The sequence below is a fragment of the Oncorhynchus nerka genome, linkage group LG20 (assembly GCF_034236695.1).
Source record: "Oncorhynchus nerka isolate Pitt River linkage group LG20, Oner_Uvic_2.0, whole genome shotgun sequence".
NCBI lineage: Eukaryota > Metazoa > Chordata > Actinopteri > Salmoniformes > Salmonidae > Oncorhynchus > Oncorhynchus nerka.
The window spans coordinates 61,644,574-61,716,399 of record NC_088415.1 but is presented as its reverse complement, the minus strand read 5'-3'; the positions used below and the strand labels follow the sequence as shown (position 1 = coordinate 61,716,399).

At 42.9% G+C, this 71,826-nt stretch overlaps 3 protein-coding genes and 1 long non-coding RNA gene across 8 annotated transcripts; 3 read left to right on the top strand and 1 right to left on the bottom strand.

Annotated features, from left to right (window-relative positions):
* Positions 1 to 28,459: 28,459 nt before the first annotated feature.
* On the top strand, positions 28,460 to 34,375 carry LOC115102907 (phosphatidylinositol 3-kinase regulatory subunit gamma-like). The gene is made up of 7 exons (XM_029623336.2): positions 28,460 to 28,835; positions 30,276 to 30,670; positions 30,864 to 31,132; positions 31,330 to 31,506; positions 31,861 to 31,935; positions 32,135 to 32,305; positions 32,516 to 34,375. The coding sequence occupies exons 1-7, from the start codon at positions 28,817 to 28,819 to the stop codon at positions 32,820 to 32,822; spliced, it is 1,413 nt and encodes a 470-aa protein (XP_029479196.1). The 5' UTR covers positions 28,460 to 28,816; the 3' UTR covers positions 32,823 to 34,375.
* An 11,056-nt stretch (positions 34,376 to 45,431) lies between these two features.
* LOC115102906 (transmembrane protein 69-like) lies at positions 45,432 to 53,761 on the bottom strand. Of its 2 annotated transcripts, XM_065005666.1 has the most exons (4): positions 53,659 to 53,761; positions 53,348 to 53,396; positions 52,437 to 53,178; positions 45,432 to 49,942 (listed from the first exon to the last, which is right to left on the bottom strand). In XM_065005666.1, the coding sequence occupies exons 2-3, from the start codon at positions 53,387 to 53,389 to the stop codon at positions 52,441 to 52,443; spliced, it is 780 nt and encodes a 259-aa protein (XP_064861738.1). In that variant the 5' UTR covers positions 53,390 to 53,396; positions 53,659 to 53,761; the 3' UTR covers positions 45,432 to 49,942; positions 52,437 to 52,440. The 2 variants fall into 2 exon arrangements, with proteins under 2 accessions (XP_064861738.1, XP_029479195.1); XM_029623335.2 differs by lacking the exon at positions 45,432 to 49,942 and having other exon boundaries at positions 52,008 to 53,178; positions 53,659 to 53,760.
* On the top strand, positions 49,932 to 51,858 carry LOC115101564 (uncharacterized). The gene is made up of 2 exons (XR_010460210.1): positions 49,932 to 50,724; positions 50,968 to 51,858. It is a non-coding gene; the product is annotated as an uncharacterized LOC115101564 (long non-coding RNA).
* A 284-nt stretch (positions 53,762 to 54,045) lies between the features above and the next one.
* On the top strand, positions 54,046 to 67,828 carry LOC115102905 (vasculin-like protein 1). 4 transcript variants are annotated; one of them, XM_029623331.2, is made up of 11 exons: positions 54,046 to 54,166; positions 55,767 to 57,226; positions 57,310 to 57,424; positions 58,260 to 58,389; positions 58,531 to 58,874; positions 63,279 to 63,354; positions 63,472 to 63,830; positions 66,075 to 66,236; positions 66,446 to 66,576; positions 66,650 to 66,752; positions 67,311 to 67,828. In XM_029623331.2, exons 3-11 carry the CDS (start codon positions 57,365 to 57,367, stop codon positions 67,482 to 67,484), a joined length of 1,539 nt encoding a protein of 512 aa, XP_029479191.1. In that variant the 5' UTR covers positions 54,046 to 54,166; positions 55,767 to 57,226; positions 57,310 to 57,364; the 3' UTR covers positions 67,485 to 67,828. The 4 variants fall into 4 exon arrangements, with proteins under 4 accessions (XP_029479191.1, XP_029479194.1, XP_029479193.1 ...); XM_029623334.2 differs by having other exon boundaries at positions 54,047 to 54,166; positions 66,078 to 66,236; XM_029623333.2 differs by lacking the exon at positions 54,046 to 54,166 and adding an exon at positions 54,246 to 54,273.
* The last annotated feature ends 3,998 nt before the right edge of the window (positions 67,829 to 71,826 follow it).

Sequence of the window (71,826 nt, the reverse complement as noted above, 5' to 3'; positions counted from 1 at the left end):
GCATCTCAGTGCAAGAGGCGTCACTACAGTCCCTGGTTTGAATCCAGGTTGTATCACATCTGGCCATGATTGGGAGTCCCATAGGGCGGCGCACAATTGCCTCAGCATCGTCCGCGTTTGGCCGGGGTAGGCCGTCATTGTAAATAAGAATTTGTTCTTAACTGGCTTGCATAGTTAAAATAAAAAATATATATCCTCGACATTGTAGTTTAACTTTTTATTTTCTGAAATAGTCTTACTTAAGTTTATTTAGTAATTGTTTTCTTAACTCTTTTTCTTGAACTGCATTGTTGGTTAAGGGCTTGTAATTAAGCATTTCACGTTAAGGTTTAAACCTGTTGTATTCGGCGCATGTCACAAATAACATTTGATTTGATTTGATTTGATGCTGTCAGTCAAGATGCTCTCAGTGACGCAGTTGTAGAACTTTTGGGGGATTTTAGGGCCCATGCCAAATCTTTATAGCCTCCTGAGGGGGAAGAGGCGCTGACGTGCCCTCTCCCCAACTATGTGAATGTGTGTGGACCACATTAATTCTTAGTGGTGTGAACAAAGAGGGACTTGAAGCTTTCAAATTTGGTGATGAGCTTTGAGGGGAATATGGTGTTGAATGCTGAGCTGGAGTCAATGAACAGCATTCATACATACATATTCCCTTTGTCCAGGTGGTGAGGGCAGTGTGGAGTGCAATGGAGAATGCATCATCTGTGGATCTGTTGGGACAGTATATGAATTGGAGTGGGTCCAGGGTATCTGGGATTATGTTGTTGATGTGAGCCATGACTAGTCTTTCAAAGCATTTCATGGCTATCGATGTGAGTGCTACGAGGCTATAGTCATTTAGGCAACTTACCTTGGCATTCTTGGCCATGGGGACTATGGTGGTCTGCTTGAAACAAGTTGGTATTATTGACCGGGTCAGGGAGAGGTTGAAAATGTCAGTGAAGACACTTGCCAGCTGGTCAGCGCATACTCTGAGTACGTGTCCTGGTATTCCATCTAGCTCCGCAACCTTGCATATGTTAACCTGTTTATAGGTCTTACTCACATAAGCTACGGAGAGCGAACTCACACAGTCGTCCAGAACAGCTGGTGCTCTCATGCATGGTTAAGTATTGCTTGTACCAAAACATTTCTTCAGAATTGAAGGTCCCCAAGAACACAGAGGCCTCCATCATTCTTAAATGGAAGTTCAGAACAACCAAGACTCTTCCTAGAGCTGTCCGCCTGGCCAAACTGAGCAATCGAGGGAGAAGGGCCTTTGTCAGGGAGGTGACCAAGAACCTGATGGTCACTCTGACAGAGCTCCAGAGTTCCTCTGTGGAGATGGGAGAAGCTTCCATGCGGACAACCATTTTGCAGCACTCCACCAATCAGGCCTTTATGATAGAGTGGTCAGACAGAAGCCACTCCTCAGTAAAAGGCGCATGACAGCTCGCTTGGAGCTTGCCAAAGGACTCAGACTCTCAGACCATCAGAAACAAGATTCTCTGGTGTAATGAAACTTTGGTCTGAATGCGAAGAGTCACGTCTGGAGGAAACCTGGCACCATCCCTACGGTGAAGCATGGTGGTGGCAGCATCATGCTGTGGGGATGTTTTTCAGTGGCAGGGACTGGGAGACTAGTCAGGATCGAGGGAAAGATGAACGGAGCAAAGTACAGACAGATCCTTGATGAAAACCTGCTCCAGAGCACTCAGGACCTCAGACTGGGGCGAAGGTTCACCTTCTAACAGAACAACGACCTTAAGCACACAGCCAAGACAACGCAGGACTGGCTTCGGAACAAGTCTCTGAATGTTCTTGAGTGTCCCAGCCAGAGCCCGGACTTGAACCCAATCGAACATCTCTGGAGAGATCTGAAAATAGCTGTGCATCGACACTCCCCATCCAACCTGATAGAGCTTGAGAGGATCTGCAGAGAAGAATGGGAGAAACTCCCAAAATACAGGTGTGCCAAGCTTGTAGCATCATATCCGAGAAGACTCGAGGCTGTAGTCGCTGCCAAAGGTGCTTCAACAACGTACCGAGGAAAGGGTCTGAGTACTTACGTAAATGTGATATTTCAGTTTTCAAATTTGCTAAAAACCTGTTTTTGGTTTGTCTTCATGGGGTATTGTTTGTTTGTAACAATTTGTGGAAAACGTCAAGGGGACTGAATACTTTCCAAATGCACTGTACAGTATGTACGGTCACTGTGGGGACAACATTGTCAATGCACTTATTAATGAAGCCGGTGATTGATGTGGTAAACTTCTCAATGTTATCGGATGAAACCCAGAACATATTACAATCTGTGCTAGCGAAACAGTCCTGTAGCATAGCATCCACTTCATCAGACTACTTCCGTATTGAGCACATCACTGGTACTTGCTGTTTGAGTTTTTGCTTGTAAGCAGGTAGCAGGAGGATAGTTATGGTCTGATTTGCCAAAGGGAGGGAGGGGCTCATATGCGTTTCTGTGTGTGGAATAAAGGTGATGAGTAAATTAGTAAAAGTCATGAGTAGATGGGGTGGTGTGAGGGGATGACAGACAGACAGGGAAGGTAATTGAGTCAAAGAGAAAGAGAGGGCAAGAAGAGAGGAAGAATGGGCAACATAATGAGGGCTCTAAAGTGCTAAATATTTTGCTGTGCGACCACAAGTTTTATTTTGGCAGCACTGTGCTACTAGGAGAAAATCACCCAGATAATAATTGTTGTAAGGATTCATGTTGTAATGTTATTTCCAAGTGTCCTAGGAAAAAAACAGCGAGTGCAGATTCGATAGTGTCATCCTTGCACCATTACTACAGCAAAAACAAATTACTTACAGCCCAACCATAAAAAGATCTGACCCATATTACCGGCGCAACATTTTTTCATTCCTATACCAAATTGCCGGGACTGCATTTTACATCCATAAACCATGTCATGGGCCATTCTAAACCTACTCGCACGTCGTTAACCATTTGTTTACACTCAGTCTTGTTACCTCATTGGCTAGCTACCTAACAACATGTATATCCAAACATTTGGGGGCACAGAAATAAAATAAAAGGGATAGCTTCTTCAGGAGATCAATGGTCATAGCAATGAATGAATGACAGGTCTCTTGCATGTCATCATCAAAATACATTTTGAAAGAGATGTACTGCATCTCAACAGGTAAAAGTGCTTTTACACAATGTAGAAACCTAATGTTCCACAAATGACTTCGTAATTTAAATGCCATTCATAATCAACATTTGAGCTTTTAAGGTAAACTAATGTCTTTACATTTGAGTTTATAGCGCACAACATGTGCTTCAAAAGGAGCTAGATTTAATATGGGCCCAATATAGGCTGTATCTCAATCACTTTAACAAATATTATTTTCTGGTGCTCCTACATTTTACGTGGTGCTCCTAACTTTAAAAAAAAAAAATTAAGTTGGTGCTACCAATGAATTATTTTTAATATAGTGCCCTGTACATACTAACTGTAGTCATTCTCCAAAATAATTTCTCATTTTCTTCCCTACATTGTTTTTTCTCCTTTTTTGCTTGTTTCGGTTATTTTGTGACCTCTTTATAGAACACGCTATGTTCCCAGGCCCAGCTATTTGAAGCTCATAGTTTTGGTCATCCAACATTTCTTTCTGTTCCAACTCAAGCAGCTCAGACACTGTTCCCACTTACATTTCCACAATGGCAGGGTCCTAGGGGCCAGACCATAGCCGTCCTACACTCTGCCCGCACTCCAGTTGCCTCTGGCACCATCACTGCATGCTTTGTGTGCTGGTCTGGCAGAGGATCAGGGAAACCCCACAGTCTCTCCATGGAGAATGCAGAAAGAACACCCTCTCAAGTATGTTACAGACTGTTCTGCATCACTTCAATGGTGGTGAATAGGCCTACACACACACACACACACACACAGCAGCCTTGAGACATGTTGCATTTACCATAGCCAGTGTTACAGTTACAACAACATGACACACATTCTCTTTGTGTTGGTTGTTGTTGTGTCTTTTAAAACAGACAACAACGATGAGAATTGTAGTGAGATGATCAATTAAATCTTTACTCCCCAAGTCAAAACAAATCACAATCACCTTTATTCGCCAAAAACATTTGCATGTACAGGAATTTTACTTTGTCACGCCTACTCCTGCTCCCTCTCTCCGGCTGTCGTCACCGCTCTACCAACCATTGGCCCTGGCAACATCATTACGCACACCTGGTCATCATTTTCTCCATTATTACTTGCCCTTTCTTTAGGCCTCAGTTGACATCAGCTATTAGGTAGCATTGTTTTCTCTTATGTTCAGTACGATTCTCATGTTTGTTCATCTGTATCGGTTCATTATTAAACTCACCTTCTTCACCTGCTTCCTGACTCCTAGCGTATACCTAACAGACTTGGTGAAATGGTACTACCACAATAAACAGAATATACAGAAAGACTGATGATCGACAGGATATACAAAACAAGTATAGAAGCAGAGTTGACACAATTCCACATGCAGTATGTACACTATGTCAACGTTAAGCTAAGAACTACAAGCGTCACCATAAACACTAAGCTACATTATAAATTATGTACATGTATGTAGAGATGTATGAATAAATAAACATTTACAGGATGATGTGCAGTGGGGGGATATGTATATGAACAAGTCAGGAGCATGTCACGGCTGGCTGAAGGACTGGACCAAGGTGCAGCATGGTAAGTTCTGTCACGGCTGGCTGAAGGACTGGACCAAGGTGCAGCATGGTAAGTTCTGTCACGGCTGGCTGAAGGACTGGACCAAGGTGCAGCATGGTAAGTTCTGTCACGGCTGGCTGAAGGACTGGACCAAGGTGCAGCATGGTAAGTTCTGTCACGGCTGGCTGAAGGACTGGACCAAGGTGCAGCATGGTAAGTTCTGTCACGGCTGGCTGAAGGACTGGACCAAGGTGCAGCATGGTAAGTTCTGTCACGGCTGGCTGAAGGACTGGACCAAGGTGCAGCATGGTAAGTTCTGTCACGGCTGGCTGAAGGACTGGACCAAGGTGCAGCATGGTAAGTTCTGTCACGGCTGGCTGAAGGACTGGACCAAGGTGCAGCATGGTAAGCGTACATTTTCTTTTGATTAAAAATGACACAGACAAAACAAAGAACAACACCAAACCGTGAAGCTTTGGGCTCTGTGCCCTGAACAAAGTCAAAGTTAACTTCCCACAAAACAGGTGGGGAAAAGGGTACCTAAGTATGGTTCTCAATCAGAGACAATGATAGACAGCTGCCTCTGATTGAGAAACACACCCGGCCAAACACATAGAAATAGAAAATCATAGAAAAAAGGACATAGAATGCCCACCCTAGTCACACCCTGGCCTACCCAAAATAGGGAATAAAAAGCCTCTCTATGGCCAGGGTGTGACAGAGCATATAAGAATGTGTAGAGTGTGCATAGAGCAATGTGCAGTTCTAGGATGACAATAGTGCACTATACATAGTCCGTGGATGAGTAGTGCAGAGTGCATAGTCCATTAATGAGAAAATCATTGTGAACCAGGTGGTGAGGGCCAAGGCAGGGGAAAGATGCTTTGGTCATGATTCTCCTGAATAGTTTGCCAGAAGGGAGTCTTTGTAAGAGGTGGTGTCCAGAGTGGAAGGGGTCGGCAATGATGTTGCCCTGGAATCGTGCAGAACCTCGTGGAGGGCAGGTCGCAGCCGATGACCATCTCAGCAGACCGGATAATCTGTTGCAGTTTCCCCTTGGACCAGACGGACACATTTCCAAACCAGACAGTGATTGTGGAGGTGAGGATGGACTCGATGATGGTTGTGTAGAACCAAATCAGTGTTGTCCATGAGAGTTTGAATTTATTCAGCTGACACAAGAAGTACATCCGCTCGTATGCCTTCTTGGTGATCGCTGTGATGTTTGATTTAAACAACCCCCCCAAAAAAAATGCAATTCGTCATACATGTAAGAACCGACGCCGGACACGAGAAGCAGGTATGGGGAGTTGACATGTAATTAGGACCAGACAAAGGGCAAGACAGAAACAGTGTCAGCACACGGATACACAATGACAATAGTGTAAGCAGCGGGAACAGAGATGGGGATCTGACAAATATAGGGGAGGTAATAAACAGGTGATTGAATCCAGGTGAGTCCAATAATACGCTGATGCGCGTGACGGGGGGAAGGCAGGTGTCCGTAATGATGGTGGCAGGAGTGCGCAATGCTGGGGGAAGAGCAGGAGCAGGCGTGGCAATAGGTCATTCATTATCATGTAATTATACATACTTACCTTGTCAATTCAAAGTATTAATGCATGCGATTAACACGTTAACTTTGACAGCTCTATACACTTGAAGAAAATAGTGGACTGTAGAATAAAATGTTTTTAAAAAAAATTCAGTATCAGTCTATCCCGTTATGGCTTGCATTATGTCAGCCTATCTTGTTAAGGCTTGCAGTATCAGCCTATCCCTGTTAAGCCTGCTATAAGCTTCCACTGATCTCATCAGGGCTGCCTATATCTGAGGACCAGAAACCACAGGAGTCACACACACTCCTCACTCACACATGCTGATGTACGTAAGCATACAAGCTGTGACAACTCTCTTCTAGGTTAGGAGAGTTTGTACACAAGTTAAGCGGGAGACTGACACAAAATCACACTAGAGAGAGTTTTTTCCAACAGGACAGTGCCTGAATATTTGTTTCTCCGGCCTGGACTGCCCCAGGCCATAGGCGTGGTCGGTGATAGCAGGGTTCGGTACACAAATCGGGTTCTCGGTAGATCAGGGTCCAAAACAGCCAACAGGTAAGTACAAACAGTCCAGGTCATACACCGTAAATCCAGCAGATATAAACTAAGGACCCTGGGACTAAACACCTCACTCTGGCGGTTCATCCCAAATTATGCTACAGTGGTCGCCCCACTCACCGACACCAATACTGGATTACAGTATAGAGCCTCCTGTAATGTTCTAAATACTTTTGTGGCATTTGCATCCCATTTTACCATGATTGGCCCTCTGGATCTAGTCATGTCGGTGAGTGGGGAGGCCACTGTGGCATAATATGGTATGAACCGCCGGTAGTAACCTGTCAACCCTAAAAAGACTCGAACCTGCTTCTTATTTACTGTTCTCTGCCATCTTCTAATTGCCTCGACCTTCTGAAGTTGGGGTTTGATTAACCCTCTTCCCACGGTGTATCCCAGATACTCGGTTTCCTCTAACCTCACTTAACACTTGGCAGGGTTCGCTATGAGCCTTGCCTTCCTAAGGGCGTCTAGCACTGCCTGTACCCGGGGCAAGTGGGATTCCCAATCTGGGCTGTAGATCCCCATGACATCTAAATAAGCTGTGGCGTAAACTCAGTGCGGTTTTAGGACCTGGTCCGTTAGCCGTTAACCTCTTGATTCTAGCCATCCCGGATCCGGGATCGTGAATACAGCCTCAAGCTCATTACCATAACGCAACGTTAACTATTCATGAAAATCGCAAATGAAATGAAATCAATATGCTAGCTCTCAAGCTTAGCCTTTTGTTAACCTCTTGCTTCTACTTGGGACGCTTGCGTCCCAACTAGAGCTCTGGAAATGCAAATGCGCTACGCTAAATGCTAATAGTATTAGTTAAAACTCAAAAGTTCATTAAAATACACATGCAGGGTATCAAATTAAAGCTACACTCGTTGTGAATCCAGGCAACAAGTCCGATTTTTAAAATGCTTTTCGGCGACAGCATGAGAAGCTATTATCTGATAGCATGCACCAATACACTACAACAGAAAAGCACAGCAGGGGACGTAAACAAAATAATTAGCATTTCGGCGTTACACAAACCACACAATAAAATAGAAAACAGTCATTACCTTTCACCATCTTCTTTGTTGGCACTCCTAGATGTCCCATAAACACTATTGGGTCTTTATTTCGATTAAATCGGGCCATATAAAGCCAAGATATCGTTATATGTAGACTGTGTGATAAACGAAAAAAACAGCGATTTCACAACGTAACGTCATTTTTTTAAATTCAAAAAGTAGACGATAAACTTTCACAAAACACTTCGAAATACGTTTGTAATGCTACTTTAGGTATTAGTAAACGTTAATAAGCGATAAAAATCATCCGTAGGCGATGTACATATCATTAGCTGTCGTCTTGGAAAAAATTTCAGGAGAGAGCTCTTCCGGAATGATCTGGGCGGAGACCGGAGGTACGTCGTGCCCCTCTTTCGGTTCAACCAAGAATCAAAGATGATTAAATTCACAAGATACTCGACAACATGGGGATGCTGTGGGAGTTGAATGCTCGGTCTTATCTAATACTCGACAACATGGGGATGCTGTGGGAGTTGAATGCTCGGTCTTATCTAATTCGTACATCGAATTATGTACATCGCCTACGGATGATTTTTATCGCTTATTAAGGTTCACTGTTAACAATTGCTGGAAGTGGCGCAAGGATATTTATTTCCATTTCTGTGATCAGGTTTTCCTGCGCTTTCCGATGTAACGCACGTTATGTAATAGCCACAGTCGTGATTTAACCAGTTTTAAAAACGTCCGAGGGTTCCCTATCCACACATTCTAACCATATGAACGTACTATATTCCTGGCATGAGTAGCAGGGCGCTGAAATGTTGCGCGATTTTTAACAAAATGTTCAAAAAAGTAGAGGGTCGACTGAAGAGGTTAACAACACTGTCATCTCAGATTTTCAAAATATGCTTTTCAACCATAGCAAAACAAGCATTTGTGTAAGATTATTGATAGCTAGCGTAGCATTTAGCGTAGCATTCAGCATGCAACATTTTCACAAAAACAAGAAAAGCATTCAAATAAAATAATTTACCTTTGAAGAACTTCAGATGTTTTCAATGAGCAGACTCTCAGTTAGATAGCAAATGTTCCGTTTTTCCAAAAAGATTATTTGTTTAGGATAAATCTCTCCGTTTTGTTCATCACGTTTAGCTACGAAAAAAACCTGTATCCAGGAGTGTAATTATCCCGCAAGCTCATTAGCATAACACAACGTTAACTATTCATGAAAATCGCAAATGAAATTAAATAAATATATTAGCTCTCAAGCTTAGCCTTTTGTTAACAACACTGTCATCTCAGATTTTCAAAATATGCTTTTCAACCATAGCAAAACAAGCATTTGTGTAACAGTATTGATAGCTAGCGTAGCATTTAGCATTAGCATTCAGCGGGCAACATTTTCACAAAAACAAGAAAAGCATTCAAATAAAATCATTTACCTTTGAAGAACTTCGGATGTTTTCAATGTGGAGACTCTCAGTTAGATAGCAAATGTTCTGTTTTTCCTGAAAGATTCTTTGTGTAGGAGAAATCGCTCCGTTTTGTTCGTCACGTTTGGCTACCAAAAAAAAATGAAAATTCAATCATCAAAACGCCGAACTTTTTTCCAAATTAACTCCATAATATCGACTGAAACATGGTAAACGTTGTTTAGAATCAATCCTCAAGGTATTTTTCACATATCTCTTCGATGATATATCGTTCGTGGAAGTCTCCTCTCTCCTCTGAATCACATGGACGAATGCTTGCAACTGGAGATTACGCACCAATTTCGACAAAGGACACCGGGCGGACACCTGGTAAATGTAGTCTCTTATGGCCAATCTTCCAATGATATGCCTACAAACACGTCACAATGCTGCAGACACCTTGGGGAAATGGCAGAACGTGTAGGCTCGTTCAGGGCGCATTCACAGCCATATAAGGAGACAATGGAAAACAACGCCTCAAAAATTTTGCTCATTTCCTGTTTGAAGATTCATCTTGGTTTCGCCTGTAGCATCAGTTCTGTGGCACTCACAGATAATATCTTTGCAGTTTTGGAAACGTCAGAGTGTTTTCTTTCCAAAGCTGCCAATTATATGCATAGTCGAGCATCTTTTCGTGACAAAATATCTTGTTTAAAACGGGAACGTTTTTTCATTCAAAAATGAAATACTGCCCCTAGTGTTCCAAGAGGTTAACCTCTTCAACCTATGGGGGCGCTATTTCATTATTGGATAAAAAACGTGCCCGTTTTAAGCACAATATTTTGTCACAAAAAGATGCTCGACTATGCATATAATTGACAGCTTTGGAAAGAAAACACTCTGACGTTTCCAAAACTGCAAAGATATTATCTGTGCGTGCCCCAGAACTGATGCTACAGGTGAAACCAAGATGAAACTTCAAACAGGAAATGAGCAGGATTTTTGACGCTCTGTTTTTCATTGTCTCCTTATATGGCTGTGAAAGCGCCACGAATTAGCCTGCCCTTTCTATCGTTTCTCCAAGTTGTCTGCAGCATTGTGACGTATTTGTAGGCATATCATTGGAAGATTGGCCATAAGAGACTACATTTACCACGTGTCCGCCCGGTGTCCTTTGTTGAAATTGTTGCGTAATCTCCAAGCTGCTCGCATTCATCCATGTGATTGAGACAGAGAGGAGACTTCCAGGAATGATATATCATGAAGAGATATGTGAAAAACACCTTGAGGATTGATTCTAAACAACGTTTACCATGTTTCAGTCGATATTATGGAGTTAATGTGGAAGAAAGTTTGGCGTTTGGATGAATGAATTTTCAGGGTTTTTTGGTAGCCAAACATGACGCAGAAAACGGAGCGATTTGTCCTAAACAAATAATCTTTTTGTAAAAACTGAACATTTGCTATCTAACTGAGAGTCTCCTCATTGAAAACATCTGAAGTTCTTCAAAGGTAAATGATTTTATTTGAATGTTTTTCTGGTTTTTGTGAAAATGTTGCCTGCTGAATGCTAACGCTAAATGCTATGCTAAATGCTACGCTAGCTATCAATACTGTTACACAAATGCTTGTTTTGCTATGGTTGAGAAGCATATTTTGAAAATCTGAGATGACAGTGTTGTTAACAAAAATCTAAGCTTGAGAGCTAGCATATTGATTTCATTTAATTTGCGGTTTTCATGAATAGTTAACGTTGCGTTATGGTAATGAGCTTGAGGCTGTATTCACGATCCCGGATCCGGGATGGCTCGTCGCAACAGGTTAAAAGGTGGCCGGGGCCCCGTGTAAGCCAAATGGCATAATGGTGTATTGAAACTGTCAGAGTTGCAAAGGCTGTCTTTTCTTTGGCTCTGGGGGTCAGGGGAATTTGCCAGTAACGTTTGGCTAGGTCCAAGGTTATAATGTACAGAGCGTTACTTCTTTTCTCCAACAGTTCATCTACACAGGGCATGGGGTAAGGCATCAAACTTGGAGATTTCAATTACCTTCCGGAAATCATTACAAAACCACCAAGACCCATCAGGCTTAGAGACCATCGTTATTGGGATAGACCTCTCATTATGTGACTATTCGATCACTCCAGCCGCCAACATTTTCTCCACCTCCGCTCTGATCATGGCTTGTTGAGCATCAGGTACCCGATATGGCCTCATGCTTACTTTTCTCCCTGGTAGGGAAACAATATCATAGTGTAACCTCAGTTCGCCCTGGTATCCCTGAAAATACATCTCTGTTTTTTGGATCAAGGTCTTTACTTCCTGTACTTGTGCTGGGTACAGTGTAGGTAAAGTATGCACTTCGGCTGCCTCCTGAATGGGTGTGGGGTATGTGATAGATCTGTTCCAGGGGCCAACGACCTGGCTGTTCTCTAGCACTTCATACTGGCTAACAGTTGACACTCTACCGTGGGGACCAGCACCAACACCTTATCTTCTGGTTGAAATTCCCTCAGGCTGGCCTGCCAGTTGTAAGTGTGTCGCTGGATGCTCTTGTGCTTGCCTTATATGCTCTCTTACTATGGGCGTGACTATGGCTATCCTGTCTTGCATGGCCATGATATTCTCTATAACACTAGTATAAGGGGTTGACTGGTGCTCCCAGGTTTCCCTTGCAATGTCTAAGATTCTCCGGGGGTGACTCCCATATACCAGATCAAAGGGTAAAAACCCCAGCGAGGCTTGGGGAACCTCTCTAATGGCAAACATCAGATACGGCAATATTAAATCCCAGTTTTCCCATCCTTATCGATTACCTTCCTGAGCATTAACTTCAGGGTGCGGTTGAATCTCTCAACCAGCCCGTCCGTCTGTTTCACCTGCCACAACTTGCAAAGGTCCGCCAGGCGGAACATGAAGGGGGTCCCCTGGTCAGTAAGGATCTCTTTTGGAATTCCTACCCTGGTGAACAGGAGCACTGATTCCTATATTTTTGGAAGCCATCGTCCAAAAGGGGATTGCCTTCTGGGTAGCGAGTGGCATAATCTAGGATGACCAGAATATATTGGTGCCCTCCGGTGGACTTGCATAGCGGGCCAATTATATCCATCGGTATCCTCTCAAATTGCATTTCAATTATGGGGAGTGGCACTAACGGGCTTCTAACAGTTGGTCGGGGAGCTGTTAATTGGCACTTGAGGTACTCCCCACAATGTCAAGCCATTTCAACCTGAATCCCTGGCCAGTAAAACCTCCTCACAATCCTGTCTTGGGTTTTATCAATCCCAAGGTGTCCCCCAGAATGTGCCCATGAGCTAAGTCCAGTACTGTTCTCCGGTACCAGGTGGGGACCAACAACCGTTCCACCACATCAACCCCTAGTTTTGATACTCTGTACACCAAACCCTTTTTCATTATGAAGTGGGGGAAACTATTAGGCATTGTACCCTCTGGCTTGCTGCAGGGTCGGATCCTCGGTCTGGCCCGTCCCGAAGTTAGTCAGGGACCCTGCCAGGTCTGTTGGTTCTAGATAGTCCCGCTCTGAGGACCCCCGCTCCAGATGGACCCTACTGCCCACTAGTACTGGGCTGCTCATTATTGACAGGGTCTGCCCTTTTTACCTCACCCTCCCCTACTAGCACCTGTGAGGTTGGACCCAGGAAGACCTTCTCTTTTCTTGGCTTTGGTTGAGGGCTAAATGCTACTGCCTGCTTGGTCAGGGGTTGTCGCTTCTCAAATATGCCATTCTTTTGGCCTAACCTTGCAAAGTTAGGAAAGTATCTATCCAGTATTACATCATACTCCGGGACCACACTGACCTTTTAATTTATATTTAATTTCACCTTTATTTAACCAGGTAGGCTAGTTGAGAACAAGTTCTCATTTACAACTGCGACCTGGCCAAGATAAAGCAAAGCAGTGCAACACAAACAACAACACAGAGTTACACATGGAATAAACAAACATACAGTCAATAATCAGTCTATATACAGTCAATGCAGAAGATGAGCGTGCAAGTAGAGAAACTGGGGTGCAACGGAGCAAAATTAATAACATTATGGGGATGAGGTAGTTGGATGGGCTATTTACAGATGGGCTACGTACAGGTGCTATGACAGCTGATGCTTAAAGTTAGTGAGGGAGATATGAGTCTCCAGCTTCAGTGATTTTTGCAGTTTGTTCCAGTCATTGGCAGCAGAGAACTGGAAGGAAAGGCGGCCAAATGAGAAATTGGCTTTGGGGGTGACCAGTGAAATATACTGTACCTGCTGGAGCGCGTGCTACGAGTGGGTGCTATTATGGTGACCAGTGATCTGAGATAAGGCGGGGCTTTACCAAGCAAATATTTATAGTTGACCTGGAGCCAGTGTGTTTGGCGACAAATATGAAGCGAGGGCCAGCCAATGAGAGCATACAGGTCGCAGTGGTAGTTAGTACAGTTTGGAGAACAAGTATTTGATACACTGCTGAATTTTCCTACTTACAAAGCATGTAGAGGTCTGTAATTTTTATCATAGGTACACTTCAACTGTGAGAGACGGAATCTAAAACAACATCCAGAAAATCACATTGTATGATTTTTAAGCAATTCATTAGCATTTTATTGCATGACATAAGTATTTGATACATCAGAAAAGCAGAATTGTGACAAAACGGGTGGCACTGTGATAGACTGCATCCAATTTGCTCAGTAGAGTGTTGGAGGCTATTTTATAAATGACATCGCCGAAGTCAAGGATCGGTAGGATAGTCAGTTTTACGAGGGTATGTTTGGCAGCATGAGAGAAGGATGCTTTGTTGCAAAATAGGAAGCCAATTCTAGATTTAATTTTTGATTGGAGATGCTTAATGTGAGTCTGGAAGGAGAGTTTACAGTCTAACCAGACACCTAGGTATTTGTAGTTGTCCACATATTCTAAGTCAGAACCGTCCAGAGTAGTGATGCTGGACGGGCGGGCAGGTGTGGGCAGCAAACGGTTGAAGAGCATGCATTTAGTTGTACTTGCATTTAAGAGCAGTTGGAGGCCATGGAAGGAGAGTTGTATGGCATTGAAGCTCGTTTGGAGGTTAACACAGTGTCCAAAGAGGGGCCAGAAGTATACAGAATGGTGTCGTCTGCATGGAGGTGGATCACAGAATCACCAGCAGCAAGAGAGCCATCATTGATGTATACAGAGAAAAGAGTCAGCCCGAGGATTGAAGCCAATAGAGACTGCCAGAGGTCCGGACAACAGGCTCTTCGATTTGACATACTGAACTCTGTCTGAGAAGTAGTTGGTGAACCAGGCGAGACAGTCATTTGAGAAACCAAGGCTGTTGAGTCTGCCGATAAGAATGTGGTGATTGACAGAGTTGAAAGCCTTGGCCAGGTCAATGAATACAGCTGCACGGTATTGTCTCTTATCGATGACGGCTATGATATCGTTTAGGACCTTGAGTGTGGCTGAGGTGCACCCACGACCAGCTCGGAAACCAGATTGCATAGCGGAGAAGGTACGGTGCGATTCGAAATGGTCGGTGATCTGTTTGATAACTTGGCTTTCAAAGACCTTAGAAAGGCAGGGTAGGATAGATATAGGTCTGTATCAGTTTGGGTCTAGAGTGTCTCCCCCTTTGAAGAGGGGGATGACTGCAGCAGCTTTCCAATCTTTGGGGATCTCAGACGATACGAAAGAGAGGTTGAACAATAGGGGTTGCAACGATTTTGGCTGATAATTTTAGAAAGAGAGGGTCCAGATTGTCTAGCCCGGCTGATTTGTAGGGGTCCAGATGTTGCAGCTCTTTCAGAACATCAGCCATCTGGATTTGGGTGAAATGGGGAGGCTTGGGCAAGTTGCTGTGGGGGTTGCAGGTCTGTTGTCCGGGGTAGGGGTAGTCAGGTGGAAAGCATGGACAGCCGTAGAAAAATGCTTATTGAAATTCTCAAATTCTCACAGATTTATCGGTGGTGACAGTGTTTCCTAGCCTCAGTGCAGTGGGCAGCTGGGAGGAGGTGCTCTTATTCTCCATGGACTTTACAGTGTCCCAGAACTTTTTGGAGTTTGTGCTACAGGATGCAAATTTCTGTTTGAGAAAGCTAGCCTTTGCTTTCCTAACTGCGTGTGTATATTGGTTCCTAACTTCCCTGAAAAGTTGCATATCGCGTGGGCTATTCCATGCTAATGCAGTACGCCACAGGATGTTTTTGTGCTGGTCATGGGAAGTCAGGTCTGGAGTGAACCAAAGGCTATATCTGTTCCTGGTTTTACATGGGGCATGCGTATTTAAGACTGTGAGTAAAGCACTTTTAAAGAATAACCAGGCATCCTCTACTGACGGAATGAGGTCAATATCCTTCCAGGATACCTGGGCCAGGTCGATTAGAAAGGCCTGCTCGCTGAAGTGTTTTAGGGAGCGTTTGACAGTGATGAGGTGTGGTTGTCTGATGGGCCTCTTCTGATGGGCCTCTTCAGCTAACAGTCCAATATGCTCTAGACAGCTAGTGGGCCACACCTAGCAGGCTAGCAGATGGGCATTCAGGGGACGTTGCAAAAACCTCCTCGGGCAAATTACGTCTGTAGTCCAGTCATGATGAGTCGGCGGGGCTCCATGTCGGCAGTAAAAGGGATCCAGGCCAATTGGCAAAATAGGTATTGTAGCCCAAGGAGTGGCTGATGGACCTCTTCGGCTATCCGGGAGATAGGCCCAGCAACGGCTAGCTCCAGGCTGATTGGTGCTTGCTTCGGGACAGAGACGATCGTCAGGAGTGGCCACTCGGATAGTAGCTAGCTGGCTGCGATGATCCAGGTGAAATGGAGAAAAATAAGTCAGATTTTCTCTGGTTTGAGTCGCGCTGGCGAGAGTTGTCCGGGCTAGCTGTGGCTAGCTGACTACTAGCTAGTAACAAGTTAGCTGGCTAGCTTCTGTTGGGGGTTCTGGTTCAAAAGTAAAGAAAATAGCAGATCCATACCACATTGGATGAGGCGGATTGCAGGACAGTATGTGGAACTTGAGGTTAAGAAAAATATTTAAAAAATATATGCAAAGAAAAAATATTTAAAAAGTTAAAGAAGATATATATACGGGACACGACAAGACGAGGAGAAAAGACGTCTGACTGCTACGCCATCTTGGATCTAACATCTGACCTCATAATAAGCCGTCCTCAGTTTGTATGCTCACTACGGCTGTGGGTACGGGCAGGTATCACCATAAATGTACATAACACTGACGTCCTGACTTTTATCCAGTTTACGAGTTGGCACTAAGTTTGCTACGACCAAGGTTAGTATGCTGCCGGAATCTGGCAGGGCTGCCACCTCTTTTCCTTCAACCTCCTCGGGCAACCTCCTCGGGGGGGGGGGGGGGGGGTTGTCTTTTGTCAGAGTGTCTCGCCCCCAGCCTGGTTCTATCCTCACAGCCCCAAATACTGAAACAGTATTACACTGTCCGCTGGTTTACCAGGGCCTGGGGAACGTTTACCCCCACCTCCTGTGCCTGCTCAGCTGTTCCTGCCATACAATACTGTTCAACCAGGGTCAGGAGATGGTCAGCGGAAAGTACCTCATTCTGATCAACCCATCGTCATATTTCTCGGTGTAGCCCTCGCTGAAACTGGTTGAGTACAATGAACGGTCGCTAGCTCCTGCAGGCCTACTTTTAACTCCTTGGTGTTTCTCTCTTGCTCCTCTCTGAGCAGCTGGTTGGTGGGGTGCTGGACCTGCACCGTGTCCGGATGCATTCGCAACGCATCCTGATGAGCTATTTGTTGAGCTCTAGTTGCCTCTTGTTGGGCTGCAACTGCTTGTAACAGTGCTTGTATGGCTCCTTCCATACTCATTTTCCCAGAGCAAACTGAATGAAACAAACAGAATACAAAAACCTAACTCCCCTTTGGAGTGCTAACTGAACGTATTACTTTTTATTATTATTTTTTTAACCTAACCAGCGGTATAGCTAATCCGTTTATCCGCTTCAAACCACAATAAAACACACAGTCCACCGTGTGCCTGCATTCTCCACCACGTGTGACAACTCTCTTCAAGGTTAGGAGAGTTTGTACACAAATTAAGTGGGGGACACAAAATCACACCAGAGAGAGTTCTTTCCAACAGGACAGTAACTGAATGTTTGTTTCTCCAGCCTGGACCGCCCCAGGCCGCAGGCGTGGTCGATCGAGGATAGCAGGGTTTGGTACACAAATCGGGTTCTCGGTAGATCAGGGTCCAAAACAGCCAACAGGTAAGTCCAAACAGTCCAGGTAATACATGGTAAATCCAGCAGATATATTATCACTTTCTCTTTTCAATGGTTCACGGGTCCACAGCTCCTTTCTCTCCTCCTCTTCCTGGTGTGGCTTGACCCCTTATATAAGTATACTGTATGTGGGTCAGCCCCACCTTGCGAGCGTTCCCCTTGCTTCTGGGGATTGTAGCATTTTGGCGGTCGGCCATTTTGTGTTTTGTAGTTCACCATCTGGCCACCCCTTAGTTGGAGGGCAGAGCCCGTTTATTAGTTCTGCCCTCACATATCTGCCATTTATCACTCGGTCCCCTTCTTTGCCACAAAACACACACACACACACACACACACAGACAAACACATACACTGCTATACATAAACATGTGTATCATGTTAACACTCATACACACAAAATAATATAAAAAGTCACACTTTTACATTGTCTTGATGTTTGCATGCCACAGACACACTCAGGGGCTATGCCCATCCTAGCCATCTCTCCCCCTATATAGATCTAGCACTGACACTGAGTGCTAGCAGAATAGTGCACTGGGAGTGAAACATGATGTCACAAAGGTCAGACCCAGAGGCCAAGAGGGCACATTCTGTGAGGGTTGTACAGGGTGAGGGCTGGGGGATGGGCAGCCACTGACAAGCCCTGACAGACTATTTCTAAGAACCCACAAAGACTACACACACGCGTACACACCAATACACAAACACATGCACAAACATGGAAACATATGCACAAACCTGGACAGACAACGCATGTCAACTGGAGGTCCAATGCTTCCCAAGCCTTTTGCCTGTTTCAGATGGAATTCTTCTGATATAAGGACTAACTTGCATAAGGCATGCAAATTAGACAAAAAAAATGCAAATAACTCAAGTAGTTATTGTAGTAAGTGTACAAGTTGTACTTAACACATACTGTACAACACATACTGTACAAGTGTGTGTGTGTGTGTGTGTGTGTGTATGTGTGTGTGTGTGTGTGTGTGTGTGTGTGTGTGTGTGTGTGTGTGTGTGTTACTATCCTTGTGGGTACTGGCAATCCCTACAAGTTCCCACAAGGATAGTAAAACAAGGAAAATTCTTCCTGGTGGGGACATTTCCCAGGAACTCATGAGGACAAAGTCTATTTTAGGTTTAGAGGTTAGGTTTAGAGTTAGAATTAGGTTTAGGTTTAGGATTAGGGGTTAGTTTAGAGTTATGAGTTGCCCTTACAAAGAAAACACATAAAATTGTCAGTTTCATATGTGAAAATCGCATTTTCACATGTGAAATTCACAATTTCAGATTAAATTTCATGTGAAACCATATTTTCACATGTATTAAATTTAGAGTTATGTTAACACCACCTTTTCACGTGAGAAGAACAATATGTTTTCACCTCACATGTGAATTGCAGTTACACAGGAAATTTGTGGTTTCACATTTATTTGACACCTAGCGTCATAACACGTTTTGGCACGGTCACAACCATGTCATAATTGATATAACCTGTCATAACATTGTCATAACACTGTCATGACACATATATTTAGATGTGTTGTGGCATATATTGCAATATTTTGGCTGGTTCTGACACCTATATAAGAGTGTCAAAGCCCACAAATCTTACCACACAAGGCAAACCATAACATTCTACTTCAAATCAAATCAAATCAAATTTATTTATATAGCCCTTCGTACATCAGCTGATATCTCAAAGTGCTGTACAGAAACCCAGCCTAAAACCCCAAACAGCAAGCAATGCAGGTGTAGAAGCACGGTGGCTAGGAAAAACTCCCTAGAAAGGCCAAAACCTAGGAAGAAACCTAGAGAGGAACCAGGCTATGTGGGGTGGCCAGTCCTCTTCTGGCTGTGCCGGGTGGAGATTATAACAGAACATGACCAGTTGAAACTGGAGCAGCAGCACAGTCAGGTGGAAGTTGAAACTGGAACAGCAGCATGGCCAGGTGGACTGGGGACAGCAAGGAGTCATCATGTCAGGTAGTCCTGGGGCATGGTCCTAGGGCTCAGGTCAGTTGAAACTGGAACAGCAGCATGGCCAGGTGGACTGGGGACAGCAAGGAGTCATCATGTCAGGTGGTCCTGGGGCATGGTCCTAGGGCTCAGGTCCTCCGAGAGAGAGAAAGAAAGAGAGAAGGAGAGAATTAGAGAACACACACTTAGATTCACACAGGACACCGAATAGGACAGGAGAAGTACTCCAGATATAACAAACTGACCCCAGCCCCCCGACACATAAACTACTGCAGCATAAATACTGGAGGCTGAGACAGGAGGGGTCAGGAGACACTGTGGCCCCATCCGAGGACACCCCCGGACAGGGCCAAACAGGAAGGATATAACCCCACCCACTTGCCGAAGCACAGCCCCCACACCACTAGAGAGATATCTTCAACCACCAACTTACCATCCTGAGACAAGGCTGAGTATAGCCCACAAAGATCTCCGCCACGGCACAACCCAAGGGGGGCGCCAACCCAGACAGGATGGCCACAAATAGTATGTAAATAGTACTTGTAAATAGTATGTTATATAATATTTCCTAACATTTGCTAATTTATTACCATTGTAATTGTACACATGTCAAACATGTGGCTAGTCCAATGATCTGCTGCTGATGACTGGGATGAATGTGGAACAAAAAAAACTCTTTGGGACTTATGACTGACAGGTCATGTACGTGATAATAATAATAATTACATTTTAACTATATAGTGCTATATATAAACTATATATAATCTCAAAGCGCTTCAAGACTTCTACTTTTTACGCTTTAACTGCACATTTTGTTACAGCCTAAATTCAACATGGACTAAATATATGTTTTTCTCACCCATCTACACACAATACCCCATAATGACAAAGTGAAAATGTTTTTAGAAATGTCTGCAAATTTATTTAAAATGACATTTTGAAATAAGTATTCACACCACTGAGTCAATACATGTTAGCATTGTTTACAGCTGTGAGTCTTTTATTTGTCAGTTTCTAAAAGCCTAGCACACCTGGATTGTACAATATTTGCACATTATTCTTTTTTTAAAAATTCAAGCTCTGTCAAATTGGTTTTCTTCAAGGATTTTGCCTGTGCTTAGCTCTATACCGTTTCACTTTGTCCTAAAAAAAACTCCCTAGTCCTTGCCAATGACAAGCATACTCATAACACGATGCAGCCACACCATGCTTGAAAATATGAAGAGTGGTACTCAGTGATGTGTTGGCTTTGACCCAAACATAATGCTTTGTATTCAGGACATATAGTACATTTCTTTGCCATTTTGTTTGCAGTTTTACTTTAGTGCCTTATTGCAAATAGATGCATGTTTTGGAATATTTTTTATTCTGTACAGGTTACTTTTCACAATGCCCTTTAAGTTAGTATTGTACTGTAACTACAATGTTGTTGATCCATCCTCAGTCTTCTCCTATCACAGCCATTAAACTCTGTAACTTTAAAGTCACTATTGGCCTCACGGTGAAATCCCTGAGCGGTTTCCATTCTAACCGTTAACTGTGTTAGGAAGGACACCTGTATCTTTATAGTGACTGGATGTATTGAACACCATCAAAGGGATGTTCAAAGTCTGCTTTTGTTATTTTTACCCATCTACCAATAGGTGCCCTTTCGTTGGGAGGCAAAGAAGTGCAATCCTCCCTGGACTTTATGGTTGAATCTGTGTTTGAAATTCAGTGCTTGACTGAAGGTTCTTACAGGCAATTGTATGTGTGGGGTACAGAGATGAGGTAGTCACCCAAAAAAGGGGGTACTGTATTTCTGGTTGTTGATAGATTATATAAATGTCCATATTTTGGATTCAAAGTTTGTTTGTTTACAACATTATTATTGTAGTCCTCCGTGGTTTTTCTTTAATATACATGATTACTTAGCGGCGCCACCACTAGGAGGAGATATTATAACTCTTAACTGCAACTCAACAAAAAAGCAGAAACAAAGCTCAATGATATAAAAATGATGGAAGAAAACTTTGGAGTACTTTAAATTAAATCATGTGCAGAAAGACAAATTCAACTTTCAAATCAAATCAAATGTTATTGGTCACATACACGTTTGACCAATTGCAAAGCTATTTCTCTGTAAACAAACTGACAACAGACTTTCAGCACGCTTACAGAAAACTCAACATGTACTGTGTTTTTGTGTTTTATTGCTTTTCAACCTCTGCCATATTGTGGATTCAGAGCTATCTACAGTTGAAGTTGGAAGTTTACATACACTTAGGCTGGAGTCATTAAAACTTGTTTTTCAACCACTCCACAAATTTCTTGTAAACAAACTATAGCTTTGGCAAGTCGGTTAGGACATCTACTTTGTACATGACACAAGGACTTTTTCCAAAAATTGTTTACAGACAGATTATTTCACTGTATCACAACTCCAGTGAGTCAGAAGTTTACATACCCGAAACATATGACCCAAGTTAAATAATTTAAAGGCAATGCTACCAAATACTAATTGAGTGTATGTAATCTTCTGACCCACTGGGAATGTGATGAAAAAAATAAAAGCTGAGATAAATCATTCTCTCTACTATTATTCTGACATTTCACATTCTTAAAATAAAGTGGTGATCCTAACTGACCTAAGGCAGGGAATTTTTACTAGGATTAAATGTCAGGAATTGTGAAAAACAGAGTTTAAATGTATTTGGCTAAGGTGGATGTAAACTTCTGACTTCAACTGTATCTAACACAACTCAGAGGGTTTTCTTTACTGGAAGCCTCTCTAATGACAAACATGTAGGATGTGGTGTACCGCAGGGCAGCTCTCTAAGCCCTCTACTCTTTTCTATTTTTTACCAATGACCTGCAACTGGCATTAAACAAAGCCTGTGTGTCCATGTATGCTGATGATTCAACCATATACGTGTCAGCAACCACAGCTAATGAAGTCACTGAAACCCTTAACAAGGAGTTGCATTCAGTTTTAGAATGGGTGGCCAGTTAATAAACATCTCTGAAACTACAAATCATTCCCTACGCTCTAGACCTCAGCTGAATCTGGCAATGAATGGTGTGGCTGTTGAACAAGTTGAAGAGACTAAATTAGGTTGTGTTACCTTAGATTGTAAACTGTCATGGTAACAACAATGGTTGTAAAGATGGGGAGAGGTCTGTCCATACTAAAGAGATGCTCTGCTTTTTTGACACCACACTCCAAAAAGCATGTTCTGCAGGCTCCAGTTGTATCTTATCTTGATTATTGTCCAGTCATGTGGTCAAGTGCTGCAAAAAAATACCTACTTAAGCTGCAGCTGGCCCAGAACAGAGCAGCACATCTTGCTCTTCATTGTAATAACAGTGCTAATATAAATAGTATGCATGCCAGTCTCTCTTGCCTAAAAGTTGAAGAGAGACTGACTGCATCACTTATCTTTTATAAGAAGCATTTATGTGTTGAAAAGTCCACATTGTTTGCATAGTCAACTTACACAGAGCTCTGACACACATGCTGACCCCACCAGACATGCCACTTGGGGTATTGTCACAGTCCCCAAATCCAGAACAAATTCAAGAAAGTGTACAGCAAGGTTCCTCAACTTGCGGCTCAAGGTGCAAATTTGGCCCACGGGAGATGGTATTTAGCCAAAATTGTTGAACATAAATGACTGTAAAAACACCAGAAAATCAGCTGCAAGTTATTTTAATTTTGGAAATCTGTTCCAAGGTATTCCCATGGATAATAAAGAGATATATAGGTATGTGATCATATACAAATGTCTGCTGGATCCAAGTGTGGAGGTGAAGACCTTGAGGGAGGCTGCAGAAACAAACTTTCAAACTAAAATAAACTTATTGGCAGTGAAAAAAACACATTTGTAATGAATTCTTTACAGTCATGTTTTTTTTCATCTTATTTTCAATAACATGTAGAAAATACACTTTATGACACTGTCATGAAGCGTTATGGCCATCCTGTGTCACTTTACTTGTACTAAGAAAATACTCTGTATGACACCAGCTCTACTGATGGTTTTGTCACAGAAACTATTGCCTTATATAGCAAATGTGGGTCGTGACACATGCACTCTAGCTAACAGCTCACAGACACAGTGTGGGTAGGCTACCTACATTATGAAATTAGTATGGATAAGAGCGATATTATTTTTATTTGTCAAACGGCAGCCAAGCATCGATCATCATGTCACCAGAATAAGACCCTCAATATTTATTGGAAAGGAGCATCAAGCTCATCACCTGGCATCACCTGGCATATTCACCACCCTCTGAAGTTCATAACTTATTTCTGTAGCCTAATAAACTCAGTTTTCTCATATTTAGCTGCAAATTACACATCAATTAGCCTAACAATGAGGGAAAAAGTAGTCGACTTAGGATACATTTAGCCAACTATTTATTGTTAAACTCAGAAGGTTTTGTCTGGCTAATAGCCTGCACAAATGGGCTGCAATTAAGGTCAATTCAATTAAATCCAACTTGAGAGACTCCCCTGGACTTCTGAAATCCTCATTGCTGTTTCTCTGTGTCACTTTTTTTCTTTCTTTCTCTTAGAGAAAAAGTCACTTTGTGTCTGTGTTTGTCTCTCTCTTTTTTATATGTAGAGGCCGATAGTAGCTACAGTATGCGACTGCGTCACCTTGCATTTTTGAGCGCAAATGTTTTCAACAAGGCCTGTAGGTCCAGGTTGCATGCCCGACTGTTTTCTATACTGAGTCAGTAGCAGTGCGAAGGTAAAATCACCGGGGGAAGCCAAGCCATGAAATAAATGCCCATATTACAACCTACTGTGTTGTGATAATTGCTTTGTTTGGTCTATGACCTATTAGTTCATATACCTTGACACTGTAATATATATATATATATTTTTCCACCTTTATTTAACCAGGTAGGCTAGTTGAGAACAAGTTCTCATTTACAACTGCGACCTCGCCAAGATAAAGCAAAGCAGTGCGACACAAACAACAAAACAGAGTTACACATGGAATAAACAAACATACAGTCAATAATACAATAGAAAAAGTCTATATACAGTGTGTGCAAATGACGTAGGATAAGGGAAGTAAGGCAATAAATAGGCCATAGTGGCGAAATAATTACAATATAGTAATTAAACACTTGAGTGATAGATGTGCAGAAGATGAATGTGCAAGTAGAGATACAGGGGTGCAAAGGAGCAAAATAAATAAATAATAGTATGGGGATGAGGTAGTTGGATGGGCTATTTACAGATGGGCTTTGTACAGGTGCAGTGATCTGTGAGCTGCTCTGACAGCTGGTGCTTAAAGTTAGTGAGGGAGATATGAGTCTCTAGCTTCAGTGATATTTGCAGTTCATTCCAGTCAATGGCAGCAGAAAACTGGAAGGAAAGGCGGCCAAAGGAGGAATTGGCTTTGGGGGTGACCAGTGAAATATACCTGCTGGAGCGCGTGCTACGGGTTGGGTGCTGCTATGGTGACCAGTGAGCTGAGATAAGGTAGGGCTTTACCTAGCAAAGATTTATAGATGACCTGGAGCCAGTGGGTTTGGCAACGAATATGAAGCGAGGGCCAGCCAACGAGAGCATACAGGTCGCAGTGGTGGGTAGTATAGGGGCTTTGGTGACAAAACGGATGGCATTGTGAAAGACTGCATCCAATTTGCTGAGTAGAGTGTTGGAGGCTATTTTGGAAATGATATCGCCGAATTCAAGGATTGGTAGGATAGTCAGTTTTACGAGGGTATGTTTGGCAGCATTAGTGAAGGATGCTTTGTTGGAAGCTGATTCTAGATGTAATGTTTGATTGGAGATGCTTAATGTGAGTCTGGAAGGAGAGTTTACAGTCTAACCAGACACCTAGGTATTTGTTGTCCACATATTCTAAGACAGAACCATCCAGAGTAGTGATGCTGGATGGGCGGGCAGCGATCGGTTGATGAGCATGCATTTAGTTTTATTTGCATGTAAGAGCAGTTGGGAGGCCACGGAATGAGAGTTGTAATGGCATTGAAGCTCATCTGGAGGTTAGTTAACACAGTGTCCAAAGAAGGGCCAGAAGTATACAGAATGGTGTCGTCTGTGTAGAGGTGGATCAGAGAATCACCAGCAGCAAGAGCGACATCATTGATGTATACAGAGAAGAGAGTCGGCCCGAGAATTGAACCCTGTGGCACCCCCGTTGAGACTGCCAGAGGTCCGGACAGCAGGCCCTCCGATTTGACACACTGAACTCTGTCTGAGAAATAGTTGGTGAACCAGGCGAGGCAGTCATTTGGGAAATCAAGGCTGTTGAGTCTGCCGATAAGAATGTGGTGGTGATTGACAGAGTCGAAAGCCTTGGCCAGGTCGATAGGAGTAAGGCCGAGACAATAAGAAGACATAGCGGCAGAATAACATCAACCACACATTTGTTTCATCCCGAAACCGGAGAGCAACATCTGTCCGGTGAAGTCCACAAAACATATTGCATATAACAAACAGTTACATGACCTACAGCATGGTCAAGCTGTTAATGTTTCTGAAATTTTCGGACTACTAAACAACTATTGACTTAGAACCATGGAGAGTTACCGCAAGTCACAAAGAAAACAGGCACTGCCTCCACTATTCCAGCACCATTTCAACATCATCTAATCACCTATGCCTAGTCTAAAACAATGACAACTAAAAGACACCAAAAATGATTTAGTCCAATCAACTTAAATTAAATAGGATGTAGCTGTCCATGGAACTGATTTGTGTGTGTGTGTGTGTGTGCGTGCGTATGTGTGTGTAAATAGATTATTTTTTTACTCACCATACGCCAATGCCATCCTCCTCTTTCATATTCTCTAAACGGTCTATTACTCTGTCTTACATGCTTTTAGTTTTTATTGTCCTGGGCTACCTGGCTAAAATGCTTGCTCACTAGCCTAACTTCCTTTCATGGGCAACCGATGCGCTAGGCCAGCTAGTTAACATAAGCCTAAAGTTACTACATCTAGCTACATGTTGAACTTCCATCCTTTCAGGCCAGGGGCACAATGTATGAATTTATGGTTGGATATAATTATTGGCCAGTATGGAGAATTAAGTAAAACCACAAGTCAAAATCCCTATCTCCATCCATGGCTAATTTACAAAAGGGAAGATTTTAGCTAGCTAGCCACTGGAGGACAACGACACAACGAGATGCAACAATTCAAGTTTTCTGTCAATGACATTTGGCTTCTAATGTGATGTGATTGGTGTGAAGCCAAATTCGAACTGGCTTCCCTTGACCCTTTTTTATGGTGCACCAGGACTATTCACAGCTGAGCTCACTCAGTTTAGCTCAACGCTGATTGGCTATTGTTATTTTACAAATGATCAAGGGAGGCCAAATGTTTGCTGGCTTCCCTTGCATTCAATGCTACGGGAGGCAACAATGCCATACTCTTTTTGACCAGACAGTATAGATGGGCTACACAATCAGAGACAGAGGGGCGCTGTTTCGCTCACTTGGATGCTTTCTCCGGTGAGATACATTCAGTATCTTGCGAATTGAAGGAAATTTATGAAACACAGAGACGAAAGCTAAAAAAAAAAAAAAAAAAAAAATGTTATTACTAATTTTTGGGGGAAAGCCTGGCTTCCCTTGGAATCCATGAATACATGACACTGAATATTGACAACCCAGACTTACCTGAGACATTGTGCATTAGGGTATATGTCCATTGCGCTGCAGATAATTTAAACTTAGTCTTGAATGATGTATGCCAAGATATACCAGAGATAAGGAACTGTTGATATTGCAACCACATAACTCAAACTCAGGTTCACCAGAATGAACCGGAGTTGTTTGAGCCCTCAAGTAATGTTGTCTGCTAATGATGATAATCTGTTTGCATCTGCCAATTTATTTCCTATACAGTTCATCTCTTTTTGACACGTTTTGAGGCCGGCAATTAAGGAAAATATGAAAGACTCAATCAAAGATGTTTCAGAACTGCTGTAGGCCTATTTAAAGCACCACTACCTTCAGCCCAGTTTCCCTGATGTTGCTACTGCAAGCATGCTGTTTTTAACCATCCCTGTAACTGTTGCCTCTGTGGAGATATCGTTTTCTAAACTAAGGGCTCTATTCAATCCATACCAGGAAGTTTAGCTTTAAAGAATGATTGAAATGCAAAAGCAATGTTCCTACTTTAGCGGAGACTGCATTCACCTCACACGCTCCATATTTCTTCTCAATCGCAAATTACCTTTACATTTATATCGCGGAATTTGTAACACTTCATCGTTACAGATTAAATAGGGACCTAAAACTCATAAAGAACTACCCGAGAAGCATTGGGCTCTCGGTCTGATATGCGCGTTTGAACACCTGAGTAAGCTCTACTCATTGCGCTGGCGCAGTCATAGCCTTGACCAGGGCATTTGTTTATGGATATCCCAGTACATTCAATCAGTTCAATTATTTATTTTTCAAGGCCTAAAGCACTGTGAGCAGTCACATTCTTGAAGCCCAAGAAACAAATACTTAGCTTTCTAATGCAAATGGAAATTAAAAAGGTTTATGAATGACTTTTTTGCAGGGTTACGGTCAACATGATTTCTATATTAATAAATAAAAATAGTCATCGATGACAGGCGAGTACGAGTGTAAAGGGCTACTAGGCACTATGGTGCTTATCTTTATTATTATTAAAAAATAAACAATGTATCTTTGTGTCTTCGCTAGTTATATTCATTCATATCTCATGTGTCGTCGAATTAATCGCAGTTACAGTTACCTTGCATTGAGAACCTTGAATGAAACGATCAGGCAAGGAACGTACCACTTTTCATTTAGGGGTGTACGTGAACGGTTATTAAACAAATCCCTCACCATTAATCGTAGGTCTATAAAACTTGCATTCAGATATAGGCTACAATTAATACAAGACAACATGATACTATTTCATATTTACATCAGAAATGTATTTTCGGTCTGTCTACATTAAGCAATCGGTCTTGTGACGACAGCTCTCCCTCTTAACGTGGTGGTTTCTCCCAAGATGATGTTGCAGATCCCTTTAAAATCTCTTGACCGCTGCCTCTGCGACGAAGTTTGGAGCAGAGCCGATCGGCGGTAATGAGAAACGTAGCTGGAAATGACAATCTTCATTTTTTTTGCAGAACTGCTTTTGTGATTAAATGTATTGAACGAATTACGAGTTTGGCGTTGATGATATTCTCTCAAACTGGACTAATGAATAATTCTGCTACTGAACTGTCTAATCTGAAGTAGGACGCATAGGCTCCTAAAACGAATCGCCATTGTGATCCCTTCACTCTGGTGCAAGAGAAAGTTGTATTTTTTACGCATCGTGAGAAAGGGAAAGGTATCCCACAAAACGATTAGGAATTTAAACGTTTGGAACGGGATGTTTTATCCCTCTTAAATCCTATTCTACGTCGAAATGGATCAGGCACCTCCAGGTATTTGTTGGATCTGTATTCTATTAAAATGCCTATCACATTTTATTAACCGCTTATGATAGAAAGTTGACATAATACCAGTTGTGCACACACAGGTGTCGTCGTCGTCCCCCCCCCCCATGTGTTTTGCCCAGGCATGCATAGCGCAATTCGCTGCTTGGCAATTACGTAATACTTTTGTCGTTGACGCGGTGGATTCGCTCTTTCTCAGTCTTGCTTTGTCTTTACAAAGATATATATATCAAAATTAAACATGGTATTTTGGGTCATAGGGTGATGAAATTCTCTCTAACCTATTACTATGTTATAATAACGCGTTTTACCAGCGCGTAAACAATGTTGAGTGGAGAAGAAATGCCGCAATGAAATGACTGCTTTGTTCCCCTTTTTCTCTAGTCTACTGTAGCCGACCGTAGTTAATTCGTGCGCAACCACTGAAAGCCTACCAGACCAGACTAGGCAACTTGTCGCATGACTTACTTCGAAACTGCCAATGGATGGCTGTATGCTACTTGATGTGATATTGCATTTATTATTATCACATATTGTCTTTTTTTATTTATTCAGCTGTCTCCGTGGGATTACAGTGAATGACATAGCCATAGCATGTTTGGAACTGGCTGGTGTCAAATAAATAGGGACAATTTCCACTGCTTCTTGAAGTAAAAGAAAGAGAATATGATATTTATATCTGGGCTTTTATGAAGTCTATTCTTCATATACTGTATTTGTGTATTACTTTACTTCATGACACCCTCTGGAGTGAGGGCTTGGGGTACAATCACAAGTCATACAGTTTAGGAATCCAGGCTTTCAGCTTTTGTGCTACAGGTTCCTAAAATGCACTTTTGGCCTATAGTGAAACACATCGCAAATATCGTCCTTCGCCTCAATATGGAAAAGTTAAGAGGGTTTTGAAAGTCCTGCGGTAAAAGAAAAATATAATAGTTTTATAGAGGATCATAACTTTAGTGCCCTTCCAGAAGATGGATGGTTTTGGGGAAGTTGCAGAATTTGGACACAAGACAACCAGGGGATGTAAAATTGACCCTATCTAAAGTTATGCCTACATTTGCACTTTACTGACAGAGTAAAAATGTGCTGAATTTGCAGCATTCACATTTGGTTGCTTTAGCTTCTTTGATGGTTTTTCAGACTTGTTGACAAATGTGTGAAATCTATTTCCCCTTGCATTAAAAAAATACTAAAAGCCAACTTTGTGAGTGAACCTATGTTGGACATGCCTAGGCTTGTCTGGAGATTTGACAAGTTTGCAAAAGAGGGTGTGTGTGGGGGGGGGGGGATCATTCATTTAAACAGCTGTGAGTCTGCCGGTGGTGATAGTGAGGTGACAGTTTATGTTTGCAGTTATTTCACTTCCTCTCAAACTAATCATTATCTCAGGAAACTGTCATCCTGATCGCTCTCTTTCTCTCTCAGCTCTCCCTCCTAGGTCAACAAAGCCCATGACCTCCTCCATGAGCCACAATTGCCTCAGGGAAGCCCCAGTCTTTCCCCTGCAAGATGCCGAGTGGTACTGGGGAGACATTTCCAGGGAGGAAGTCAACGAGAAGCTCTGCAACACACCTGACGGTTCCTTCCTAGTTCGTGACGCTTCCACTAAGACACAAGGAGACTTCACGCTAACGCTGAGGAAAGACGGCCACAGCAAGTTGATAAAGATCTACCACCGTGAGGGGAAGTACGGATTCTCAGAGCCCCTGACCTTCAGCTCCGTGGTGGAGCTCATCTGGCACTACCAGCACCATCCTCTGGTGGAGTACAACGCTGTGCTTGACGTCATGCTCACACACCCCGTATCCCGCTTCCAACAGGTAGGCAGGAGACACCCACCCACACCTCTCATCTACCCTCAGTCTCAAGAATGTTTGTGTCCATTTTGAGATGGAAATTTGTGAGGGAGTGATATTTGCCTTTGGTTTCCTAAGTAAATGGAAGATAATCGTCATACACAGACAAGTAATTAGTTGTCTGCTGTATTACATTTGTCTGCCTGTCTGTACCCAGGATGAGCTGGTGGAAGAGGACAGTGTTGACGTGGCTGGCAGGAAGCTCCAGGAGTACCACAGTCAGTATCAGGAGAAGAGTCAAGAATTTGACCGTCTATACGAGGCCTACAGTAAAACCTCACAGGAGATCCAGATGAAGAGAACAGCGATAGATGCCTTCAACGAGACCATGCTGATCTTCGAGGAGCAGTGTCGTGAGCAGGAGCGTTACGGGGAGGAGTGTGAGAGGAGCAGTCAATCTGAGGGAACAGAGAAGGACCTGGAGAGGTGAGTCTGGCAAACTAAGGCAGCAACATCGCTACGTCTCTCGACATGGAGTCTCCACATATGCTTATAGTGTGGATAGATAGATGTCTCTTTGTTGTTTCCTCCTTCCAACATGCATGCAGCTATGTTTCAGCTCAGTGGCTTGACCCATGACCCATCTTTTGACCCCTTATGACCATTGACATTTGCCCTTTCAGCTTCCTGATGAACTATGAGAAGCTGAAGTCTCGGCTGGGGGAGATCTACAACAGTAAGGTCCACCTGGAGCAGGACTTGAGGTCCCAGGTCCAGGACTATAGAGAGACAGACAGGAGGATCAACAGCCTCAGGCCTGACCTCATAGAGCTACGCAACATAAGGGACCAGTACTTCAAGTAAGTTACAATACTTCTATTCTATTCTGTTTTATTCCAATCACTGTTAATGAAGTAGATTTTTTCAAGCCCTTCCCACTGGGCAAAAAGTAGTTGAATCAATGTTGTTTCCACGTCATTTCAACAACAACAAAAAATATATGGGATGACGTTGACACAACATTCGGGAATTTTGTATTTTTTTTCACAAAACCTTTAACCTAAATCCAATGACATGGTGAAACGTTTTGTTGATTTCATGTTGAATTCACGTTGGTTGACAATTTAACTAAAATGTAATCAAAACTAGACATTGAAATGATGTACCCAGTGGGTTGGCACAGACATTCATTTTTGGTCCCCTTGCTTTTTCAGTTGGCTGAATCACAAAGGTGTGCGACAGAAACGCATTAACGATTGGCTGGGGATCCAAGACGATAGCAGTGATGAGTAAGTATTTCATAGTATAGACCTGTAAATTCTTATAATACTTTGTAATTGTACTTCGTTTTTGCTTAGAGATGCTTGTGGTGCTTATACATGTTTAGAAATGATCAAATACACCTTTTTTTAATAGTATGCTCACTATTTATGAATGATTGGTATCAATGAAAGGTTTTTAACAATGTCCTCCCTGGTGTGTGTGCAGCACCTATGTGTTGAAGGGGGAACGGGAGAAGCTGGCGCACCATGATGAGGGGACCTGGTTCGTGGGAGAGCTGAGCAGGACGCAGGCTGAGGAGATGCTGATGGACAAACCCACCGGAACCTTCCTGATCCGAGAGAGCAGCAAGCAGGGCTGCTACGCCTGCTCTGTGGTGTGAGTGTTCTCTTCCTGCGAGAAATGAACATTATGTAAATAGTCATGAAGGAAAAGGAGATTAAGAAAAATATGTGAATACTGCTATGCCGTATGAGATGGCTCTACTTTATAGGCTCTTGTAAAGCAGTTACTTCACTTTGATGCATGTTTCAAAGCTTAGGGGCTGCTACACTGGTACTAACATATCTTTCTTTTGTAACCTTTCAGTGTGAATGAAGAAGTAAAGCATTGCATGATCTACAGCACGCCACGTGGTTACGGCTTCGCTGAGCCCTACGACCTCCACTGCTCTCTGAAGGAGCTCGTTCTGCACTACCGCCTCAACTCCCTGGCACAGCACAACCAGGCCTTGGACGTCCGGCTGGTGCACCCCGTCCACGTCACCCCTGTCTCGTCAGCTTCGCCCCGCACAGCCACAGAGGATTGCCTGCGACTAAAGACAGAGGAACACCATCTTCTACAGACTTCTACTAAACTACCCGCGGGACTCCCCGCAGCCGCTCCAGAGATGTAGACTAGACGGCTGTGGGACCTGTTTGCGTTCTGTAGCCATCCTAGTAGGACAACTTGAGGGCGGATACGCTTGCGTACTGACACAACTTGAGGGCAAATGTGTTTGCTTTAGTGAAGCAACTTGAGGGGGCGGACGTGTTTGCGTACTGAAGCTATTCTACGGATTTGCACTAGGATGATTCCAACAGATTTGTGAATGTGATTTCACTTGATTGGAACTTTGACCGGAACTTGAATGTCAGCTGGGACTTTGTTTTTTATAAGATTCTGTTTGCTATTGTTATTGGTTTGTTTGTTTGTTTTGTACCCATTTTTTTCACCTTTTCTTTTATGGGATACTATTTGTTTTCATTAGTGGGCCTGGTCATCCAGTGGATGATTGACTACATGTACTATATCATAATATGTTTATATTTGTCAGGTGCTCTTTTTTATTTGGACGTCCAGGGCCCCATTTTGACAACACAAAGAACTGGTGCTAATATAAAATGAGACCGTAATACACCCAATACCTTGGAATTTCGATGTATTTTCAAATACGTGTTAATTGGTGTGATGTCCATGCACGGCAGATCATTAAAGTGGGTTTAGAATATAATGGTGCAGGAAAACAAGATGGCTGACTCGGTGGCGTAGCTAGCTGTGGTACGTACCAAACTCGTTCTGAGTATTTGAGTACGTAGTCATGCAACTATAGGAACTGATGTAGCGCAATTTGACAGTAGCACTGATTTTTTTCTGTTGTCAAATTATAACCCAGTTATCAGTTGATCTACTGTACTGAATGTAGCATAAACAATTTTCAATATATTCTTAGAACAACATTCTACATATTGTACCCAATAACCAAAGCACTTGTTATTAGTGAGAAAATATGTGTCCCGACCTGAAAATTCCGTTTATGGTGATGGGGGGGGACACACACACCACACATGTGCTTGATCAAAACATAAATGGACTGTACGTTATATTCTGTTACTCAAAGTATAAGCTTTTTGTATTTTTAGATATATATTTTTTCTGAAATATGCCACAGGAGATGAAAGCTTGAGGAAAGTGCAATCCAACAGTATTTGTAATGTTAGAATTGAATGATTATAATTATCGGGGGTCATCAGCATTTGCCATAGAAATGCACTAACTCTTGATTGGTGGCGTTATTCATCTGATGATGTGACCTTTTTAAGAACGTTTTTGTGTGAACTGCCAGAGGTGCGGAAGTGTTAATTCTGTTTCTACTACTTGAACTGTGGCATTGCTCAATACAGGCATTGAATGTTTCCTCATGACATATAGGCCTACATAGCTTAAGAGGAAAGGAATCCAAGTTGTTCTTGGCACATTTGTCAAGTTTGAGGACAATAGACACTTTGTATTGAGATACTGTAAAACTTTTTTTTTTTTTGTGGTTGGTTCGATGGAAGGTGTTTTAGTCTCTCTTAAAAACTTGACGGGAGGATTGAGGAAACTCCTTGGGCGACGTTAAGCAATATGAGATTATTAAAACCTTTTCTTGCTGAAAGACAATAAACTGATGAGGGTTTTTCTTTTGTACTTGCGTTGTCCTTGTTCCACTTCTTCCAAGTATTTATTTATGCAACCAACCAATGACAATACATTTTCTATTTATGAAGGATTTATGAAGACTTCACTATTCCTTTAAATGGTGCTGCCAATCCTTCTATGTATGCAACACCTGAAACCAGTGAAATCTCTCACCTGAGCAGCTGCTTAGGGACAGATCATCAACCCAGCCTCAGGACATCCTTTCACCCCTCTATAAAATCCTGGTGTGATGAGAGTGAGAGGGGACATAGGGACAATCGTTATCTTATTAGCCAATTGGCAATCGCTATTCCCGGGACCCCAGGTCCATTAGTGTAGGACCCAATATTTGATATGCAGTATATACTAGATGACTAAACAAGGGCCGCTGTTTTGAAGCCACCACGCCTCCATCTTGGAACTCCCCTACCTTTGTAAAAAAAATATTTTGGAATGTATTAATGTCTACATTTGTTTTTGCTGTTTATTCTTTGACAGACACTTTAATGCATACTTTTGAATTACATTGTCATCATTTTCATTACAGTATAATTACAAAAAAAAATTACTTAAATACATGTCATTATGTCCTTGAAACATTTCATGGAAATAATGTAGAATTCCATTCATTCCTATGGAGGACTGCTTCTTCTGGGGAGTGCCAATATGACCAACCAGTGGCTTCAAAGCCTTTCATTGGCCAATACATAGCATCAGCAATCCAGGGTTTATATTTTTTATATCAGAGGAAGACGCGAAGTGAGAGGATTTACACCCAAAATCTGTCCGCGTGAGATAAACCCTTTTTTGTATGGCGTTCTATGAGAGAGTGTCGAATTACTTAAGCCTTATTTCATCGAATAGAAGTTTCTGAAGGTTTAGGCTGTTACAAATGTACTGAAATAAGTAGATGCACGTGGCATTCTGGACTTTGTTGTGCCGTCGTTCACACGCATATCTGCCCTCTCATTGGCTAGAATGGTCCCACCTGATCATACTTTTCTTCTTCACTCATTAGGAACACCTTCCAAATATTGAGTTGCACCCCTATTTCCTTCAGAACAGCCTAAATTCATCGGGGTATGGACTCTACAAGGTGTCGAAAGCGTTCCACAGGGATGCTGGCCCGTGTTGACTCCAATGCCTCCCATAGTTGTGTCAAGTTGGCTGGATGTCCTTTGGGTGGTGGACCATTCTTGATTCACACAGGAAACTGTTGAGCGTGTTCATGACACACTCAACTGATGCGCCTTGTACCTACTACCATACCCCATTCAAAGAAACTTAAATATTTTGTCTTGCCCTGCCCTGCCCAATGGCACACATACACAATTCAATACAATACACAATTCATGTCTCAATTGTCTCAAGGCTTAAAAATCCTTATTTAACCTGTCTCCTCCCCTTCATCTACACTGATTGAAGTGGATTTAATAACAAGTGACATTAATAAGGGATCAAAGCTTTCACCTGGATTAATCTGGTCAGTCTATGTGTCCACATCACCAACAAAATATCATGATCCAAACACACCGAGACAGTCGTGAAGAGGGCACAACAACACTTTTTCCCCCTCAAGAGACTGAAAAGATTTGGCATGTCCTTTCTCTATTCTTATTTGACCTGTTCTTGCCATAATATGGCTGTATACCACTCCTACCATGTCACAACACAACTGGTTGACTCAAACTCATTAAGAAGGAAATAAATTCCAGAAATGAACTTTTAACAAGGCACACCTTTTAATTGAAATGCATTCCAGGAGACCACCTCATGAAGCTGGTTGAGAGAATGCCAAGAGTGCAAAGCTGTCATCAAGGCAAACGGTGGCTACTTTGAAGAATCTCAATTTATTTATTTTTAATTAAGAAAAAACATTGAATGAGTAGTTGTGTCCAAACCTTTGACTTGTACTGATATATATATATATATATATATATATATATATATATATAAAACTCATATATTTGTATATATATATATTTTTTACATACAATTAAGTATAATGATTATGGCTCTAGATTGCAGGGAAAAGTGGTTTCAGGTGTTTGAAAAATGCTAAATTCTCAAACTTATGGAAGCGGAACACTGAAAACTGTGTCAGTCAGCAGCATAGAGAGGACAGGACAGCCTTCTTGGCTGGATGGATGGACCAGATGCAGTGGCGTCTGTGAGCTGCTGACTCACTACCAGGGTGTGTGTGTGTCAGTGTCTGTTCCTGATTAGAAAATGGACAGTAGGCAATTCACAGAGACAGATTGCACAGGTTTACTTTGCACTGCAACACTGAAAGTAACGGCAGCTCTGATTACACCTCCAACTTAACCTTTGTCCTGTTAGCTGGTTTGAACTCTCTGACTGACTTGACCTGAAACTGTCTCCACCATAACCCTCATCACTTTCTCTCAAGGTAATATTTGCAGATGTACATTCTTCCATTGATATTCATACTGTTTTATATACTGAACAAAAATATAAATGCAACATGCAACAATTTAAATAATTTTACTGAGTTACAGTTCATATAAAAAAATCATTCAATTGAAATAAATAAATTAGACCCTAATCTATGGATTTCACATGACTGGGCAGGGGCGCAGCCACCTACCGGGGAGCCAGGTCCAGCCAATCAGAATGAGTTTTCCCCACGAAAGGGCTTTATTACAGACAGAAATACTCCTCAGTTTCATCGGCTGTCCAGGTGACTGGTCTCAGACAATGTCGCAGGTGAAGAAGCAGGATGTGGAGGTCTTAGGCTGGCGTCGTTACACGTGGTCTGTGAGGCCGGTTAGACGTGCAGCCAAAGGCATTTTATGGTACAGAAATGAACATTACATTCTCTGGCAACAGCTCTGGTGGACATTCCTGCAGTCAGCATGCCAACTGCATGCTCCCTCAAAACTTGAGACATCTGTGGCATTGTGTTGTGTGACAAAACTGCAGAATTTTAGAGTGGTCTTTTATTGTTCCCAGCATAAGGTGCACCTGCGTAATGATCATGCTGTTTAATCAGATTATTGATATGCCACACCTGTCAGGTGGATGGATTATCTTGGCAAAGGATAAATAATAACAGGGATGTAAACACATTTGTGCACACAATTGGATGGAAATAAGCTTTGTTTTGCATGTGGAACATTTCTAGTATATTTTATTTCACCACATAAAACATGGGACCAGTGTCACCCTAATATTTTGTTCAGTTTATATTACATTTTTTGTAAATTAGCACACACTCTTCTCCTAAGCAATTAGGTTTAAGTGCCTTGCTCAAGGGGACATTGCCTGATCTTTCACCAAGCCAACTCAGGAAGTTGGTTACTGGCCCAACGCTCTTAACCGCTAGGCAACCTGCCACCATTTCGTCTATGCCATCCATTGCTGTCTTACTATCACCATCCGTCCTTAGAAAAAACTTCTGAGCAAGGAGGGCTGGAGAATGAATTACCTTTATAGTCACACCTAAAATACACCATCAAACCTGCTCTCAGGCGTTGGCAATTGAGCTATTCTCCTTCAGGTTTCCACAGCCAATGACGGCCCTCTTCCCTCTGTCTCCGTCTGCCTCTCCCATTCCACATCAGCCTGGTCCACCAATGAAATGGCGAGAGCTCACTAACTGGCAGCCAACCAGCAGCTAGTTGCTATGTTGGAGGCAGACTCTGTAGCCCAGTGACATTGACATGGTGATTATTTTTCTTTCACCAGCACAGGCTGCTGTGGAAAGCATGAAATAAATTAGGTTAGGCATGCATACATTGTCATTTTGTAATACTGCAGAATCTTGAAGATCCCCAAACATTTAACTAAAAATGTCCCTAAATGCTTCATAACATTCAGGCAATTTTAACACAATCACAAATAAGAATAGGCCCATCTTCTCTATACAATTTGTTTTCATGTCATTTCAACACAGTAAAAATCGTATTTTATTACCAGTAATTTTATTATATCCATGCGTGCTTTGATTTTTACTTGCCTTCTTAATTTTAGCCAGGCCTAATGCGTATTTTATCACTTCTGTGCACACATTGTTCCATTGCTGAACCGCCAGTGTTGACCATAATTGATCCTATTTATTTGGTATTATATTAGCAATTTGACTGTCAATCCCATTCCTTCCTCGGGGCCATCACATAAACTAAATCTATAGCGAATAATTAACCGTTTATAAACTACTTAGAATCCCTTTATAAATGCAATGAAGTCTTGTATTTTCCCCATGTTTATGTAACCTTACATAGTTGTTTTTGGCCTGGCCTTTTTGGCAACAACTACCTCTGGCACCTCTGGTCAGGTGAAGAAATGAGGCCGAACATTCAGCCTGATGTCCAGCTGGTTCAGCGGAGTTAGCAGCAGCTGACTAACTGCCCTGTGCATGCTAACAAACCATCCAGGGGGATTCTAATCTAGCAAATAAGATCTGCGGGAGCCAGTTTAGCAGCTAGGGTATCCATACTTCACATACTGTCCTCCTCTAACTACGCCACCTAACCCGGCTTCTTCACTCACCCTCAACATATCATTTTATTCATTCATGTATTTATTTATCCAGGATATAGCCCTCTCTCAGTAGGCTAACAATTGCCACTGTTTCCCAAACAGGGGGTCCTCATTTCGATCCCACTTACTCTTACCTATTTTGTTTTTTTGTGCACATGCACCTTGTCTGACCTCTGATTTAACCTGCAGAACCCCAAGTAGCCCCGGCCCCCTCATAATCCTCAAAATCCAACTACATTCAGCCGCATGCTGACTTTTTCTTGAGCAGATGGTCGGGGGGCGGGAACATAATTCCAAATAATAGTATATTTGACAAAAACTATGTCATTTCAAACCTTTTACGTTGGGATTCGATCACATCCGACTGGGCACACAATGTCATTTCAACGTGGAGAATTGGGTCATATTTGGTAGATACGTTGATCAATGAGATTCCAACCTATTTTCACTTAACTCAAAAAGACAAACAAATGTTTGTTGAATTCCCAATGTGTTGTCAATCACTATGCTTTCAACCATCTAAAAGCACAACCAAATTCCAATGGAAAATCAATGTCACAGATTTGGTTTGGTTGTCAACTAAATGTGTTATCTCTGCACTTTCAACCATTTAAAAGCACACCACAGTTCAAATGGGGATTTTGTTTATTCATACAACAACTTAATATGTTATCACTGTGCTTGATCAAATAGCACAGCCAACTGACCTGGATTGCATTTAGTTGAGATTACATTGAAGTACATGGTGCAAGTGATCACTGTCATTTGAGATTCTGTGCAGATTATTATAGAAATTGGTGAAGATTTCACTGACCTGCGACCTTGAACATGCACGCTTTCTATGATTACATAAGAAGATAATTATTGTTACAGTAACCTCAAAATGCCCTTAAATGTACACAGAGGGCTAATATCAATAACATTGCATGTCAATCTCCACGGCTGGCCCTTAAATGTACACAGTGGGCTAATATCAATAACATGCATGTCAATCTCTCCTGGCTCAAAGTAGAAGAGAGATTGACTACATCACTACATCACTAGTATTGACGTGTTGAAAACACAGAACTGTCTGTTCAAAAAGCTAACACACAGCTCAGACACCCATACATACCCCACAAGACATGCCACCAGGGGTCTCTTCAAAGTCTCCAAATCCAGACAAGGCTTGAAAAGGATTTGCTAGTAGATTGTCGACTTGATTCATGATGAAGATTGCTTGTCTAGCTTGCTAGCTAAGATTTTGAAAGTGTGATGTTGACATGATCAGTCCAATCAAAGCTACGGTAGATATATCGTGATTTGACATCATTTTATCTGTGGCCAATGACCTTGAGCCTTCTTGGATGGGCACTTTTAATGTACATCTATGGCAGCACCCAAGGGGCTGGAATTTTCGAGCTCTCTCCGTAGTGTCCCAATAAGTGACAGACCACTGAGCCAATCACGACGCAACTAGAGAAAATTACAAACCTCTGCTGGCTGCCCCACCACTACAGAAAACACTGAGCTAGGCTGAAACACCTGCATTTTGGAGCTGCTTTACTCAAGAAAGCAAAATAAGGACCATATTTGTATGTGGCTTTATTAACTCAAATTCTTTCTTTATTTTTTACATTGTGTGCAAACTGATATGTGACACGTATTAATGCCAAAATAACAAACAAAACAGGCAACCAAAAAAAAAACTTTTATTTTGTATTTATTTTTTAGCCAAACAGGTGGGGCTCAAAACAGGTGGCAAAGCCCCACCGGTCCTGATTGACGGGTCGCCACTGCTACTGATGGTATCCCCACAAGGTCACAAAATGGGCTGGATTTAATATTAAGGAAATAGAGTGATGAGATGTAATAAGTCACTGAATGGATATCAGGTGCAAATCATATACATTTAGTTTATAAAGGGCTTCTCTAGATGATGTGGAGAAGAAAAGATGATGCCAAGATGGATTTCCACCTGAGGTAATTGAACAAATTTCTTGATCGTCTTGATTAATTGACCCTTTTAACCTTTCGGGCTTAAATTGAAAGAAGAACGGGTTTCAGACACTGAACATGGTTCCAGACAAAGTTCCAAACAATCAAATCATCCAAAAAAGAAAGAAGTAATGGCGTGTTGGACCAGAAATGTTCATTCAAGTCTTTGTGTCTATTTAATGACGGTCCTCCGGTTTGGATTTAATATTAACCTTTCAAATTTTAGTCATTTATACAGGGGTTCCCACATTTTTTGCTTCGTGACCCACAATAAGGGTTGAGGAGTGAAAAAAAACACATACACAAACCAAAGAAAAATATATGAATAATATCCACTTCTTCAAAACACTTAGGCCTAAGAAATTGAATGTATAATTATGATATTATTTGTAACAAAGCAGGATAAAAAAGGGGTGTAGGTGATGGGCAAGGCCGTGGGCTGAACTCTATCTGGGCCATGGGCAGGAACATTTAAGGCCCTCATCTTGGCAGCTCAGTTTTAAAGCTAATATTCTGCAATGCTACACAGTTGCCATGGAGCAGAGAGAAAATGTTGCAGTTTTAATCTCATTTCCTGCAATTCTACGTATCTTTTACATAGCTAATGCTGTGTTCTTTAGGCTCAAAAGAAAATCAATGAGAGCCTGGTTAACTAGCTTTTATTTTGGTGATTGTAAATTCTCAAAGATTACTTTACTGACTTTATTGTCCCGGTGGGGAAATGTTGTTACTGTGGTGTATAAATACAGTAGAGAACAAATTGACAATACAAAATTCATAACAGTTACTGTACATACAGTATATACCGATGAAAGAAGACTGGGCTGCTGGCCTTACTTGGTGGATTGGAACATTAACCTGAGCTGTTTAGGAGGGATATCACACCTTGCACAAATTATTGTCCAGTTCTGTTTTTCCTGGCAATGGGTGCCCTATACCTGCACCCAGAGGGGAGTAGTTAAAAGTACAGGTACAGAGGGTGGCTTGGGTCTAAAATTATTTTGTGAGCCTTGCTGAAGGCCCTGACCTTAAAGATCTCATCCAAGCCTGTCTGTTTGACTCCAAGTACCTTGCTTACTATGGTGATAATCCTTCCCAGCATATTTTTTCTGCTATTGCCAAAACAAACAAAAAAATTCAAAAAGTTCAAGTGCTCTCAATGAAAGATTTGTAAAACAGAGTCAGTATAGTACAGTCAGTATCAAAATATCCCAGCTTTTAGAGAAAATACAGTCTCTTCTGGCCCTTTTTTGTAGATCAGGTCTGCACATTTACTCCACTGAAGCTTATTGTGCAAGAGGACACCCAGATATTTGAATTCCTTGACAATCTCTATTGTTCGCTTCCTGAAGTCTATGCACACGTCTTTGGTATTGTTGGTATTGAAGACCAAGTGTGTCACACCACTCTACAAAGTAGTTGAGGACTAGGCCATGGTGCTCCTCGTTATCATGCAGCAGGCCGATCAAGGCAATGTCTTCAATGAACATCACTCTACAAAGTAGTTGAGGACTAGGCCATGGTGCTACTCGTTATCATGCAGCAGGCCGATCAAGGCAATGTCTTCAATGAACATGGCGAGGTGTCTGTCAGGATGGGAATTTACAACTGTTGGTGTACAGGAGTGGGGACAAAACACATCCCTATGGGGAGACTGTGTTGGTGGTGCGTTTGTCTGACACGTGGGGACCACCTTGACCCGCTGTGAAAACCAGCCCCCTATCTAAGGAGAAGTCCCTTATGAGTCTCTGTGCCTGAATGTAAGGCTGAATTGTATTGAAGGCAGAAAAAAGGTCAACGAACAGAACCTTGACATGGAATTTGGCGCCCTCTAGATGACCTCTAGATGTCGATAGACTATCAATGTGAAAGGGGTTGAGAAACTGCTGGGTGGCGCTGAGGATCTGACTTTTTATAATCGTCAAGGCGAAAGCGGGATTAGATGCTATTATTAAAAAATATATATAAGTTATTTTGTCTTTTCGACATACTTTTTTATTTGGTTTTAGTCATTGAAGTTGACAGTAAAAGTGTTTTTCCATCCCAAAAGGTATTGATTTTTTTTTATATACAGAAAATATAATCCCGCGGCCCACATGGACCCCTGCCAAGACCCACAAGTGGGTCCCGACCCACAGTTTGGGAACCACTGATTTAGCAGACGCTCTTATCCAGAGCCTCTTACAGTTCAAATTCACTCTTCGTACTGTAGTCTACAAATATCATAAACAAGCTTACAGGCTACAGGCTTACTGTCCCGATTCTGCACTAATTGACGTATCTGATTAGCCAATTGTTCCACACAGATAACGTTCATGATATGAATAGCTTAAGCACCAAGCACTTTTATTAACTTAAGTCTATCTACTTATCTATCTACTTATCTCAAGATCTACTTATCCTCCCCAACAGATCCACAGACAACACAATCGCCATTGCAGAGCACACTGCCCTATCCCACCTGGACAAGAGGAATACGTATCGGAGAATGTTGTTCATCGACTACAGCTCAGCTTTCAACACCATAGTGCCTCCAAGCTCATAACTAATTTCAGGGCCCTGGGTCTGAACCCCTCCCTGTGCAACTGGGTCGTAGACGTCTTGACCGCCGAACCCAGGTTGTGAAGGTAGGTGTAACCGATGTGAAATGGCTAGCTAGTTAGCGGTGGTGCGTGCTAATAGCGTTTCAATCGGTGACGTTACTCGCTCTGAGACCTTGAAGTAGTTGTTCCCAAGGGCCTACCGGGTGGCGCAGTGGTTAAGGGTGCTGTACTGCTGTGCCACCAGAGACTCTGGGTTCGTGCCCAGGCTCTGTCGTAACCGGCCGCGACCGGGAGGTCCGTGGGGCGACGCACAATTGGCCTAGCGTCGTTCGGGTTAGGGAGGGTTTGGCCGGTAGGGAAATCCTTGTCTCATCGCGCACCGGCGACTCCTGTGGCGGGTCAGGTGCAGTGCGCGCTAACCAAGGTTGCCAGGTGCACGGTGTTTCCTCTGACACATTGGTGCGGCTGGCTTCCGGGTTGGATGGCGCTGTGTTAAGAAGCAGTGCGGCTTAGTTGGGTTGTGTATTGGAGGATGCATGACCTTCGTCTCTCCCGAACCCGTACGGGAGTTGTAGCGATGAGACAAGATAGTAGCTACTAAACAATTGGATACCATGAAATTGGGGAGAAAAAGGGGTAAAATTAAAAGAAAATAAATACATTTTAAATAAATAAATAAAAGTAGTTGTTCCCTTTGCTCTGCAAGGGCCGTGGCTTTTGTGGCGCGATGGGTAACGGTGCTTCGAGGGTGGCTGTTGTTGATGGGGTCCCTTGTTCGAGCCCAGGTCGGGCGATGCGAGGGACGGAAGCAATACTGTTGCATTGATGCTGTTGACCCCGGATCATTGGTTGCTGTGGAAAAGGAGGCAGTCAAAAGGGGGGTGAGTGTAAACGATGTGAAATGGCTAGCTAGTTGCGTGCTAAAAGCGTTTCAATCGGTGACATTACTCGCTCTGAGACCTTGAAGTAGTTGTTCCCCTTGCTCTCTGCAAGGGCCACGGCTTTGGTGGCGCGATGGGTAACGATGCTTTGAGGGTGGCTGTTGTTGATGTGTGCAGAGGGTCCCTGGTTCGAGCCCAGGTTGGGGTGAGGAGAGGGATGGAAGCAATACTGTTACATAGGAAATAACACCTCCACCACGCTGATCCTCAACACGGGGATCAGCCCCTCCTGTACTCCCTGTCCCCATAACTGTGTGGCTACACACGTCTCTAACTCAATCATCAAGTTTGCTGACGACACAACACTAACAACGATGAGACAGGGAGGAGGTGAGGGCCCTGGCGGAGTGGTGCCAGGAAAATAACCTTTCCCTCAACGTCAACAAAATGAAAGAGCTGATCATGGACAGCAGAGATGGGGCCACAGTAGAGAGAGTCAAAAGCTTGAAGTTCCTCTGCGTGCATATCACTGAGGACCTGAAATGGTCCCTCCACACTGACACCGCAGTGAAGAAGCAGCAACAGTGCCTCTTCAACCTCAGGAGGCTCAAGAAACTCTGCTTGGCCCTTAAGACCTTCATGGACTTCTACAAATGCACCAGAGAGCATTCTGTCGGGCTGTATCACCGCCTGGTACGGAAACGGCACCACCCGCAACCGCAGTGGTCTCCAGTGGTGCAGTCAGCCCAACACATCACCAGGGGCACACTGACTGCCCTCCAGGACATCCACATGTCACAGGAAGGCCAGCCACGCAATCTACGGCCTGTTCACCCTCTATCTCTTACATTTCGTAGGTATTTTCTTTGAACTGCATTGTTGGTTAAGGGCTTGTAAGTAAGCATTTCACTGTTGTATTCGGCGCATGTGACAAATGCACATTTATTTCGATTTGATCAAAGCTGGGACTGACAGACTGAAAAACAGCTTCTATCTCCAGGCCATCAGACCGTTGAACAGTCAACACTAGCTGGCCTCCATCGGGTACCCTGCCTTGCACCTTAGACACTGTCATTAGCCAGCTACCACCCGGTAAACTACGCTGCACCTTAGAGACTGCTGCCCCATGTACATAGAGTCACTGAACACTGCTCACATTAATAATGTTCACATAATGTTTATTGTAGTTAGAAAAAGATACAATTAGCATTCCTGCAACATTATTTTGTTGATTTTATTTGATCTGAGAAATTAAACTAATTGATCACTCACTATATACAATGCATTCAGAAAGTACAGTGCATTCAGAAAGTATTCAGACCCCTTGACATTTTCCACATATTGTTACAACCTTATTCTAAAATGTATTAAATTGTTTTTCCCCCCTTTATCAATCTACACACAATACCCCACAATGACAAAGCAAAAACAGGGTTTTAGAATTTATTGCAAATGTATTCAAATTAAAACCTGAAATATCACATTTACATAAGTATTCAGACCCTTTACTCAGTACTTTGTTGAAGCACCTTTGGCAGTGATTACAGCTTCAGGTCTTCTTGGGTATGACACTACAAGCTTGGAACACCTGTATTTGGGCAGTTTCTCTCATTCTTCTCTGAAGATCCTCTCAAGCTCTGTCAGGTTGGATGGGGAGCGTTGCTGCACAGCTATTTTCAGATCTCTCCAGAGATATCCGATCAAGGTTCAAGTCTGGGCTCTGACTGGGTCACTCAAGGACATTCAGAGACGTGTCACGAAGCCACTCCTACGTTGTCTTGGCTGTGAGCTTAGGGTCATTGTCCTGTTGGAAGGTGTACCTTCGCCCCAGTCTGAGGTCCTGAGCGCTCTGGAGCAGGTTTTCATCAAGAATCTCTCTGCACTTTGCGCCATTCATCTTTCCCTCGATCCGGACTAGTCTCCCGGTCCCTGCCACTGAAAAACCATCCCCACAGCATGATGCTGCTGATGGGGGTCACCTTGGGGTCATGATAGGGGCTGCACCAAATTATTAATGTATTATAATAATTGATTATGCTTATATTGTATTAATAGAAGGGGAAGAGGTATAAGACCCTCCCCCTATACTACATGCATAGGGTCATGGACCACAGATTAGCAATATATGCATTATAAGGTTTAATACTGTTCCACAGTTCTTCTCTAGTCTCTGCCTCTTGTAGAAACTGTCATGTATTGTCATGTTATGTCTTGTCCCTGTGCTTTCTCTTCTCTTCGTTTCCCCCTGCTGGTCGTATTAGGTTACTTTCTCTCTCTCTATCTCTCTCTCTCTCTCTATCGTTCCGTTCCTGCTCCCAGCTGTTCCTCATTCTCCTAACGACCTTGTTTACTCTCTCACACCTGTCCCCTCTTTTGCCCTCTGATTAAGTCTCTATTTCTCTCTCTGTTTCTGCTTCTGTCCTTGTCGGATTCTTGTTTGCTTTGCCCTTGTCCCGTCCTGTCGTAATCTGCCTCTTCATCAGATGCTGCGTGTGAGCAGGTGTCTCTGTCCTCTACGGCCCGCGCCTACCCGGAGGGACCAGCAGTCTGTTGCCGCTAGCCCTGCTATTCTCCTCTACTACTAGAAGGGGGACTCTCCTGTAAAGATTGAGGATTTATGTTTTCCCTGTTTGGACATTAAAAGACTCTGTTTCTGTTAAATCGCTTTTGGGTCCTCACTCACCTGCATAACAGAAACGGTCTGAGCAGATGTGTGAGCCATTGCAGTCAAAATAGGAGGTCTGTTGGAAAGCGTCTTAAGGCTTAAAGAGATACATAGACACAGACCCCTGCAGGGGAGTAAATAGATAAGAGACAAGTCAGACATACCACTTTAAGCCACACATGAATGGAAAATTACTGCTGAGCCCTTAGAAAACACTGGACTATTGTTTTCTCCTGCAAGTTTGTATAACTGTATATGCAGGGGCTTGGTCTCATGGGTAGAAGGTGTTGACATAGGCAGCTACACCACTAGGGGTCAATTGCAAGTATATTAAAGCAATTTATTTGGCAGAACTTACTCTGAAACATTTGTGCTGTGTTTCCGTTGTCAACTTCTGTCTGCAATTGCATTAATAAAGGTTTGATTGATTTACTTAAAGAAGATATTGTCTGACTGCTGATTTCACCAATAAGCCAATGACTGACAATGAACAAGGAACCTACCCCAACACCATGCTTCACTGTAGGGAAGGTGGCAGGTTTCTTCCAGACGCTTGGTATCCAGGCCAAAGAGTTTATTCTTGGTTTCATCAGACTGGAGAATCTTGTTTCTCACGGTCTGAGTAATTTAGGTGCCTTTTGGCAAACTCCAAGCAGGATGTCATGTGCCTTTTACTGAGGAGTGGCTTCTGTCTGGCCACTCTACCATAAAGGACTGATCGGTGAAGTGCTGCAGAGATGGTTGTCCTTCTGGAAAGTTCTCCCATCTCCACAGAGGAACTCTGGAGCTCTGTCATAGTGACCATCAGATTATTGGTCACCATCGGGTTTGGCCGGGCGGCCAGCTCTAGGAAGAGTCTTGGTGGTCCCAAACTTCTTCCATTTAAGAATGATGGAGGCCACTGTGTTCTTGGGGACCTTCAATGCTGCAGAAATGTTTTGGTACCCATCCCCAGATCTGAGCCTCGACACAATCCTGTCTCGGAGCTCTAGGGATAATTCCTTTGACCTCATGGTTTGGTTTTTGCTCTGACATGCGTTGTCAACTGTGGGACCTTACATAGACAGGTGTGTGCTTTTCCAAATCCTGTCTAATCAATTGAATTTACCACAGGTGGACTCCAATCAAGTTGTAGAAACATTTCAAGGATGATCAATGGAAGCAGGATGCACCTGAGCTCAATTTTGAGTTTCATACCAAAGGGTCTGAATACTTATGTAAATATATATATTTTTATTTTATACATTTGCAAAAATGTCTATAAACCTGTTTTCACTTTGTCATTATGGGGTATCGTGTGTAGATTGATCATTAAATATAATTTAATCAATTTTAGAATCCTTTCTAAATGCACTGTACATACTGTATTCTCGACATAGCTCATCCTATATAACTACTGCTGTACATACCTTTTCTCTACTTATATATTGTCCAACTTGTCTATACACACACCACATATTTATATTCCGGACTCTGACATTTCTTGTTTTGTTATTGCTCGTTCGGATGTTTCTTAATTTCTTGTTTCTTCTTCCTTGGGAGGGTATATTTGTGTATTGGTATTGTACCGTTAGACATTTACTGCACTGCCTGAGATAAAAACACATGCATTTCAATGCACTTGCTTTAACATCTGCTAATCTGTGTAAGTGACAAAATAAACTTTGATTTGAAGTCTGAATTTGGCCCTATGTGCATGAAGAGGCCATGACCTGCCCAGCTCAAATAAAAACACTCATTCTTCGCCCTGCCATTTAACTATCAACAGCACTTTCAGTCTTAGGCAATAACAAACTGAATGCAGATAGGGAGGGATATTGCAAACTAGGCATTTCTTGCTTCTCTTATGACCAAGTGCTACTACATGCAGAATTATCATGTGTTAACTATGGTTGTGACCTGCATGTTGGTAGGCAAGCAGGCAGCAATGCAGGCTTTTGGTTCCAGCATCTTTGGGCCAGGCCCTTATTGCTGCCGATTGTGATGTTTCACTTGCACACTAAAGGCAATGCTGCCGTCTAGTGGTGTTGATGTGATTAGACGTTTGGTATTTGCTTAATTAGGCCTAGTCATTAAACTCAAGACCGTCGATCCAGAAAAGTATGTGGAAGTTGCCTGCAGCAAGTAACTAGCTAGCTAACTAGAGAAATTGATATTATATTATATATTATTATATTATATTATTATTATTATATATTATATACGACTAAGCAAGAAACTGTGCAGGTTGGTGTATTATATTTTCTTTGTGAAGAAAAGGTTCCATTTCAGCATTTTCGATTGTCATGATTTTCCATTCAAATAATAAAATGATCTGACCCCATCTCTCACATACCCGCAGAAATGTAGCGCGCCAGCTAAATTATGTTTGCTTTATAGGAAAGATGTTGTCATGAGCCGATTTACAGTTATAACCAGATCAGATGGTGGTGATGATATAAAGACAAGGGACTTTTTGGTGATTGATACATGCAGTTATATGCATGACTTTAACTTTAAAGGAGATAAGAATCCAAAAACACAGTTGAAGACAAAAGCAACAGGCAGAACAGCAGGAGAACATATTTGGCACTTGAATCATTATGATGGTGTTTGTTATCATATACCAGCATGTTACATATATGTATATGTTTGAGATTGTGTCATCTTTCGTGTTTCTTGTACTCTTCTCCCTAGAGTCCAGTAGTATGTGTGAACAGTCTCTGTGACACCACCCCTGTCTCTGTCCTGGTGACAGAGACCCCTGGGAGCAGGGTCTGCGGTGGCGGTGACATATCTGCAGCTGGTGTGACGACCCAGTCCCCTGAGCAGGCACTGTTTGTGTCGGACCGCATCCTGGCCCAGATGAATAAGATGCGTCTCCGGGCAGACTTCTGTGACGTCAGGCTACTGCTGGGAGGCCGGGTGTTCAGTGTCCATAAGCTGGTCCTGGCTGCCAGCAAGCCGCTACTTTTCTGTTCTGTTCTCTGGATGGATGAGCGAGGCGGACAAGGAGGAGGTCCAGATCCTGGGGGTGGAGGCACAGATGTTTGAGGTCCTGCTGGAGTTCATATACACAGCTTTGCCCTGTCATGAAATGTACCATTTACTGTGTGTGTAGTGTACAGTAGTGCTCATACACAAAACAGTATATAATACAGATGTCTTTGTGTTTCTTTGAACTGAATCCGTCCAGGCACGATTCATGTGACGGTGGAGAACATGCAGGAGCTGATGGTGGCAGCAGACATGCTGAAGCTGAGTGAGGTGGTGTCTATCTGTGGGAGAGTTCCTCAAGAGCCACATGGACCTGTCCAACTGTGCGGGGTTACACCAGTTCCTGGAGCAGATCGCCTGCATGGACATGCTGGAGTTCACTGAGAACTATGTCCATGTACACTTTCTGGAGTTGCTACACAGTATTTTTCTTCCTCCATCTGTCTGTCTTCAGATGATCTCTTTCCCCTTCCATCTCATTCCAATCTGCTGAGTGTGTGTAACAAAAAAAGTGAATAGCCTGTTCCCAACCTGTTATAACACTTGCTCCAACGGACAAAAATCCCAATTGGAACATCTGACCTTTAGGTGTGTGTGTGTGTTGGATGAGTTCTTGGGCCTGTCTGGGGCCTGTCCAAGGACCAGCTGGTGAAGCTGCTGCGGAGCGAGGAGTTGCGGATCGAAGATAAGTACCAGGTATTCATGGCAGCCATGGACTGGGTCTTACAGGACGTGGCCAAGAGGAAGAAACGTGGTGGAGGTGCTGTACCCAGTTCCCCCTGCTCTTCCCACAGAGACTCTTCAAGTACATAGGTGATGAGATGGAATGATACTCCTGATTTGTCAAGCAGGATCTTTCTTATTTTTTACTTATTCATCAAGAAATTCTCATTTATTTCTTGCACCATTAAAATACCCCCCAATCTTCATTGTTGCCCTGCTGATTATTGAAATTATAACTGTGTCCAAGTCTTTCTTTTGGGATTTTTTTTTAAAGAGTCTATGGACAAGATACTGACATCACCATGATGTCTCCTCACTACTGTGTTTCTGCAGGTGGTTGGGTTGGATCAGAGATTGGGAAGACGATGGAGCCACATCAAAGACGAGTTCTCGAGTTCATTGTCAACAGAGCCTTCACCAGCAATGTGTTTTAACTTTTGAACAGCAGTGGCAGAATGCTGCAGGAGAATCGAATTCTGTTATTTCCCATATTGTACTCATATAGCCAATAGAGGGTGCGACTCTTTTTTCATCACCTCACAGAGTATGAACACAGAGCCTTTTTCTAGCTAGAACAGTTTGGTCTTTGCAAAATACAAGGCAAATTACTTTCTGTGGTCTTGCAGGGGAATTGATGGATTTCATAATGTTTGGATTGTTCTGTTATTTTGGATAGTTTATTGCTTTTATGTAACTGAACTAGAAGTTCATTGTACACAGACAAACAGATGACTGGGAGACTGCCAACCGGGAGACTGTTGATTCAAATGAGCTAGCAAGACTGCAGTACCTACTCCGTCAGTTACATGGCAGACCTGTCTGTCTCCATCACTCAGTAATATACTTCCTGCTCCGTTTCAGAGGTGTGCCAGTGTTTCTGGAGGGTAAATAGCTTTCATTGTTTACTGTATTTTCTCTGCTAATTTGTGTGGACTTAAACATTGGTACTTTCAGGAACATTACGTTTTTACATAAGTGTAAAGGATGTTTGTCCGTTATTGAGAATGGGATAGCTGTCTGTCACTGATATCCTATCAATTGTTTCAACCTGTGCACTTTGAGTGTCACATTTAAAATGAACACCAAAACTATTAACTTACATGGGAGTTGTCCATTATCCATGTCGACTGAAGGTAGACTGACAGCTAGTGCGATGGGCTTCATGTGTCTACACGGAGTTGTATTAAAACCTTGTACTGCACTTGATGACAGAAGCAGAAGCTACTACGAGCAAAATTTTACTTGTGGTCCTCATGTCAAACTCTTATGGTTGGAAATGCTAACCTTACAGTAACATTCTGCTGTGCTTACGGCATTTGTTAAACGATCACTAAAAGTTGATGTTTTAAGTTGCAATTACTCTAGTACAACTGTTGCACTCGGTATTTGTTTAATATGGCTCATTGACTGAAATGCAGCCATATAACACCACTGTAAATATCAGTGCCTTTTTAGTCAGTACACAGTAGTCACCATTTTAAAACAATGAGAAATGTCCCCTTGGTTGGAATGAGCTTGTATCACCTTCATTTCAGCAGCGGCACTAGATTACAACGTGAAATTGTATTTCACCACTCACCTGTTGAGGTACAGAAGTGTCTAAGTAGCACATTGATTAAAAGGAAATCCAGTGAAAATGTATTTTACTGGAAAGGTTTGTTGCGTCGCACCATTTCCATAAAAAAAAAAAAAAATTCTCCCTGTTTGCTCCTACTGAACAAATCCCACAATGGTCAGTTCCACTGTTCACAATGAGAGAATTTAGCTTTCAAGTGCTCACTTTAATATCCCTTCGTAATTACCTAGTCAATTCTCTTGTGCCTTGATCTTCTTCTCCGGGCACATCTTCTGCAATGTCAGTGTGGCCACCAGGGAAAAGGTAGCCACCAGAGTGAGTATGGTTCTCATGGCTTTGAACCAGCTGGGGTAACCAGGCAGCAGTGTGAGGTCATAGTGCAGGGCCAGGCCCAGCCCCATGATGACCAAAAGGGCTCCCTCTGTGATGTTGTCTCTGCAGAGCAGAGCCAGCCAGGCCAGCAGGGAGGGCACTACACTGTTGCCAAGGTTCATCCAGTCGGGCTGGGCAGGGCTCCCCTCAGGCAGGGCAAAGCCCCAGCGGGCCCCACCCAGGAAGGACACGATTGAAGCCCCGTAGACCACCTGGGCGTAGGCCACCTCAGGGAGGTAGGACTGGGTCACAGCCATCAGGAGGGGGGCACCTAGGAATGGAAGGAGGCCGGAGAAGCCGAGGTACAAAGCAGGCTTGGGCGCATAGGCCAGGGCTTTCATGCTGAGGCGCTGTTGGTTCTCCTGTCTTCTCCCAGGGGCCGTGGGCACGGGGTGACCCTGGCAGAGCAAAGAGGCAGAGAAGCTTAGGGACCTGAGGCTCAGAAGCCTGGAGGAGGCTAGTCTCGGGAACAGTAGTGACGTTGCCGTGGGAACTTGTGGAGACAACAAGGGGTTGGAACTGGTGTAAAAACATTCCCTCTTCACCATGCAGCTGGACCCACTGAGTAGCCACTGCAGAGATCGCCATGACGGACCCTGAGAATAAAGACAGTTGCAAATGCATTTCTCAGTAGGGTTTTACATGATCTGTGCCTCTATCCTGTACAGATAACCAAGATGTTTTTGGCTATTTGTTCCAGATCAAATGGACAAAAGATAGACCAATATTATGGCGTCACATAACTGATGTAATGTGTATTCTTACCACACAGGGATTGAAGTGCCTTTTCAATGCAAATGAGAACATTTTCAATCTGAAAGGAAAAGAGGCGCATGCACATTTTAGAACATAAGGAATGTAAAGCCAGTTTCACATGTGATTGGCATACATTAATACGCATTTCGTAATGCCATATTTTACAAAAATCAAGTTGGTTTAGTTAGTTAGCTGTTGGTTAGCTTTGACCTCTTCAGCATTAGCTAACGCGTTAGCTACCCACAATAATAGATGTGTTATAACAAAAGCCTTTGCAAATGTAATTTTATAACGTTTAGAAATATATATGATCCGTTTACCCTTGATCTTCACGCGGTACAGTCCACTTAAAAGTTAGCCATAGCAGGGGTGTGTAAGGTCGTTTTCTCGATTCACAGTGTCTGGCGAAAGTTCGATGTCCACAAGGTTTGATTAATAGAGCGTCTGGGAGCTAGTGAGTAGCGTTCAATATCACAAATATGTAGCTAGTATTTTGTTTTTGTTGTACTAGTTAGTGTAAACGGACAATTTCGATGTAACTCTAGTTTGTTTCTAAGCTGCATCGCCGTTTGTATTTGTTTTACTTTTTTCCACGCTCCTGTTCAGTTTGAAACTCACCATGCAACGCGCCAGGCGGCAATATTATTTTCAAGAACTTGAACGTACCCCAGTAAGCTGCGTGAACGCGCTCCAAAAACACAAACAAACACCAGAACGCCTCTTCATCTAGAGGCACATAACAGGAAGAAAGTATTTCAATGCTAATCATCGATGGAATATTACGTCTAAATATATATTGTATAATATTTATTGATGAACATCTTGCAGGTATGTTTTGGCATCATCATATCAAATATAGCAAGCTAACTAGCTAACATGCGAATCCCCGTGTGGGCTAAAGGTAGCCATTTTGAAACCGTCTTGTTCTAACGAAGGTCTGTTTACCTCTATTTGCAGAAATGTGACAGCAATATTATAAACAATTTAAGTTACTCTGTTGCATAACTATATGGTATGTCTTTAACAGTAGTTCGGGACTGAGTAGTAGTTGTGCAAGCTAATGTAGCTAACTAACATTAGATATTTAGCTAGCTAGTTGACTTGCTAGCTTCTAACGTTTCTGTAGCTCGCTAACAACTTGGTGAACGTTACAAAACGTTTCAAGGGAACTAACTAGCTAATTATTTAGCAGTGATCAACGTTTTTGCTTTCAGAATCGGACCAAATCAGTTGTCAACTTGCTGTCTAGAATTTAGATCTTGTCGACACATGTTAATTAAGACACTCCATTGCTTCAAGTCAAAAGTCACTCCAGTGATTGTGAATTGGTGCATCACTGAATGTGTCCTTCACAGCTGGCAGTGCTTCATCAATTGCTCTCAAGCAATTTTACTTTGCAATTAGAGTAATAACTTGGTCCACTTAATACACCATGGAAGCCATTGGGCAACATATCACAGTGCTATACAGGATGTTTATTGATTTGTCTTCAGGAAGTACTGCAGCCTCGGTCACTCATGATGACATGCTGTGGTTCGCAAGACTTAGCTAGCAGTTTAGATCACAGTCACTCACTGTGCCTTATTTAGATTAGGAGCTGAGTGTTTAGGTCTAGAGTATTTTTAGACTGGTATACATATTTGATCAAAGCTTGCAGTTATATAAGGGAGAAAGCTGAGTATAACATGGCTTTGATTGTGTGTGTGTTTTTTTTAGCACCATTGCAACATGCTTGCTTTCTGTTTGTGGGTTTATCAAAGATGTTCTGGGAGCACATTTCATCAAATTTGACATGCAATACCAACTTAGCTATCAAACTCCAGGCAGAATTCTGCCTTCTCCCAACAGCTCTCAGCCCAATAGCTTCACCCACAACTGCCTCGTGAACTACAATCCCTACACTATTTTAACATTTAGAAACGTCAATAGTCATCACTTGCGATATGGCTTTCAAAACATATGGCACTTCTCTTTCATCAGCGAGAAAGAATCCTTCAATAAAAAAAGATACTTACTGTAGGAGGTTTGCACAGATCCATACAGCTATGGGTGCCTCCATCCAACGAAGCTACACTTTTCCGAGTTATGCTTACACACAGGTGTTCGGCGCTGTAACATGGAGATATGGTAGTGTGGGAACACTAACCCTATCAAGGTGTGTATCAATTGAACCTTTTTGTTTTTAGAAAATGATTTCTAGCTGATATGAAAGATATGGTCCTTACCCTTCCGAAACCATACTGCAAGCGATGCATGTTAATGTTCAGACCGAGCGTCTGGGCTAGTACACTGTGCCGTAAACATGACTGAAGAAACTTATAGGCTGAGGCGATGGCCATATGCATTACAACCTTACCGGTGTGCCTGAGATTCAAAAGTATTTGTTGTCGGTTTCTGAACTAACGCTATTTCTGTTTTCTTTTTGCAGGTTGGGTCTGCAGAAGTTGCAGGTTGGGTCTGCAGAAGTGCATGTGAAAGCAACACTACAAGAGGACTGAAAATACTTGGATTAACTGCACAGCACCTGTCTTTTGTGTTGTGAAAAGCTCAGTATCTTCAACAAAATGATTACGTTGACCAATTATCTGTGACATTCTCCATATGTTCCTACGCTTTCTTTTGCTTTGAAGGAAGACATTTGTGTTTTTCACTTGAGGTTCCCTCGTTTATGGGAAAGTGTATTTTTATATTTCAACAAAGGAGTCCCAGGTGTGTTGTGACACAGGGCATTGTGCTTGTAAGAGATTGCTGTTATATCGTCTAAAAGCTCACTCATCTATGAAATCTGAACTATTGCACTCTCCTCCTGCAACCGCACAACCACGGATTATTCTACCGGCAGTTAACAGATACAGATATAATAAGACGGATGAAGAAAGCAACAGGTCTAACCAGCCATTTAGGCACCATTGTCTTTAGCATGCACTGAAAAACAGCATTATAATGCATTGTTCTGCAGTATCAAAATTTCACTGACCTCGATTGAAGATGTCAGAAATGTAACAGTGGATTCTACTGCCTTTACTGTCATGTGACTTTAATACTAGACACCTTTTTTCCCTTCAACCCTGGACAGCCTTTTCACCAGTTTAATGAGGTGAGCTGTGGTTTTCAGTGACCATTGGAATAAAAAATACTTTCTCTGAATCAATTTATTTTCTGCATATGTTTGGGTAGAGCTTAAAATGACTCTATAAAAGGTGAGTCTTGGTCTAAGAGCTGGCACTCATAGTGGCGGGAGAAGAGCTAGAACCTCCTTCCACCCCTCTTCTGATGTCATTGTGGAACTATCCTGTTCACATTGACCAGGATCAATACCCCAGAGTGTCAAATCTCACCAGACAACCTGCAGCTGCCTCTCCCATTGGACAATTCACCTTCCAATCTACTGAGCCCGCCAATCAGAACCTTCAGTTTCACAACAAAGATCAAGCTGACTTTGTCTCTGCCCCTGACAAAGAATCCACCTGCTTCAGTAGAGTGATCAGGAAGAATTGGGGGGGTGGGGGTAACAGCGCTCCCCAAAAAACTGCCACACGCAACTTCCCCAGCTCAAACCACGTGTTAAAATTGTTTGGGAAGTCCACAGCCATCAAATCCCCTCCAGGGTAACGAACCCTTGAATCAACCCCAGGCCTCTGGATCACCATTCCAGATCATCTCAGAACCCTGTGACCCGTCTCCCAACACTTCACCCTGGACGACAGGGTCTGGGGAAAGGGGCTGTTCTGTCCTGGAGGAGGAGGGCTCGGCAGTGGGGTGCTGCTCTCCATCACACACTCTGAGTCTAAGACCAGTGGTGTGCCTGTGAGCGGGCCAGAGAGAATAAGCCCGCAGAGGAGGGAGAGACCGGGAGGAGGAGAGGACTTCAGAGCCAAAGACTCTGGGGTAATAATGATACGTTTTATGCAACAATGTGTTGTTTCTTTTTTCCCAAAGTCTAAGATTTCTCATAAATTTTTCTCTGTCAGATCTTTGTCATGAGGTTTGATGCCTCGATCCACTGACTGGAGACACTGGACCTAAATGGCGCAGCATGACTTTGTCCCTGCCTGGCTTAACTTCTCCACGCCCCAGCCTGCCAAGGTGAGCTCCTGTGTGTGTGTACGTGCGGGCGTGCAGCCAGGGGCAGGCCGATCGTGGGCAGACTGACTGCAATCAGCACAGGGTTCAGGAAAGATACTGTGTGTACTGAGGGGAAACAGACAGGAGAAACGCAAGTAAGTGGCATTGAATCAGTGAATACTGTGTACCAGAGATATTTGTTCATCAACGAGTGGCTATCTTCCAGGCTCTGATAGAAATGTGTTTTCTTAGTGTGGTAAGTGAAAGCACTAGAAAAGGAAAGATAAATGCGTGTAAGTGTGAAAGGCAGGAGAGCTCGGTGTGGTGTTGTCTTGCTCTTGGAGCTACTAGACACATGGTTGAGATTCAGCTCTGTAGCTAAATGAGATCTGTGTTTTTGTACTCTAAGCAAGAGCTTGGCGTAGACCGGGTGTAGCTTATACCAGGTGACTTTCGGGGTGTACCAGCCGAATTACTTGTCTGTGGTGTGGACACAGACCTCAACCGTGGTCAGTGGCAGTCCAGTAAGATCAATCTGATAGTGGTGACTAATGGACTACACCAAGTTATTACATAAACACCAAACCTAAGCTGCTTAAGGTCTACGTTACTGTATATTACATAGATATGTGTATTATGTTTCCGTGTGATATTCTGCTGCTAACGAAATCAGATAATATGTGTAGAGTTTGGTGTGGGAGATGGCTTCCTGTTTCCCACCCCTGAAAGTGTGTGTGTGTGTGTGTGTGTGTGTGTGTGTGTGTGTGTGTGTGTGTGTGTGTGTAGATACTAGAGGACTAGAGTTATTATCTGGGAACAGATGGATTTTACTTCACTGACTTTTTTTTGTGTCCAGTCCCCTGCAGCCAGCCTCGAGAAGCATGGCAACCCCCATTACCACCGGAACAGCCGTGCTGCTGTGAGCCGCCGCAGACACAACTCCTCCGACGGCTTCTTCAACAACGGGCCCCTGCACTCCCCCGCAGGTAACCCTGATGATCATAACCCCCTGTGCGCCCCCAAAAACGTATTTTCACCTCTAGTATGTTGACAACTCGCGTATAAGAGCAGTGTTTGTTTTGTGTTCCATAGTATTAACCCATCTATGTTCCTGTCTGGGTCTGTAGGTGATGGGTGGCAGCAGCCTTCTCTCCTCCTAAGGCATGACTCTGTGGACTCTGGGGTCGCAAAGGGGGGGCATGGTGGCCTGGCAGGTGTGCCCTGCTGGAAGGAGGCTCCTCCCACATGGCACGGGGCACCAAGGGGGGTGCAGGATGGGCACCACCACCAGGGGCGCCACACCAAACGCACCGGGCCCGGAGGAGGGGACAGGGACAGGCAGGGGGGGCACCGGCAGCGCAACGGCAACTTCCATCCCCGCAAGGGCGCCCCCGGGACCCCCTACCAGGACAAGTTCCCCAATGAGGAACGCAGCGGGGAGGACAAGCTGAAATTTGTGGAAGAGGACTTTGTGAGTAGTAATCTCATTCTCGAACCCCTCTGAACACACTGTATCATTTTAAGCAAAGTTAGCAAAGGCATTACAGGAGCTACATGTAGAATTTTTGCTTTGTAATTTCAGAACATGTCCATAATATATCTGCAGTAATAATTGAAATATAGTGTTTCACAATATTTTCACGGTAAAATCATATTATGATAAAGGAGCCTTCCCATTATGTCAAATGGGAAGCTGCACCCTCCCTCTCTTCCATCAGTGTCACTCAGAGGCATGGTCATCTCCTCACAAGCAGAATCAACAATGGCAAACTTGAACAGTAGAAATGGTTCTGCATTATGTGGTTTCAAAAATATTTTAAGTGGCCACACTTCGCCTTGATGACAGCTTTGCACACTCTTGGCATTCTCTCAACCAGCTTCACCTGGAATGCTTTTCCAACAGTCTTGAAAGAGTTCCCACATATGCTGAGCACTTCTTGGCTGTTTTTCCTTCACTCTGTGGTCTAACTCATCCCAAACCATTTCAATTGGGTTGAGGTTGGGTAACTCTCCTTCTTGGTCAAATAGCCCTTACACCGCCTGGAGGTGTGTTGGGTCATTGTCCTGTTGAAAAACAAACGATACTCCCACTAAGCGCAAACCAGATGGGATGGAGTATCACTGCAGAATGCTGTGGTAGCCATGCTGGTTAAGTGTGCCTTGAATTCTAAATAAATCACAGTGTCACCAGCAAAGCACCCCAACACCATCACACCTCATCCTCCATGCTTCACGGTGTGAACCACACATGCAGAGATAATCCGTTCACCTACTCTGTCTCACAAATACACGGTGGTTGGAACCAAAAATCTCAAATTTCCACTGGTCTACTGTCCATTGCTTATGTTTCTTGGCCCAAGCAAGTCTCTTCTTCTTATTGGTGTCCTTTAGTAGTGGTTTCTTTGCAGCAATTTGTCGATGAAGGGCTGATTCACACAGTCTGCTCTGAACAGTTGATATGTTAAATGTCTGTTACTTGAAGTATTTATTTGGGCTGCAATCTGAGGTGCAGCCAATTTCTCAGGCTGGTAACTCTAATGAACTTATCCTCTGTAGCAGAGGTAACTCTGGGTCTTCCTTTCCTATGGCGGTCCTCATGAGAGCCAGTTTCATCATAGCGCTTGATGGTTTTTGCGACTGGACTTGAAGAAACTTTAAAAGTTCTTGACATTTTCCGGATTGACTGACCTTCATTTCTTAAAGTAATGATGGACTGTCGTTTCTCTTTGCTTATTTGAGCTGTTCTTGCCATAATATGGACTTGGTATTTTACCAAATATGGCTCTGTAAACCACCCCTACCTTGTCACAACACAAGTGATTGGCTCAAACGCATTAAGAAGGAATATATTCCACAAATTAACTTTTAACAAGGCACACCTGTTAATTGAAATGCATTCCAAGTGACTACCTCATGAAGCTGGTTGAGAGAATGCGAAGAGTGTGAAAAGCTGTCATCAGGGCAAAAGGGTGGCTACTTTGAAGAATATAAAATATATTTTGATTTGTTCAACACTTTTTTGGTTACTACATGATTCCATATGTATTATTTCATAGTTTAAATGTCTTCACTATTACGTTTCAATGTAGAAAATAGTAAAAAATAAAGAAAAACCCTGGAATGAGTAGGTGTTTCAAAACCTTTGACTAGTACTGTATATATACATTTTTATATATTTATTTTATTTCAATGTTTTTATGAATATCGCTAGAAACAACAGAATAAATGAATTTGGAATTACATACCTACAGTATGAAAGAGAATAATATATTTCTAATGATGTCAACTTTATTTCTCAACTCCTAATATTGAGAAGATTACACTCATTGCAGCAAATTTAACTCACTGGAGTCAATTACACTCACAGCAGAATCTCCATTTGAAAAAGCACCCGCAAATAGTCTACCAGTGCGGCAAGTAGATGTGCAGGGGTACGAGGTAGCTATGTACATATAGGTAGGGGTAAAGTGACTAGGCAACAGGACTAGGCAACAACTCATAGACTGAGCTCTAGCAGAAGTGTATGTGGAGCAGTACAGTGTATTGACCTTTTCCCTTGACCTTTTCCAATTTATTTATTTTTTAATACATTTGTAAACATTTCTACAAACCTGTTTTTGCTTTGGCGTTATGGGTTATTGTGTGTATATTGAGGATTTTTTTTTTTACCATTTTTAATCCAATTTTATAAAGCTGTAACTTAACCAAATGTGGAAAAGGTCAAGGGGTCTGAATAGTTTCCAAATGCACGGTAGCTGCAGCATACAGTGTCTTCAGAAAGTTTTCACACCCCTTAACTTTTTCCACATTTTGTTATGTTACAGCCTGATTTTAAAATATATCCAAATGAGATTTTGTGAAACTGGCCTACACACAATACTATATAATGTCAAAGTGCAATTCTGTTTTTAGACACTTTTAGAAATTAATAAAAATAAATACTTGAGTCAATAAGTATTCAAGCCATTTGTTATGGCACGCCTAAATACATTCAGAAGTAAATACAGTGAGGGATACAAATATTTGATCCCCTGCTGATTTTGTATGTTTGTCCACTGACAAAGAAATGATCAGTCTATAATTTTAATGGTAGGTTTATTTGAACAGTCTCTCAATCAGAAAGATTTCTGGCCCCCAGGTGTCTTTTATACAGGTAACGAGCTGAGATTAGGAGCACACTCTTAAAGGGAGTGCTCCTAATCTCAGTTTGTTACCTGTACGAAAGACACCTGTCTACAGAAAGCAATCAATCAGATTCCAAACTCTCCACCATAGCCAAGACCAAAGAGCTCTCCAAGGATGTCAGGGACAAGATTGTAGACCTACACAAGGCTGGAATGGGCTCCAAGACCAGCTGTGAGTCTATCTGGGTAAGACCTATTGGTAGATGGGTAAAAAAATAAAAAATAAGACATTAAATATCTGTTTGAGTATGGTGAAGTTATTAATTACACTTTGGGTGTATTGATACCCCATCCAATCACTACAAAGGTCTCCTAACTCAGAAAAGGTCAATGGTGACTTTAAAACAGTTAGTGTAATGGCTGTGATAGAAAACTGAGGATGGATCAACAACATTGTACTTTCTCCACAATACTAACCTAAATGACTGAGGGAATGTGTGTAACCTTCATTTAACTAGGCAAGTCAGTTAAGAACAAATTATTATTTACAATGACGGCCAAACCCAGACGGCGCCGCCCTATGGGACTCCCAATCACCGCCGGATGTAATACAGCCTGGATACGAACCAGGGACTGTAGTGACGCCTCTTGCACTGAGATGCAGTGCCTTAGACCGCTGTGCCACTCGGGAAAAGAAGGAAGCTTGTACAGAATACAAATATCCCAAAACATGCATCCTGTTTGCAACAAGGTACTGAAGTAAAAATGTGGCAAAGCAATGAACTTAATTTCCTGAATATAAAGTGTTTATGTTTGGGGGAAATCCAACACATCACTTCATATTTTCAAGTATGGTGGTGGCTGCATCATGTTATGGGTAGGCTTGTCATCGGCAAGGGCTAGGGAGTTTTTTTAGGATAAAAATACACGGAATAGAGCTAAGCACAGGCAAAGTCCTAGAGGAAAACATGGTTCAGTCTGCTTTCCAAAAGACACTGGGAGACAAATTCATATTTCAGCAGGACAATAACCTAAAACACAAGGCCAATATACACTAGAGTTGCTTAGCAAGACGACATTAAATGTTCTTGAGTTGCGTGGTTACGGTTTGTAATTCAATCGGCTTGAAAATCTATGGCAAGACTTGAAAATGGCTGCCTAGCAATGATCAACAACCAACTTCAACTTTAAACTTGAATAGTTTAAAAATAATAATGTGCAAATATTGTACAATCCAGGTGTGCAAAGCTCTTAGATACTTACCCAGGTAGACTCACAGCTGTAATCGCTGCCAAAGGTAATTCTAACATGTATAGACTCGGGTGTGAATACTTAAGCAAATGAGATATTTCTGTATTCAATTTACAATAAATGTACAAACATATTTTCGCTTTGTCATTATGGGTATTGTGTGTATGTGGAAAAAAATATTATTAATCCTTTTTGAGTTGTGGTTGTAAAACAAAGCATTTTAGAATAAGTCAAGGGGTATGAATACTTTCTGAAGGCACTGTATATGTGGTGAGTGTGTGTGTGTTGGTGTGTGGGTGGGTGGAGTCCAGTGTGTGCATAGAGTCCGTGAAAAATAGTTAGTTAAAAAGGGGGCCAATAGGCATAGTGACATTGAGACCTAGGGGGAAAAATGTCTGGATTGGTACAGGTAAACATAAAACATCATGGCAAATATACAGTATATACAGACTTCAATATAATGAATAATAACAAATCATGTTTAATGTTTTTTCTCCCAGCCCTCCCTTAACCCTGAAACAACTGGAAAGTCTGGAAACCAGACGAGGCCAGTGGCTCCTCACGCTGGAGTATGGGGTAATTGATTGATTTCAACATTAGAAAGCTGACATCAGTAACATCTTCAAAGTTCAGGCCATTCCCTTATCTCCATGTCCTTACCCTCTAACAAGTTGTTGCTTCCCTTAACTCCAGAGAACCCTCCTAGTGGAAAGCAGATGGTGTCTAAGATGCTGGTGATCAAGAAGGTTTCCAAAGAGGACCCAGGATGCACTGCGTTCTCTGCCAGCTTTGCCAGCTCCGGAGCCCCACCCATCAACAGCAGTAAAACCCTGCCCACCATTGCCAGTTCCACCCACTCTGTCTACAAGAACCTGGTGCCCAAGCCTGCCCTGGTGACCACCAAACCCCACCAGTGGAAGCCGAGTGGGAGGGACTCCATTAAGCCTGGCCTCCACTTGTCAGGACGAGACTCTGTCTTCACCAGTCCTGTGTCTGCAGCCAAACCATATGCCTCTGCCACCCAGCTACAAAGCCACAACACCCCCAAAGAGGTGAGGGCAGCTCTGCAGACACCTAACACACATGAAAGGGTTCAGAGTGGATTCGGAAAATACTTTTTCCACATTTTGTTTTACATTACAGCCTTATTCTGAAATTGATTAAATTAGCATTCCTGTAACATTATTTTGTTGACATTTTATTTGATCTGAGAAATTAAGCTAATTGATCACCCACTTTATATGTACAGTACATTCAGAAAGTATTCAGACTCCTTGACATTTTGTTACGTTACAGCCTTATTATAAAATGTATTAAATTGTTTTTCCCGTCGTCAATCTACGCACAATACCCATAATGACAAAGCAAAACAGGTTTTATGAATTTTTTGCAAGTGTATTAAAAATAAAGTAAATATGAATTTACATAAGTATTCAGAACCTTTACTCAGTACTTTGTTGAAGCACCTTTGGCAGCGATTACAGCCTTGAGTCTTCTTTGGTATGATTCTACAATCTTGCCCCATCTATATTTGGGGAGTTTCTCCCATTCTTTTCTGCAGATCCTCTCAAGCTCTGTCAGGTTGGATGGGGAGCGTATCTGCACAGCTATTTTCAGGTCTCTCCAGAGATGTTCAATCGGTTTCAATTCCGGACTCTGGCTGGGCCACTTAAGAACATTCAGAGACTTGTCCCAAAGCCACTCCTGCATTGTCTTGGCGGTGTGCTTAGGGTTGTTGTCCTGTTGGAAGGTGAACCTCCACTCCAGTCTGAGGTCCTGAGCGCTCTGGAGCAGGTTTTCATTAAGATTTCTCCGTTCACCTTTCCCTTGATCCTGACTAGTCTCCCAGTCCCTGCTGCTGAAAACCATCCCCCAAAGCATGATGCTGCCACCATGCTTCACCGTAGGTATGGTGCCAGGTTTCCTCCATAAGTGACACTTGGCATCCAGGCTAAAGAGTTCAATCTTGGTTTCATCAGACCAGCGAATCTTGTTTCATGTGTTCTGAGAGTCCTTTTGGTGAACTCCAAGCGGGCTGTAATGTGCCTTTTACTGAGGTGTGGTGGCCGTCAGGCCACTCTACCATAAAGACCTGATTGGTGGAGTGCTACAGAGATGGTTGTCCTTCTGGAAGTTTCTCCCATCTCCACAGAAGTACTCTGGAGCTTTGTCAGAGTGACCATCGGGTTCTTGGTCAACTCCCTGACCAAGGCCCTTTTCCCCTGATTGCTCAGTTTGGCCGGGCTGGATCCCCCAAGCTGACAAGGTGAAAATCTGTCGTTCTGCCCCTGAACGAGGCAGTTAACCCACTGTTCCTAGGCCGTCATTGAAAATAAGAATGTGTTCTTAACTGACTTGCCTCGTTAAATAAAGGTATAAAAAAATAATTGTAAAAAATCGTCAAATCGCCGCCCAAAAATACATATTGTTGTTATTAAAACTTGAAATCGGCCCTAATTAATCGGCCATTCCGATTAATCGGTCGACCTCTAGTCTAGGAACACGAGGACAGATGCAGAGCCTTGGTCTGACGCCATTAAAAGGTCATTTACCACCTTCACGAGTGCAGTCTCAGTGCTATGATGGGGTCTAAAACCAGACTGAAGCGTTTTGTATACATTGTTTTTCTTCAGGAAGGCAGTGAGTTGCTGCGCAACAGCTTTTTCACATTTTTTTGAGAGGAATGGGAGATTCGGTATAAGCCGATCGTTTTTTATGTTTTCTAGGTCAAGGCTTGTTTTTTTCAAGAGAGGCTTTATTACTGGCACTTTTAGTGAGTTTGGTACACATCTGGTGGATAGGGAGCCCTTTATTATGTTCAACCTAGCAGGGCCAAGCACAGGAAGCAGCTCTTTCAGTAGATTAGTTGGAATAGGGTCCAGTATGCAGCTTGAAGTTTTAGAGCCCATGATTATTTTCATGAATGTGTCGAGATGTAGGATTAAAAAACCTTGTGTCTCCAATCCTAGGTCCTGGTAGTGTTGTGCAGATTCAGGACAACTGAGCTTTGGAGAAAAATGCAGATTTGAAGAGGAGTAATTTGCTTTCCAATGATCATGATCATTTCGTCAAAGAATTTGAAAGCCATCCTCTCTTGGGGAATGCTACTTTTTAGTTAGCTTTGCGACGGTATCAAAAATACACTTTGGATTGTTCTGGGGTCTGAATACTTTCTGAATGCACTGTAGCAGGCCATACAAATCCAGTCCTAGAGACTGAAAGGGAGAAAAAGTTCACATAACTGTTAGAAGCAAGGGCTAAGCATTCTCTTCTCTCTCTACATCTGTGTTGTCTAGCAGCATCCCTACAGTACGACTCCTCCCATGGACATTGGCCCATCGTCGCGGCTAAAGCTGATGCGGCGCGGACCAGACCGGAAGAGTGACTTCCTGCGGACGCTGAAGGACGAGTGCACCGGAGACCTGACCTCCAGCAGCAGCCCTGGAACTCTTGGACAGGTACATAACGCCCCTAAAAAATGTCCAAGTGGGACAGAAAGGCCCAAAACTTTAAAAATCTTACATTTAAACCAAGTGAAGGTAAATTCACAGGCTGACTGAGGAAAATGAATCAGAGGCTCGGAACGTTACATGGTTCAGTTCATATGTAAGCAGAAGTGTCCTGTTTTTATTAAGGTGTCTGTTCTTTGGTGTGAATGACTCCTCAGGGCGAGAGCAGCAACCCAGAGCCCAAAGCCTTCCGCCAGGGAGTCTGCCATGAGAATGGTCTGTCTCACTCCCTCTCTCTCAGCAATTCAGACACTGATCACCTGTCTAGCTCCCTAGAGGCAGAACACAGGTAGGACTGACACACACACACACACACACACACACCATTAGTCTGCTAAGCAGTGTTTGCTGTTTTATTGTAGATTACTGAAAGCCATGGGCTGGCAGGAATACCCAGAAAATGATGACAGCTTCCTGCCCCTGACAGAGGATGAGCTCAGAGAGTTCCAGACTAAAACTGAACAGGTGGCAGTCTTACAATATCATCAATATGTTATGTGCATCTTCAATGAGAGACTGTTATCAACTTCATAGGAAGTGGCATGTGGTTGTACAGAATGAAAACGGGGTGTTTAGGTAACCCAATTCCCGTTTATACCTGGCGCTAACATGCGTCCTTTGTCCTGATTTTGTCCACATTCTGATTGTGCCATCATTTTTAGATGGGTGTAGAGTAGCCAATCAAAAGACATTGTGAACTGATTGTAATCAGATCTTTCTGACTACCCTCCAGAGGTAGTCAGGCACGGAATGTATCTGGATATCTTACAAGTGTAAAAAGATCTGGATGGTGAAACCATTTAAATCATCATTATAGCACCCAGTCAAATGATTGATCAGATAGATCAGATTGATCAGATAGTGAAAACCACATGTTAGCGCAAGGTGTAAAAAAGGCTCCTGTGTATGTGTTGTAGCCAACACTCCCATGTCGTATGGAAGAGTTGTCTGAAGCACATAGCATGAGAACCAGGTTAGTGTCTAGGTTCTTGTTTTGACTCAGGTGGTTCTTGTTCTTCCCAGCTGAAGAGAAACGGGGTCCTCTCCCGGGGCGCACGAGGCGTCACCCTCCACTTCACCCCCTGGAGGTGTGTGGCTGAGGCTCACCTAGAAGATGACGAGGGCTCAGAGTCTGAAACCAGCAGCAGCAGCCAGACCTCGGACGACGATGACGTCGGCGATTGCATCAAAACCTGACGAAGTGGCTTTACGAAACAAACCCGACACACACACACACACCCCTCTTGTCTTCGTTTTCAGAACACCTGTTTCGACTTGATCTTGCACAAGCTACAACCAATCACATCCTAGTGGAGGGGGAAGTTTCAGCTTCCCCATGCGGAGGTCTTTTTCCCTGCGTTGCCTCCTTCACTGCACCTCCTCCCCCCTTCCCTTCCTCCTCGCTTTGTGGAACTGAGTGTTCGTCAAGAAAAGGGCAATGCACATCCGATTCTGCTTTAAACAGACTAACTCATCTCAGTGACACTGACGACATTAATGATATTAATAAAATTGGTTCCTGACACGGTGAGATGTTTCAATGCGAATCCGGCCTTGCTTGGTGTTATGTGTTCCGATTGTTGTTTCTATGAACAAGTTGCTGGATTGCGTTAACGGTCAATCGCATCACATGGATCCAGCCACTCACAGATATACTAACCCTTTCTTCAATACAGTGTTAACCATGTTGCTTACAGCACACGAACCTTCCAGGGGTCAAATCTGACCCGATGCCTGTGACACTCCTATCTTTCCCAGTTTCTCACCTGTCCCATAAATCAAATCTGGAAAATGGAGCAAACGATGCAGACTGCGATTACCACTAAAACAGACGAAGTGCTCTATTCACTGTCGCAGCAGCGTTATAGATGGCACACTAGAAATGTGAAAGGTAGTTTTTCTGATTGAGCTGTCATTCAGCGTTTACCGTGAATGCAGTCTGCCAACGAGAGAACGTTGCCTTTTAAATGTCACATCACACTGTAACACTGATTTCTTTTTCCTACATGATCCGCCTCTGTTCCCTCTCAGCAAAGTGTTTCTCACCAGCCCAGTCATCTGATAATGAGTTAATTCAACTGGGCTGGCCACTGAGCAAGGATATCTATTCCCATAGTAAGTAAGTAACCTTGGCTTGTGCGAATCGGAACGGCTCATATGAGCAGGAGCCTTTCTCCTGCTTCTGTAGCGTGAGGCAGCTCGATGTACAAGTACGCCCCCCTGGACAGGACGCTAGCTAGTCTTATTGCGGGGCCTTACCTACAATCTATCTCCTTAATGCTGAGTGCCAAGAGAAGATGCATGTCATTCATAGCCATCTATTCCATAGGTATACAAAATTCAATGTGTTCACAGTACACCACTGATCACTGCGAGGAGGAACTGAGGCATTCGTTTAAACTGTTTCAAGAGGTAGATATCTTCCTACCAAATTCCCATTTTACGTTTCTTTACGATTCAAACAGAGATGTTCAATTAGGTACTCTTTATTAATACTAAATATTACAAATATGAAAAACAAAGCACAACCAGGTACACCATAGGAACATGACATATTTACAACTTGATCTGCATTAGAAGGATGTGACCAGGCAGTCACCAGGGCTTCACTGGCTGCAGGGAGGAAGCATGAGAAAATAATCACAACACTGAATTCACTGACAATAACTTTGTCATTGCAATCACAAAGAGGCACATGCTATTGAATGTGGTGGTCTATTTAGTGCATTTAAAATTGGTCTAGTAGTAGTACATGTAGGTATTCCATGATATTTACTGTCACTACTTGTGCAGTGGAAAATGCAATCAATATATACCTTTCAACCTCCATTTTGTTAACATGAGTCTCCTGTTTCGCCTTTTTAAAGTCACTCCTTTACTAAGCTGTCTTCTGGTTCCCGCTGTTAAACGGTACAAATAAGTGTGTGTGTGGATGCTAGGAGGAGGACTAGAGGTGTTATCTGGGAGCAGATATGTTCACGTCACTGACCTTTTTTTCAGACCAGGTGTGAGATGTCGGAGACTGAGGGGCCGTTTCTGTAGGTGGACCTGACTTGAATCTGAGTGAGGGGGTAGGACGCATAGTCATAGAATATGTTATTTTAAAACACAAACCAACCAATAAACCTGCCTAAAATCCCAAATTTTAGGCTTACCATAGGTGCAAACGTCCCACCGTTTTGAGAACTTCCACTCGGAGCTGGAAACGCTGAACCACCTGCCTGAATAAACAACCAATGAAAAGTGAAATCAAACTTCATGCTAGCCGTATTGCATAAGCTCAAACCTAATTAAGAGAGCCTAAAAAGGTAAGGGGGCGAGAACTAGGTTAATCAATCTGGTGATCCCCCTCCATCTCAATCCCCTGCTCACCAGTGTCTCCTGCATCACAGCCTCTGCTGCAGCAGAGGCAGCCATCTTCTGTCCCACTGTGGCGTCTTCTCCTGGATCTCTGTCAGTAGATCCTTCAGCTCCACCGTTTCCTTCCTCTCTTCAACAGCTGCATCGGGCCCCTCTGCTTTTAACACCTACCTGATGCTTGGTTGGGGAGACAAACAATGAAAGAGTGTTTGTTACAAGGAAGAACACTACAATTGTCCAAGAATTAAACCATCTAAACAATTCCTTTTCATTCAAAATGAGAATCACTCATCACATTCACCTCCTCTGCTAGTTTGCTCTTGATGACCCTGGCGGAGTTGTTGAGGTGTTTGATGGCCTGGCTGTACTGGCAGTCAGAGCAGGGGGTGAGACCCAGCTGGCAGTGCATCTCGGCCTGGGCTCCCAGCAGCTGGTCCTCCTTACACTCTTTCCTTCAATAAAACACAAACTCAGGCTCTCAAACTGTTAAGTCGGTTTCGAAACATCTATCCAACGGGTCAAGGTTATTATAGTAAACTAACTATAGTAAACTAAAAACTGAAACAAACTAAATCTAATCATGAATAAACAATTTAGTAAACTGAAATAAAATTAAGAAACCTACAACTATACTGAAACTATTATATTTGACTCCAAAACGAAGTAGAATCAAATAAAACCATCATGAATTATCTTCAGTTTTATATTTTTGGGGGGCATAATTCGAATGGGTGGGGTTCAAGCTTTTTTTCAAAGAGGATATTCAAGCTTCTGAATCTGGCAGGTCACATTCTTAATCTCTTCATTCAAAGAATATCATGGACACATTACTGACAGTTGTGGCTTCTTTGCGTGAGGTATTGTTGTCTACCTTCTAGACCTTTGTGCTGTTGTCTGTGCCCAATAATGTTTGTACCATGTTTTGTGCTGCTCCATGTTTTTATGTTGTGTTGCTGCCTTGCTATGTTGTTGTCTTAGGTCTCTCTTTATGTAGTGTTTTGTTGTCTCTCTTGTCGTGATGTGTGTTTTGTCCTATATTTATATATATTATTTTTTTATCCCAGCCCCCGTCCCCGCAGGAGGCCTTTTGTCAGGCCGTCATTGTCCATAAGAATTAGTTCTTAACTGACTTGCCGAGATAAAAAAATATATATATTTTTTTTAGATTGACTTTCAACCAGCAGGACCATAGATATACCGTAGATTGTAGACAGAAAGCCGAGGAGTGAATTCAAGGGAGTTGCATCTGCAATAGCCAAAAATCGGACACTAATATGGTTTTCCAACAGCAAGGCTTAGATCAACATGGCAGTGTTGCCATTGTTCATAAAACGTTTTCTTCATAATGTTGAAATAAACATGTATCGTTCCCCCATAATCACACACTAACAAACTGAAATAAACAATTGTGTATATTGTACAATCAATTAGTGATAGAGAATCAAATATTTATTTGTGTCTATCTACTATATACATAAATTGCAGCAAATTGGTTTCAGTCATGTCTTTGGTCACATTCATTTGGGTCAAACAAAAACACCCTAATGATTGGTTGACAATAGAGCCTCCCACAATGCAGGCCATGGCAGCAGGATGAAGTTTAACCATAACTGCAGAAACTTGCAGTTCACTTGGGCACAAGTCAGACAATTTTTTCCCCCAGAATGCAACACATTTTGAAAGACGATGGTCACCGACTTGACAAAAGTGATCCACTCTAACATGGCCATTGAGATGAGCACGATGAGACTTTGCTCTCACACACACATGTACATGGGTGTGCTTCAAGCTCTGCCTTAGAATACGTGGACAACTACAAATACATAGGTGTCTGGTTAGACTGTAAACTCTCCATCTATAAAATAGCCTCCAACACTCTACTCAACAAAATGGATGCAGTCTATCACTGTGCCATCCGTTTTGTCACCAAAGCCCCATACACTAGCCACCATTGCGACTTGTACGCTCTCGTTGGTTGGCCCTCGCTTCATACTCGTCGCCAAACCCACTGGCTACAGGTTATCTACAAGTCTCTGCTAGGTAAAGCCCCGCCTTATCACAGCTCACTGGTCACCATAGCAGCACCCACTCATAGCACACGCTCCAGCAGGTATATCTCACTGGTCACCCCCAAAGCCAATTCCTCCTTTGGTCGTCTTTCCTTCCAGTTCTCTGCTGC

Bases quoted from the DNA above. Each gene is read 5' to 3' on its own strand.
- LOC115102906 (XM_065005666.1), bottom strand. From the start codon at position 53,389: ATGTTCTCATTTGCATTGAAAAGGCACTTCAATCCCTGTGTG. The intron at 53,179-53,347 runs GTAAGAATACAC...CTTTATTCTCAG, and splicing joins GGCACTTCAATCCCTGTGTG to GGTCCGTCATGGCGATCTCT.
- LOC115102905 (XM_029623331.2), top strand. From the start codon at position 57,365: ATGGCGCAGCATGACTTTGTCCCTGCCTGGCTTAACTTCTCCACGCCC. The intron at 57,425-58,259 runs GTGAGCTCCTGT...TTTTGTGTCCAG, and splicing joins CCACGCCCCAGCCTGCCAAG to TCCCCTGCAGCCAGCCTCGA. The intron at 66,753-67,310 runs GTGGCAGTCTTA...TGTTCTTCCCAG, and splicing joins TCCAGACTAAAACTGAACAG to CTGAAGAGAAACGGGGTCCT.
- LOC115102907 (XM_029623336.2), top strand. The intron at 30,671-30,863 runs GTAGGCAGGAGA...GTCTGTACCCAG, and splicing joins CCGTATCCCGCTTCCAACAG to GATGAGCTGGTGGAAGAGGA. The intron at 32,306-32,515 runs GTGAGTGTTCTC...GTAACCTTTCAG, and splicing joins TGCTACGCCTGCTCTGTGGT to TGTGAATGAAGAAGTAAAGC.